Source organism: Cinclus cinclus, chromosome 1, assembly GCF_963662255.1.
Source record: "Cinclus cinclus chromosome 1, bCinCin1.1, whole genome shotgun sequence".
NCBI classification, from domain to species: Eukaryota; Metazoa; Chordata; class Aves; order Passeriformes; family Cinclidae; genus Cinclus; species Cinclus cinclus.
Window position 1 is genome coordinate 30,448,357 of NC_085046.1, and position 72,089 is coordinate 30,520,445.

Below are 72,089 nucleotides of genomic sequence, written 5' to 3' on the forward strand. Positions count from 1 at the left end.
GTGACTTCACCGCCGGGCCCGCCCCCGCACTCCCGCTTGCCCGCGGAACCTGCCCCGCTGCCGTCTCCTGGCAACCCGCGGGGACCGCGGGCCCGGCTCACACCCTCCGCGCCGGGGCCGGACAGCGCCGCGCAGCGCCGCCGGCCGCGGTGTCCTGCCCTCCCGTCCTCGGCAGACCCCGGCCCCCCGGCGCGGAGAGGCGGCCCCGGCGGCGGCTCGGGACGGCGGCGGGCAGCGCCTACCTGGCCCCGGCGGGGGCGGGCAGGGGGCGGCCGTCCCCGCCTCCCCCTGCAGCCGCCCTCTTCGCCCGAGGGAGGTGCGGAGCCGCCGGCGCCGCTCCCCGCGCGGTGCCAGGAGCCTCCCCGCGCCCCCCAGGCAGGGCGGGCGGCGAGGCGCCCCTGGCGCGCCGGGCTGGAGGCGGATGGAGAGAGCCAAGCTCCGCGCTCGGCCGGGGCCCCGCTGCTGCCGGGGGGGAGGCGGCCCCGGCGGGGCGCGGGGGCGCGGCTGGCGCTGCCCGCGAGATGCGGCGGCCCCCGCCCGCCCCGCCGAGCGCCCTACCTGTGCCGGGCCCGCCGCCGCCCCTCCCCCGGCCCCGCCGCCGCCGCCCCCGCGGGGGCCGGGACTGAGCGCGCCGCGGCGCCGAGACACGGCCCCGAGAAGAGGGCGAGGGAGCGGGAGCGGTGCCGGCCGCGGCGCATGATGTGGGTGCCGCTGCTGGCGTGCCTCACCGCGGGGATCGTCTCCGTGCCCAGGTGCCAGCGCGGCCCCGGAGCCTTCCTCGGGGCGGCCCGGCTGCTGGCGGCCGTGCCGGGACTCTGCCAGCGCTGTAAGTGTCCGAGCGCTTGGGGCTGCTCGCCGTGCCCCGGCTGGTTGGGGTTGTGGCTGGGTTCGGTTCTGGCGCGGGGTCGCGCGCGGGCGGGGGGCTTGCCCGGGCCCTGTGGCTGCCTCGGGGCGCAGCGCTGACAGCTGGGACCGCCCGGCGCCACCGGCACCTCGCCGGTACCTACAGGGAGAGCCGGGCTGGAGCGGCTGCCCAAACCTCACACCCCCGGGCCAGCCCGTGATTTCAGTGTCCTCGCCTTTAGGGAGCCGTGGTAGCTCCCGGGAAGCCGCCGGGAGTATCGCCCTCCAGGGTGCTGCGGGTCCTGAAGTGCACCCTCCGCAACGCTCCGTGAAGCAGCACCCGGACCCGCCCGGGGCACCCAAGCTAGGGATGGACAGTTCTTGGGGATGGTAACACTGTTTTACGTAGTTTATATGGCATGCAGTGTCAGGGTTAAATAGGGACAGAGCTACGAGAAGACTGTCTTGTGTTTACCTTGGTATAATGCTCATGTTGACAGTTCCCCGGGAGCTACAGTCCTCGGGTGAAAAAGGCTCCGGTAAATGTGGGTGACCCCTCGCCTTGTAGAATTGCTTCCCAAAGCCCCCTGTGCAGGCTGAGAGGAGTTTGTGCAAATGTACTTTAGTGCAGCAGTTGACAGAGCAAGCAGGTTAGTCAGGTATTTCATATAGGATCTTATTCAGCTAGCAGTGGTCATAAAAGCAGATCTGTTTGTCAGTCATCTTTCTGTATGTTTTTTTCTGCTTGTGGAGTAATTGGCATTTCCCAACTTAAGCCTGGAGCTGATTTAAAATGTTAACATGTAACCTTCTGAAACTAAGATTTACAATGGGAACAGTATATTAGTTTTAAATTCTTTATTGCATATGTGACAAATTCGTGCCTAATTCAGCAGGATTAGCCCAGTGCTATTACAAACAATGGAATAATTTGTTAACTTTCATAGGATAATTTATTTTTCTTCTTTGGCTTCATATTTTGAATTCAGAACCAAACTAAATGTCAGTAGGAAAAATAAAATATATTATTAAATTTCTTACGAAGCATGACATCTTGTATGTAGTATCCCAGATTCTTTTTTATGCAGTGCAATTGAGTTGAAAGGCTAATTGAAACTTTATGAAGAGGATGGTTCTGTTCATGAATGCAGTGTTGTGCTTGCTCATGAGTGTAGTTCCTGGGTACATACTAGTGCAAATAATGCATCAGAACAGAATGCCACAGGGGGGAGGTTGTGCATGGGGCTTTTGTGCCATAGGATGCTTGCTGTCTTTGTTGTGCTTCATAGTGAAAATATATACTGGTGATGCGTCATGGGTTATGTGTTTATTGTGACAACAGCTCTCAGATTGGGCAGACTGTAACTCACATAGACCTTGTTTTTTTTAATTTGAAACCTCTGCTAATTCATGAAAGCTGAAAGGCACACTGAATTCTTTCCTTCATACATAATCACTTTACAGGCTACAGCCACAATTGAAGCAAGAAAAGTGTTCTGTTTTGTTTTTCTGTGAATGAACTTGTGAGATTTTTTTTATTACTAATGTTGTTTATGATTTTCACATTTAGTTGTGATAGCCAGTGCAGCTCCACCTGGATTCTTTGAACGTCTGCAGGCTGCCTTGAGAGAGACTGGGCAGCAGCTCCATGTACAGATATTTGGCAGCATGGCTTTGTTCAAGCAGCCAGTCCTCTTTGCTTCTGCATCGGCAGTGCTGGGCATGGAGAATAGCATCATGCTGTTCCCGTGCCATCAGCAAGTCCAGTTTATTTATGTACAGAGTTGGCAGGACCTGCATATCCGTTGCACTGAATCTCCAGTTCTAAAAGAGACTGGAAATAATATGAAATATACATGGAACTCAAATTTATTTCATTCTTGTTGGAGCATTTGTGGCTCTTCTAATTGAAAAATGGAGAGCTTGATACTACCTGAGGCATTTGTTGTACAAGCTGCAGTTTGAGATATGAGTCATTGCTTGGGGATAAGTAAATGTAGAATTTGGAGCGGGGTTTGAAGTTACAAGGAGTGCAAAAGGAAGTCTCACAATGCTGTAAATTTGCAATTCCCAAATTACAAGTTCTGTAAGTTCAGATAAAATGAGTAGTATAGCTGCCTTCTACAAAGAGTCCCTTGTTCAATAAGACTCACCAAAAGGAAATTTACAGGTCAGTAAGCCAACTATAACAAGTACCTGACATAAGAATCAAGCTAGTTCTGTAGGGATTTCTACAGATCCCTACATTTATGTTCGACATTAAAAGCTGACAAACTCCTAAAAATGTAAGCCAGTGAACTGAATAAAAGCTGGATTCTACACCAAAAGCTAGTGTATGCATTGTGCTAACCAGCTGAGTAAATGCTTACTTCAGTGGACACAGTTCCCTTGCCTTGTTCAGAAACCAACTGCTGAAACTCTTTATTTTTTACCTGCTGTATAAGTACATGGGCTATGTGGGGCTTAAGTACTGAAGAATGACTGATTGGTCAGGGTTAACAGTGGACATTGGTTCATATCTCAGCAGTGTCCCAAAACCAATTATAATTAATACTAAAATCTGAAAACTAAGGTGTTTGGTGCTTTCCAAAATACATAGGGAGTACCTCTGTGAAGCTCAAGTAAACAGAGTGTACTTGTGATGTGCAAACAGGGATAGGATGGGATGGAATGAAAAATCTTTATCTCTGGTTTAAAAGTCAGAGAGCAGTCATGCAACAATTCTCTTAGATAGTTGTGATTGAGTCTCTCTAAATACCAACTTTAAAAGTTTGTGTTTCCAGTCTTCTTGAGAGTGTCATTTGGAAAGACCACTGGGGATAGTGAGGGATTCTGTGATCATTAAGGGGTCAGTTGTTAATTGATTTATGCCAATAGCATGATTTTTGATTGATTAATTTTCTCCCATCAACATCTTTGGTGCTTCACCAGTCTTGTCGCATCAGATTTCCATGTGTTCCCTCCAGTAAGAAAGTTTTATAAACCATTACTGTGTTACTTCTCAAAGGAATAAGAAAAGCTATTCAAACCTCCCATGGAAGTTTTTGAAGAGAAGTGATCAGGAAGTGTCCCATGACACACACACAAGCACACAAAAAAGTCTGAAATAAAAGATACATCTTGATAGCTTTAATTGGTATTTGTTGGTTAATTCTCTTGTGTACTCATGCGGCCCATTTTCTTTTGAGACTCAGTGGAAGAAGCCAAGTTGTATGGAATACCCAACACTGAGCTAGTTCAGCTTTTCCTGAGGCTTAAAACAATCCAAGAAGAGAAAACTCATTTTTCATTTCCTGAGTCTGCGTGGGTGATCTGCTCCCTAGGGGTAAAGGACCATCTTTGGGAAAGCCAACCTTTTGGCAAACTTTGGGAACCATCCATTGGGAAAAACAACCTGGGTATTTGAGAGGGCTGTAAGTCACAGTTCTGAGGAGTAGTGAGGGCGAGGTTTGTTTATGTGTGCATTGCTCAAGGAGCATATTTTGCCAATAACATGCATACATTTGCTTTGTCTCTTTGGGGGGCTTATGTGGTAAAGTTCTTTTTTTTTTATTTTACGCATTTTACAAGTCGAAACTTGTAGTTGCATGTGTAGTATTTACAATGTTTTCATGCTACAGTTGTTTGAGAGGAGACTGGGAAAAGAGAGGAGAGGGGCAGTTTATGGACTAGAAGAGCAATAACCATACTCTTGATGCTCTGGGAAGGTTGTCTCGGTCATTTTGGATATGCTGTTGCTGAGGAAAGTTATCAAGGCAGCCTGAAGATTGCATGCAGTAGAAATACTCTCTACAGTTTGAAGAGGCAATTGCTTCTTTTTGGGCCTTTAAACTTTAAAGGACTGTAACTGCAACAACTGAGAAAAAAACAAAACTGCACCCCATTAGGCAAGAGGCCTGAATGAATAAATTTGATTTTCCATTAAAGTGCAATCTAAGTTTAATTTATTTCCCCAGACCATCAGAAAGACGTAAGAATGTGAACTTCATGGAAGCTACAGAAAATCTTCGTTAAATTACCCCCATTCCACAAGCGGACATTAAAATGTCAGATTACAACCTCCTTTATAGAGCACATAAATGCTGGTAATATTTTTCAAATCCCTATGGAGAATACGTGATGACTTGTCCATGTTGTGTCTTGAGTTTGGGACAATTAGAACTAATTACCATAGGAGAAGAAAAATTGAAGATATTTTATTTACAAATTGCCTAAGTTGACATGGACTGCTAATATTTATCAAGACTTCTTCAGAAAGCCAGAGTCATCATTATTTTTGTAAGTTCTTACTTAGAAATTAGGTACCTCACATTCCTGGGTGCCTTCTGCCAAGTAACAGGTTGTAGGAAGAGTGGAAATAGCCGCAAGTTGTGCCAGGGAATATTTAGATTGGATATCAAGAAAAATTTCTTCACTGGAAGGGCTGTCTGAGGAAATGGACAAGTCACCATCCCTGTAGAGATTTAAAAGACGCACAGATATGAACATGTTTTAGTTGTGGTCTTGCCCTGGGTTAACAGCTGAATTTGAGGATTTTAAAGGCTCTTTTCCAGCCTAAATGATTCTATGATTCAAGGAGGTACTCCTGAGCCTACATGTGCCTTTCTTATCTTCATCTCTGAAAAGTTCCACCACTTATATGAAGGTGGAATCATTGAGGACTAAAACTTGAAGAACAGAAGCCTCAGACAGGTGCATATAAACTCAAGCTTTGTATGTAAATATATATCAGTGTAGAGGATTAGTGGTGGACTTGGCAGTATTGGGTTAAGCACTCGTCTATGTGATCTTAGTGGTCCTTTCCGACCTAAATTACTCTCATTCTATCCTGTGATTCTATGAATAGATATGATGTAAGAAACATTAACCTTAATGTACAAATTAAATATATATTACCTACATGATTTTTTACCAACCATGTATATTTTAAAAACTGCATATAGAAAAACTGTACTTTTTTAGATCAGGATAGGTGTATCTTAGACAGCAATTGGGATTTAATGAGTTCTGTCAGGGTAAGAAGGCCAAGTGGAATAACTTGGTGTTCTGACCTTTGAAGTTTGCTCAGTGTTCTTAAAGTATATTAATGGCACTAAAGTCATATGTTATATTTTTGAAACTTACGTATGTGAACTATTTAGTTCTTTTACTGCAACTGGTAATCCAGACATCTTGGTAGAAATTTTATCTCTCATGATGAATTTGCTGAAAAAGAAAACTGGAAGAGAATATTGTTTCAATTTTGTTAATAAACTTTCTGGTCTTTTTGTTTGTTTGTTTGTTTGTTTGTTTTGGTTTTGGTTTTTTGTTTTGTTTTGTTTTATAAAATTCTTAAAGCCTTGGTGCTTCTTATTCTACTTACATCCTCCTTTACAGCAAAATCTTATTCTCAAAGTTACTGTATCTCCACTACTAATTGCTGACTTCTGTCTGACCAGTGGAAAGATGTAATAATTCTTTCTCATCTGCTTAAGCAGACATAATTTTTGATGGACAAAATAGAATATGGCCTGTTATTCCTTTTTAAGTACTTGAATTTTTTTTTTTTTTTTCATTTAGGCAGTTTACATAAGTGGACTTGGGCTATTTAGTTTAAGTTTTGGGAAGGAAGTGGGGCTCTAATGAATTAGTTCACTGTACACTGTAATGGAACCTTTCTCCAAGAAGAAAAGTAAGCTTCTTGCCAGCCATTCAGGATTCCCCCTTGTTCTGGTGGCAGAACAAGAATAACCCCTTGAGCAAAATGTAAGTGTTTCAGGATGATTGGAATTTACAGCATTAGAAAGCTGCCAAAAAAACAACTTCTAGCTGAGGCTAAATTGGCCTAAATTGAAAACTTTGCAAAAGCTCATAATTGACTTTTTTCTTTATATGTTTCTCTGCTTCCCATGACTTCATTGTCATATACCCGTGGTGGCTTCTTGGTATTTACCCATGGTGACAATAATAATGTGTCTGAAGCATTTATGGTCATCAAAAGATACTGAGACATTTTTTTTAACTATGGTTGTTGGAGGAAGAAATTTCTGTAGCTTCAGGCAGGTAGAATTATGTTCCTGGGTATTTGATTTTTGTTTTACTTCAGGCCTCTTCTCTGCCAACTGATTTGGGAGTTATTTTGTTAGCAGCAGTAGTTTACTGGGTTCCGATATTGAAGACTTTAGTATTTTTGGTGTTTTCAGTTGTAGCAGTGTTAATGAATACAGCTACATGATGTATGGTGGCATCACAAAAGTAGTCTGATTTAACCAGTAGCTGCCCTTTCCAAAATAAATTCTGTTCCTTCTCTATATCCAAGGGAATTAGGCTGTTTGAATTCTGTTCTTTTTATACTTGAGAGTACAGTTTATTTCTTTCTTATCTCTGCAGGGTGGAAAGGGTTAGTACTGTGCTGAGGACAACTTGCTTCCCTCAGATGGGAGCTTTTTCCTGGAAACAACCAAGTTCCCAACTTTTTGTTCAAACAAGACTACCAGGAAATAAGAAAACTTGTAACAACTTACATGCTGGCACAAATGGCACGAAATAACTAAATAAAACTAATGACATCAGCAAGCAAGCTCTTCCAATCTAAGCAAAATTGTTGGAGTGCATTTTGCTGTTAAAAATGTTGTGCCATTACTTCAGAATATTAAATAAACCACTACCTGTTTAAAGCCTAGAATTTGCATGTTTTAAGTTTGTCCCTTCGAGAGCATTTAAGCTGCACCTGTAGACCATACACATATGTGAATACTTCCTTGAAGGAGCAGAAGCAGAAGCTTGCATCAAACAGTCCGTGTGCACCTGTAGTTTAGTTATAGTTAGTATGTGAGTCTGCATATTTTGTAGCCTGCAGTCATGTTTTGTGTAATCTTTGCCCCCAAATTATGAAAATTGAACAGGCTAAACCTAAAATAGAAGTTGGCCAGTGTGTGTTCCAAGACAGGTGGGTTGTGTTTTGAGGTTTCTAATTATGAAGAAATCCCATAAAGTTTTTTACCAATTTGTCTCAGGGACAATAACCATCTTTGGAGATTGAAAATCCTATTGAAAAGCAAGTTACTGAAATTACAAATACCAAAGGCTTGATATTCTTGTAAACAGTAACATTTTTTTTAAATAGCCCTCTTGCAAAAATGCTCCTGACAATCTTGTGGACTACATACAAGTTGTTAGGGAGTAGTGGTTATCCTCTCTGATACCAGTCTTAGCTTTTATTTAATATTCTTGAGGTTTCTCTCATTGCGAGTGTGAACTATGTATTATGCCTTCAATGTTTTGCTTTAACTCTGACCTGTCTCCCTAATCCACACGTGCACAGCTTTTGGTTTGGGGCCTTTGGTTTGCTTCAAGAAAATCTGTAAAAGTGCAGTTCAGTTTGACCTTCTGCGTTCAGAACTGAGGAGCTTGTTCCCCTAGATTGTCAGCTTTGAGAATTTTGGTCTAAAATGCAAAGTAGGTTTGTTCCAAACCACCATGTATGCAGATAAAAGAGAGTGAAGTAAGCTGTTTGCATTGCTATGGACTAAGAACCTATCAGGTGGTCTTTGGTGGCACTGTGTGGGAAGAAATAGCTCTGAGCTATTCTTAGCAGTTGCTGATCCTCTGCACTGCTGCTGGGTATGTGAATGAAGACACAGTGCCAGGATGAGGTCATGCTCCTTTGGGGCAGAAAGCAACAATTTGGTGATGATTAGATATGCAATAAAAAGGTACATCAGAGAAAGAGCTGGGGGTTGAAAGGCTGGTTTGGGGAGGTAGAGCTGTAGAAGATCGTGGGAGATAAAGCTTGGGCTTTTCTTTTATTCAAGGTTGAACTTCTTAAGCAGGCAGAAAATAGTAATTTTTATCTACCATTATAGCCATCATGACCTCCTAATTATGTAAGACTTTATGGAATACACAGGAACATACCAACCATTCAGGGCTGTTGATGGGCTACTTGCTATCAGTGCTTACTAATGCACAAGAAATTAAATTAGCAATGATACATGGCACTAGCCATTCCAGGCTTTGCTTGAGCAGCATTACTGTATTCAAGCTGGTCAACTCTGAGGGGACTTCTAGCAGCTGTAGATTACTGGAGTACAGTAATTCCTATGCCCATGTTCTATCGTAGGAAACAGAATTAACACAGCTCCACACATCTTGAAGTTTCCTTGAAATCAAGGGGTTTAATTAAAGCAAAAAAACAAAAAAACATTTTAAGTTCACTGGTTCCATATGCTTTACATTTTTATTGGTGCAAAGCTGTGCAAACAGGACCATCGAACCTGTGCCATAGAAGCGTTAGCTTTTATGACTGTGGGAAATGAGTCTCTTCTAATGGTACAATACTGGTAAATTTTCCTGTATGTTTTTATTTGCAAGAGACAGGAGAGGTTAGTTTCTGAAGCCAAGTAGTCTTTGACTTATTGTTTGGAGGCATGAATTGCATCAACAAAATGTAACCATCTCCCAGAAATGCAGGAAATTTCATAGAAAGGGGAGGCTACAAGTAATGTTGGCCAAGAAACAAAAACTGTGTTGTGAAAAATTTCAAGGTTGCATTGCTTGTTTTCATTCTGTATTGTGGCTTGGGAACAAAGTCAGACTGGCGTAGTCAATACTTCTGTCTCTCATAGCCAAGGCCATGTCTGAAGCTGTGATTTGAACATTGTGTTTTTGAGTCCTAACTGTGATGCCAGTAGCTACTATGGGTAGTACCTTTTCTAAAATGCTGTTATATACATCCTTCTGGGAAAAAAATCTTCAAAATTTATATATGTGCATTAAAAACTTGGGTTGCTATGCATCTGTCTGAGGCTTATTATTCCCCAAGTCTTCATCTTGAATGATATGCAAGCTTCATTTTCAGAGAGATGAGGATAAGAAAGACACATGTAGGCTCAGAGAATGTCAGGAGCATCTCTTTGAATCATAGCATCATTTAGGCTGGAGAAGACACTTAAGATTGTCTAGCCCACCACTAAAACATGTTCTTAAACATCACATCTGCATGTCTTATATATCTCCCCAGGGAATGGTGTCTCTACCACTTCTCTGGGCAGCCTGTTCCAACGTCTGTTAAGCCCTTTCAGTAAAGATATTTTTCCTGTTATTAAATCTAAACCTTCCCCAGCACAACTTGAGGCCATTCCCTTTTGCCTTATTGCTTGTTAGCTGGGAGAAGAGGCCAACCCCCACCTTTCTGCAACGTCCTTTTCAGGTAATTGTAGAGCATGATAAGGTCCCCCCTGAGCCTCCTTTTCTCTAGACTAAACAACCCCAGCTTCCTCAGCTGCTTTTCATAAGACTTATGCCAGACCCTTCCCCAGCTCCATTGCCCTTCTCTGGACATGCTCCCACCTCAATGTCTTCTGCACTAGCAGCTTTCCAGCCACTTTCCCCCCAGCCTGTAGCGCCACATGGGGTTACTCTGACTAAAATGCTGAACCTGGCACTTCTCCTTATTAAGCCTTACATAATTGGCTCTAAGCCTAGTATGAATATCATTCTCTAATTACAGAAGTGTCCATACACTTCTTGGGAGCTCCATGTCTATGCGCCATTACAGAGCAGACTTAACAACGTATTTGCTGTCCTCCAGCATCAGCTATGACTGTTGTTTTCTGCAGGGCTTTCCTAATACTATGTTGACAGAGGTGTCCTCCCCTTTTGTCTGCACTGTTCAGCTGAAATCCAGTGTTAGCTCTCTCCAGTGGCATCACTCAGACCTTGCACAATGTGCAAAAAAGGAAGATCTTGGTGTTCTTTCCTGCATGCTTTGCAAAGGCACAAACTCATAAAAGGCAGACTGCTGCATTGCTTTGCATTTTAATGGCTTTTTAAATCAAAAAAGCTCTCACTAATGACCTTCATGTTCAAAAGGTACTGTGTTCATACGGTAATGCAGATTAATTTGGGAACCCCAAAACTCTCAGGCGGGGTATTAGGAATGGAAAGCCCCTATCAGTTATCAGGACTTGTTCATTAGTGATTCTTTCACTGCATTTAAATGTGCAAAGACTTCTTATTCAGTTCTCACCTCTACCTGTTACCATCTCTGTAACCACATTATAGTCTATCTCTTCCAGCTCCATTTTTCTTTTCAGGAACACTGTAACAGTTGCTTAGTTTGGTTTGGGGTTTGTTTGTTTGTTTTGGGGCTTTTGGGGTTTTCTTTTTAGCTTGTTTGATTATTTGTTTGTTTGGAAAGGTATTTTTACTCACTTGCCAGGTTTACAGAAGTATTTCTTGAGAGCTCAAAATTTAACCGTGTTTTGCACCTTTCTTTTACATACCTTTATTTTCTTAGCAAATCCATGACTCTGCCATGCAGAGTTTTAGTTTGCTGTTTCTTCTGTTGCTCCCAAAAAACATTTAAAATCAGTGTGCAACTTATCTTCTTTCTGTCTGAATAGTGAAACTGAAGTGCTCAACCATTAGTGGAGAAGTGAAGCAAATTAACAAATCGCATATGTAATAGAAAATGGGAAAGAAAGATGTTTGGTATTCTTCTCAAGTAATCTTAGGATTTTATTATAAAGCATAAAAAGTGTACAGTATTCAAGTTGAAATCTCCTTTCCTGGGCAAGGTTGAGTACCTCTTAAAGATGATTTTGAGTCATACCTTGTGATCTTATTGGAAAATCTGGTGATGACATAGTGTGCTTTTAAAGCATAGCACAAAAGGCAGAGAGAATTATTTCTTGTTTGGAAAGAAAAAAAAAAAAGAGGGGAAAAATCCCTAATTCCAGGACTGGGTTTTAGGATTGGCAGGTAAAGCACAGGCACTCATTTTTTTCCTGTAATCTGAGCAAGAAACTGTCCGACACAGTAATCATGGAAAAATAATCTCTCCTCTGTAGCATTTTTATAATGCTTTTCATTGTACCTGCAAGCTCTGCCAAAGTGAATTGGGAAGCCATGTGTTAGCTGGGACAGCCACTGTCTGTCCCCTCTGCAGGGTCATACTGCTCTGCTCTGAAGACAGAAAGGTGAAAGTAACTGCAGTATACTGCATAAAAGCTGCCACTTTCCTCATGTATTGGGCTATACATGAGCTGCTGAAGGCCTCGTTCATTATCTGTGAAGAGGGACAGCCTGGCTGATTGCTGCCCTAAGAACAAGATTAGATGCACAATTGCAAAAAAAAACCAGCTCTGTGGAAGCTGGATGATTTCCTATCTTCTTGCCTTTATGAGTGTTCACCAGTCTGAGTAGGGATGATCATGGAGCTGCATGCTGTATTTTGGCTTTCTCTTTTAAGAAAGCAACTGGTACACCCTCCAAAACCAGCACAAGCGTGTACCAACTGTGAAGCTGATACAAATCCGAATTCTTGGCTGCACTTGAACAAAGTGCTGTCTGTTTGAAAACCTGTTTAACATCCCCTCTGAGACGTCAGAGTGCTTTATTGCTATTTCATCTCTGAGATAAATACCTTTACTGTGATAAGGTTACTTTCATAATAAGGAGGCAGGATATAATTATATATGATGTTTGGATATAATTATATATGATGTTTGTCTTGCCTTGATCGCTCTTGTTGCAGAGTTTAGGCTTGCCACACCTGTGATCACTGTAAATAGCTGCAATTGTTGGAGCATGGTTGTAATTTTGTGGAGTAGGCTGGAAAAGTGTAGTTTAACCTGATGCACTTTTTATTATATGCATATGCCTGTGCAGTTCCCAGCAAAGAATTTGGCCCTTGTCGAAAATACCTTTTGGCATACATCAGTTCAAACCAAGCCAGTAGAAACTAGCCCTTAGCTTTGGCTGAACAGTAACTCAGTCTTGTCTGGACTCTGTTTTTGGTGAAGTGGCAGGAAAAATCTCAGTTCTTTTTTAAGTCAGCTCATAAAAAAACGTTTCTTGCTTTACCATGATTTTTTTAAAGTGACTGAAAAGGTTATACTTAAACAAGTTATGGTTTTAGAGTAGGCTTACAACTAAATAATAAATATTTGATGAACGAAAGCATGATCATAAATATTACTATTTTAACAGACTATGTACTTGGGAACCAGAGTAGTGATGTAGACAGAATAATAAATAAAATAATTCAACTTTTTCAAGTTTCTCTTTATTAAAAATAAAAGATTTCCATCCTTTGCTCCAATGGTACCAAGTTTGTCTATTGTCAGTCTCCAACTTCATGTGGTGAAAATGGAGCTCTTGAGACTGGAGGGTTATCAGCAAAGAGATTTTTATCCAGCAGTACTATATATCTCATTCGTTAGAGTGTTTTATGTGCTGTGATCACTCTGAAACTGGATTTTAAGATTATTTTTTTTTTGTCTTAGCAGTCTGTAAAGGCACACATACCCCCCCCCCCTATATTTTACTAGACAGTCTGTATTAATAAACTAAGTTTCAATTGATTCAATATACTAACCATACAGAAAAAAAAATGGGGCAGTTATTTTTTTCAGTCAGTTTTCCAATGCATCTGGAAAATGGGGCATAGACACATATTGTTGGTTTTTTAGCAAGTGCACATTTTAAAAAAAAAGGTGTTAATATTTTTTTATGCGGTCAATGCCATTTAAGTTAAAGTGTTTTGCAGATAGGATTATACGTCGTAAGAAAGGAGTCTCAGATATTATTGCAGGAAATTAATTAGGCCATACATATTATTTGGCTTACTTGGTTTACTGATTGCAATAACAAGGAATTAATCTTCCTTATTCCTCAGCTGAACAGTTAGAAATGCAGGTTTCTCATTTTTTTCATGTCAGCTATTTATTCTTATCAGAACAGCTCTGTCTCTTACAATGGATGTTAACTTGAATGGGTGACTTCAAAGTTCATGTAGTTTTATTCCTGTTTTGGTCCATGGTGGTCTTAAAACCACTATTATGCAGCAGATCAGCAACTTATATTTTTCTTTGTCTTTTGAACTTTTACTGAATCTATCACTCTCTTTTTCTTGTAACACCTTTCATCTCTGCTATCTTTGATATCCAGTTGAAGATGGGAGGAGTGTTTGTATGCCAAGAACAATTACATTCCTTTTAGTTTTACTCCTTCAACAACTTCTCATTCAGAGTCTTTGCACTTTATGAATACTGCCTAGAAAGGGAGTTCAAGGTCTACAGCCCCATGCATGTCAGAACCTACCCAAAACCTTCATACTTTTTTCCCTCTCCTGCAGTATGTGGCAACATTTTCTATGGCCTCCAGGTCTGCTCTTTCAGACTGCAGAACATGAAGTGCAGTTGCTATCTTATAAATAAATAAAAAAAAAAGTTTTACTGTGTTAGTGCTGAATGAGCTTGCTCTCATTTCACATCCAAGTTAAACTTGCTGTGTTTGTTTTTGTAACAAAAAAAGACCAAACAAAAACCTTTAAACCTTTTGGATTTTGTCTTGTTCTTTTCTCTCTACTTAGCAACTCCTCCTTTGTTTATCCCTACCAACCTCTCCCACCATTTAATCAGTTTTCCCTGTGTTCCAACACCTGCCTGGGCTGCTTTTCAACTTATGGTTTATATCATACCTGTAGGTCTCCTTTTAATTCATGCTTTTTTTTCTCACATTGCCTTCATGGCAAAAATTGACAGCAGCAAGTGATATGAAATAGAAATATAGATGTGACCTTTGAAATTATTTAAATTGCCACTAACATACACATTATCAGTATAATGTTGCAATTGTGCTGCACTAGGCTTGTTGATACTGATAATAGTATATGTGTTGTTGATACTCATAACATGCAAACTGTGGTTAGTGCCTTGCATCAGACATTGTTCTAAGTGACCTGTTGAAAGCTACCTGTTTATATGATACACGATCTCATCTTAGAATCCACAGCTGAAATCAGCAAAATAAAAATAAATAAAGGGTATTTTAGTACTTATTTTCCTAATACAGCTGTTCACTGAGAAGTTTGTCTCATTACCTAAAAAGAGAGATTGTTTGCATTATTTCAGGTTGGAAAGAAGTAATCTGACACAGTGCACGTAGCCAAGACTTTGGATGAAAACCAAACCTTTCATCAAACTGTTTTAATAGGATGATGCCCGCTATCACAATGGACCAATTCATATATGTCGTCTTTTGTTGTTTGCAGAAATTAAATTTATTTTGTTCCATGTATACTTTCTCAGATGGCATGCTGAACATGCCACAAAACAGTGTTGTTAAACAGCACTACTACCAAGCTCTGCATTTTGTGCCCTCCATATAACTCTTAGCAGGTGACTTGTCTTGTTTAGAGGTGCACTGGTCTACAAGAGGTTGTGCTCAACATGATGAAAGGATTCACTAATGCTGGCATTCAAGCTGAGCTGACCAAGCCCCTTGAAAAGACTTCTCAATACCAACTGCCTAAGTTTCATAGGAAAGAGTAGTAACTTAAGCAATGATCTATAAAACAAAGATGTGAAAAGGATATAAAGGACTTTGCTGGTAGACATGTAAGTAGACACAATTTGTGCAATTGTTGGTACAGAATGATGTGTCTTCAACCTCTGACACATGTAGTGTTGGATACATTTCTATTTGCTTCTGGAAAAGAAAATCTTCCTCTTCTGGGAAACTATTCATTGCAAAAATGAGTATGCAGAGGGGGAATATTTATAGAAGGTGAGAAAATACTTTGGGTTTCATGAGGAGTGAATAATGAATAATTCAGTCAAGTGTAAATGACTTAAAGGGAAAATGTCTGTGAAAAGATAAGCTGCGTAGTATTTTTATTTTTTTTCTGTTAGGCAGTAAATCAGCAAGATACATGCCAAAGATAAACTTGCACTTCAAAATTATTCTAAATCAGGATCTTAAAAATTTGACCTTGTGAATTGTGAATGGAGTTTATTCAATCTGTGTATATATTTCTTGACTGTAGATAAAAGAAAATTATAAAAGAAAATTGTATTCCTTTACCACAGTGCCTTTATTCTGTTTTACTTCTGTTTTAATAAATTGTCATCACTCTTAATCTGGAGAAGTAATTTTTGAAAACTTGGTTTAAAATTAGGTATTTTACAATTTCACATATCATCATAAATCATGAATGTTTGGGTTTGTATTTCATTGCAGCGGAAAACAGATGTGCCACTTCAAATGCAGTAACATGCACAAAGTGTCTTTCTTTGGGTCCAGAGTGTGGATGGTGTGCTCAAGAGGTATGGCATTTTGCTTAATTGCATTTGATTTTATATTTTACCTGCTTCTGATCTTTATAAAGATAAAGACTTTTAAACTGAGAAAATTATAGTTAGAAATAGCAAGAAAATCTTTAAATGATCCCTAGAGACAGAACCTAAGAAATCATGTGAAATATATTTTGTTTCCAAAGGAGAAAATGCAATCTTTTATTTGGAAAATTGCAGTAATTTTAAATAAAGTGAGACCTTTTTAATGCATTCCATCTGCTATGTAGACAGCTTTGGCTTACAGTACAGACTTATAGTAGATTTGAGAGTTTAACAGCTTTTGGCTTCAAAAGAAAAATTACTTATCGGTACTTAAATATTAAGTCCTCATCATATGTGAAAACAAGTTTATACATATATGTCTACTGCATTTAGCAAAAGGTTGTACTAACAGTGGAGTTGATTTCAACTTCACCTTATATTATGGTCCTATCACAAATGGAAAGAATTATGCTTTTGTCATTTTGACACTTGAAACTATCAGTTCTGAGTCTTAGCACAGACGATAGATCTTAGCAAGAACTATCCTGAAATTATTGTTACTTTGCAAACTCTAAGAATATGGGAATTTCTGGTTTTGTTTGACAGAAAAGAAAATAACCCTATTGGTAGCATGATTTTGAGTAATCACTTCAGAGGAGCAAGCTTTTGAAGAATATCACTGACAATCACAAGCTTGTATGCTCTTTAAACTCACGTGGAAATTACTGGTGGTAGCTTTCAGGTTAGCAGAGAAGGTAGATAAGTACCTGGGGTGTGTCTGGCAGAGATAAGGAGTGCAAGGCACGGCAATATGTGAGATACTATGTCTTGGAATCATTAACTTAAGTCTCTCAAACGTAGCAGGCTAAGTAATGCAGGGATAGGTAGAGGCATGCAGGGCTTGTTTTCCCAGAGGAAGCCTAGTACGTGTAGATGGCACAAGGGATTACAGTGTGGAAGGGTTCATTATTCTGGCCCCGTGTCCTGTCTTTCAAAAGGCAAAGCTTCATCCTCCTCCCTCTGCATTTATCACAGAATAGCATTTGCTGACTTTGCAGTGCTATGGAGCTGCAGAAGGTCCCCTTCTAAGTAGGCACATGAACTTGGCCACTTTCATTTCTGTTCCACTTGTTTTGCTTTACTTCTCAAGTCAATCTTGAGTGCTGTTCATGGACACCAAGGCTTGGTCAAACCCTCTAAAACAGCTGGTTCAGCTACACACTATCCATGGTTATGGAATGACAAAACCCATATTATTGCAGATGGAAATATTGCAGTGCAGTTTAGCCTGGCTGCTTCATGAGAGCAATATTTTTAGAAAGATAATCAGCCCTGAGGAACTCTTGAGATGTTTTGAGTTTATACCCACACACAGTGGACTTCAGAAAACACTACAAATCTATTAGTCGTTACTGGTAACGTGAGTAGCTAAATTCTTTACACATTTAAAAATCTAGCTTTTTAAAAAGTATACACAAAAAAGAGTATATAAATGGCAGTAACTTAAAAAGTAGTCTGTTGTTTTTAATAAAGAAGGTTATAGAAAAAATATATCAGAGGTTGACTACAAAAATAAGCTGGAATTTGAAAAATAAGTTACAAGACTGTCATATTTTGTTCTTCAGGGGCTTTCTCTAGACTTACAGGGTCTGGATGACTATTATCTAATACACAGTCGACTGTATTTTAGATTGCTGATTTTCCTCAATGGCATCTGTAAGATCAGAGATTGTCCTTTGTTTGGTTGGTCTCCAGTTTTGACTCAGATGGACCAACACTTTGAAAGACTACAAAAGATCTTGTTTTCGTTTTTTTGGGTTTTGTTGTTTGTTTTTTTTTTTTTCCCTGTTGTTTGGTGTTTTGCTTTTTTTTTTTCCCTTGCATGTTTAGAATCATATTAATCATCATATCAGTGGTCAGGAAGGAATTCTGCATTGGATCATTTTGGCACAATTTTTGACAGCTTTTCTCTTTCAATGCAGCAAAGGATGGGCTGCTTCTGACATCATCCTTCTACTAATCATTTTTCTGTTGCTACAAGGGCTTTTTTATGTTGGCGGCATCTTAAACTGTCCTCTCCTCTAATAATACATGATTTCCTGTTTCTGGGAATTGAAATTATGTAGTTCAGCGGGTCTTTGGATTTTGTGTAGTGGGATAGACAAGTTTAGGTTTACTAAATCTAGAGCTGACCGCTGGTGTTCCTACTAAATATCAGCCTGAGTAACGTTACCAGTGGATTCTTCTGGAAACTAACCTACTTTGATGCTGAGGGAATGATGTTTTCCTGCTACAACAAACTCGTAGCATGGCACAGAATTATTTTTAGTGACATAATAATTTCCTTTATATTTCCTTAAGTAATTCCCTTTTTCTCTCAAGTTGGCTTGTTCTGATTGTGCAAGATCTTATTTCTTGTTAAAAACCTTCTCTGTGTAGAAAAGGGTCAATGTGGCAATCAGGATTAACTTCTCATTTAAATATAGCATCATTGCCATTATTAAAAGAATATGGCTTCATGAAACTTCATGAACTTGTTCTATAATTTATGCAATTATAGTAGCATATTTTATTGTTTCAAAGATTATTATTTTGGTTTTCTTCATCCTTTGAAGGTGCTACAGGGTTTTTTCAGCTCAGATTGTTTTGCACTTTTTGTTTCTTATTAAACAGGATTTCATGGCTGGCACAACACAGAAGGGACGCTGTGACACTGTTTTCAACTTAATGAAAAGAGGCTGCCACTCAGATTTGGTTGAAAACCCCACGGTTCATGTCACAATACCTAGTGACCATGAAACAAATACACAAGTGACACCAGGAAAAGTTTCAGTCCAACTGCGTCCAGGTTGGGTCATCTCTAACACATTGATATTATAATAAATTTAAAATAAATACAATACTACTAAGTGCAAATATTTTGTTAAGAGGCATCTGGAATAATTATTTGGAAAAATGATTGTATAGCATTGTATTGTAGAACGGTGATGGTGTTGCTCCCATATTCAAGTATCATCTTCACCAAGAATTGTTTCTGTCAAACAGCTGAAGGTCAGAATAATGCAATTAATTTGTGTAAAGGAAATTTGAAATGTTCTTTCATGTTTCTTATGTGGTCTCTTGATTCTTTAGCCTCTTACACTAACGATTTTGCCTTACGTGTGTATAAACTATTCCTTCCGAAAGGAAATAGATTTACATTTCCTAAATTCATAATCTGATAAACTTGATTATTTCTTTACTTTCAAGTGCATTGTCTACACAACTAGAAGAACAGCAAAACCATTATATAACATAAGACTAAATTCCTAAAGAAGACTTAAGTGTTCGTTGCCTAAATTTTATATAACTAGTATATCTCCATTCCTCCTCACCTCAAGTCTAGTTAAATCAGTGCTTATTCTCTTTCTCTAAAAAAGATGTAGCCAGCAGCAGAAGTGAAAGTGATATAAAGAGATGCAGGGTTATCTTTTGCTCAATAAAATTTATTTCTTTCTTTTGCAAAGAACAATCGAATAAAGAAATATGTGAGAGGGATCAATCTTGGTCATGAAAACATTAGGTGTTTAGAAATATTTTGCTGATCTTCACTGTAGAAATTATAATCTTCTGTCAATTATAAGGGGAAAAGGAAAGATCTGCATGAGTGTAAAGCACAAATGAGCTCTGTTGTTCACTCTTCATAACAATAAAACTGTCAAGGAAACATCAACACTTCTCTTTTCCTCACACTCCTTACGAAGAAGTGACTGATACTCTGCTTTGTACTGAGAAATGGTTTCAGGAACTGTGCTACCTCTGTCTACAATCACATTTATTTCCAAAGGCATACTGGATTAATCGGAAAAAAAAGGTTTTGAAAATTTGGTTTCATTAACCCTTTTTTCCAGAAAATAATGAAATTAAGTTTGGAGTTCCTTATGCTTTCCTTAAGTTTTTGCATCAGGGAGGCAGAAGAATCAAATTTCAAGGTCTCCAGAAGAAAAACTTTTCATATATAGATATCTTGCCCATATTTTCAACCTCAGGGAAACACACAGATATTCCACTATAGTTTTTCCTCAAAACAGACATTTGATAGAGTATAATCATGCAGACAAACATGCTTTTGTTTTGATACTGGGGGCTTTTGTCACTGTTTACATATACTCATCATTTAGGATTTATGTGGGAAAAAATAAAAGCACTGTATGCAAACTGGAGACCTGCAAGGGTAGTTTACAAAAAGCAATTCAATTTACATTGGCAAAGAGGAAACATAAATTACAGCACACTGAAATTGTTTTCCTCATGTACGACCTAATACAGACAAATCCTGACATTTTCAGATGGATTGTATTCAAAGACCATTGGAAGAAAGTACTTTGCATATTTAACTTTTCTGAGTCGTATCTCTGTACTGGTTATACCCTTTGATAATTTTTATTGAAAAACTGCATAGTTCTTCTGTAACAGCTTCCTTTCTCCCGTCCTTTGCTGTATCTTCATTGCACAATACTGGATTAGATTCTCTACTCATCACATGAAGATCCTAAACTCTTTTCTGCTGTGAGCTCACACTTTGGGTGACATAAAATGATGGCTAATTTGAAGCCAAGCATTACTGCACCCGCTCTGCCCATACAAATCACTTCACTCATTTTGCTGACATTACAGAACATTAGACAGGCAAAAATGTGAGGACTAGTTTTAGCAGCTTCCAAAGTATTAATGTTTTTATTACATGAGAATATGTTGTGGTTCTGCAGGGGACCCAGACATCTATCATCCTGAAATAAGTGTTCTGTTTTGCATATGCCAAAAGTTGGAATTTTGTTTTTAATATTAAAACTTATTTTAAAACAATATATATTTTGATCCTATGGAGTTTTCTCATCAAATCTTTGGAAGCAGTTTAGAATAAACTTGTATCATCATTTATGTGAGTTTTTCAGGCTGTGCTGTCCTTGTAGTGTATATGCAGTTTTAGATTATGTCATATGAGAAACTATTTACAGGATACATTTACATACTTTGAAGTGACAACCTTGAAGGGACTGACCCCAATTTGTATGCAGATCGGTGTCCTTTGTGAGCCACAACTGCTTTTTGTTATAAGGCCAAAGGGATTGCATAACACAAATTTAAAACAAAATGGGGAGAAGTCGGATTTTTACAATAAATTACATAGTGCTCCTGCAAGAAAAAAAAACTTGAGATGTTCTACAAAACATCCCTTTATGACTTATTTTTGAATGCTTCTTCAAGGTTTCATTTACTCTTGGGAGATTTTCTTGTTTGTTTTTCTCTTTGCTGACACAAATAACTTTGTGCTGAGATTGCTACAAAAACAAATGTATTTTTAAGTATGTCCATTCAAAAGTAGTAAATAAATGTATTTGTTTCTTTTTTTTAATCAGGAAGTGAAGCAACCTTTATGTTAAAAGTTCGTCCTTTAGAGAAATACCCTGTGGATCTTTACTATTTAGTTGATGTCTCAGCCTCTATGCACAACAATATAGAAAAGTTAAATTCTGTTGGATTTGCTCTGTCTAAAAAGATGGAGAATATTTCTCTTGATTTTCGACTTGGATTTGGATCCTATGTGGATAAAACTGTGTCACCGTATATTAGCATTCATCCAGGTAGAATCCATAACCAGTGCAGGTATGTAGTCTTTTTACATTTACCTTAGCACAGAGATGTGTATTTAATGACAGAAATAGCATTACACTTTTTTTATTAAATTCTTCAGAATTTATCTTTGTTCCTTTTACCATGGTTCTTTGAAAAAGTTCCTAAGCAAATGCTGAAAATTGTTTAGCAATGATTACTTCTGAAATACCTGGTGCATGATTTCAGAAAAACTGTTCCTCTATCAGAAAAAATGTGCTGTATTTTCTTTAGCAAAACAAGCCAAAGCCCATGCTGCTTTGGAATATTTGGTTATGTTTTGTATTTCATCTTAAAGTCAACTGCTGTGGTTTTGGTTATTTTGAATATGTTACCTAGATTCACCACAATGTTTTTACTTTCTGACCTATGTACTTTCTAGTGTATGGTCATGTATTCATTAACTGTTTCCTGAAAATTCTACTTTTTTCAACATGATGTGGTTTCTTTCAGCTCATTTTATGAACATAAGCAATCCCCTGATCTACTTCTACAGTTCAATGTAAAGGAACTCATCTTTTAAATAGACAAGATGTTCTGGCCTTCATTTCTTTTTTAATGCCATGCCTTATATACCTTGAGTTCAACACTTACATAAAAGTGTGGGATCACTTCCAAAACCCCCTGGAGAACAAGATTATTCACAACAAATTCAGAGCTGTATAAATTATAGTAGTTGGAAAAGTGAACATTAATTATTCATGCTTTCTTGCTTGCCTTTTCCGGGAAGACATGATCCAAAGTTCTGTGAAGTCCCGAAGTACCTTTTGTGATTTCAGTGGGTTTTGAATTGGTTGCTAGTAATGGAGATCATTCTAGACATGTGACTATCTAAGGATAAAGCAATCATGTAGACCATCTATATAGAGTGGGTGGATATTGATTAGCATTTCTAGGTCATGATGCATTTTGCCTAAGAGGAGACATGTGCAGAGGTATTAATCCTTTCAATGCCAGTTTCTCTTCTTTGACTGTACCTTGATTTGGAGGAGGGCAGGTTACAGTCTGGATGCAGTAGAAATTAAGAGAGTTGAAACCTGCTCAGCATCACTGAAAAGGATGAGCACTTCAATTTGTGCCATAAATCACAGCTGTGAATGGGTCCCAGATCAATGACCCATATAAGTGCTGTTTCACTAGCTTACCTACAAGAAAAATCAGACTTTTTCCCTTATGCATAATTTGAGAAAGTATCATTTGCTATGATGTTACTGAAAATGGATTTTCTCATCTTTTTGATGAGGTAATTATTAATATCAATATTAATTTTATGTACATTCATGTAACACTGGTGGATATAGGAACTTAGATTTTGTTATAGTTTGATCCAGTAGCCTGTGTAGCAACCTATTAAAAGATCTTACTGTTGCAGTGTGTAATAGTTTAAGGTTTGCCAATTGTAGTATATTTACCTTTTGTTGTGAAATAGAATTAGGAGTAAAAGTAAAGCAGGCCTAAAACTTAAACAAGGAATGAAGAAAAAACTTTATTAACAACACAAAGAATAGTAATAATAAATTCAGAACAGATTTTCAGACCAGTTCTTCTTTCCCCCTTTGTTACAGCTTAACAACATACAGGGACACTTCAGCCAATTCCTTACTTAAATAATCTTTTTCAATTCACTTTAGGGAGAGGAGTTGCTTTTTGTTTAGCTATAAGGATCTTTCCCTACGAGAGGAAATCGCCAGCTCTCTCTTCACTTCACCATGATTAACAGCAGCCCAGGATCTGCTGTCATGAATTTCCTCCCACTTCACAGTCTTTTCAGAACTGAGTTGTGGGCCATGTTAAAAAGTCATGGGGTATTACTTTTAAGGATGAGCTACTCAAAGGTAAAAGTGCTCTTTAGCTCACTTCTCTCTGTTCATACTTCATTCCCAGGAGCAGAGATCCCCTTCGTTTCCTCGGGGCAAAGGAGTCTTCAAACACTTTACACCTTGCTCCATCCCCCCATGTCTCTCTTTTTTTCATGGTTTAAAGAAATTTTTAGCGAAGTACAATCCACCCCTATAATTTACAGAAAGTTATTTCAGCCAACCTTCATGATGTCTCCTCATTCTCCTTCCATTTAGAGCCTCAGCTTTTACTTCATTGACTTTGGTGTATCCTTTATGTTTTTCTCCCTCTCACCCAAGGAAAGATGAAGTCTGTAAGTCTTATCTGAGCACTGGAAAAAAAAGTTAAAATCTCCCACAGAAGTTGCAGGGGCTGTGCCAGGCCATGCCGGAGCTGTGTCAGGATCTCAGGGTGCCCAGGCCACGCTGGAGGGGCAGGACGAGAACTGCAAAGTGCACGCAGAGGAGAAATGGGTGCCAAGGCCGTGTGTCCATGGCTTTCCCCCGGCGCTGCCCGCCCCCAGCTCCAGCCGCAGCCCGGGGGTTCTCCCTCTGCCCTGCCCAGCACACAAAGCCCTGGGGGCTCTCCCGAACCGGGCCCGGCTGCCTCCCCCCAGCCCGTGAGGGCGGCCGGGCGGGCTCGGCCACCCCAGGGCTGCTCCGAGCCGGGGCAGGGCAGGGCAGGGCCCCCCGAGCCACGGACACACCGGGAAAAGGGCCAGGATCTCAGCAATGGGCTCTGCTCCCCTCGGCCACTGGGACCTCCGGTTAAGAACGGGGCCCAGCAGCCTCCGGAGCTTGGCCCTCTGCCTGGCCAAGCCCCTCCACTAGAAGGGACCGGGGCTGGCCCGGTGCTACACCGTAAGAGGTCGGAAATGCAAGAGGAGCTTTCTCGCGGTTTACTTGCTTCAAATATGTTTCACGGAGAGAACCGACTTTTCCAATTGGTTTCTCAGGCTGTCAACAACTAAACCAGCCTCCAATTGGTTCCATCAATCCACAGAGGAAGTTCTCATGGGGAAAAACTTCTTAATGTGCCCTCACCCCGGGGTAAAACCAGCACATATTGTGATAGGCTTTCTCAGGATAATGGCAAGCAAAGCTGTACCGTGCTGTACATATTCCAAAAGGGTTTACATATTCCCTGAGATCATACCATCCTTCTTGGTACATTTTTGTTCTGTATGAAACACTACATATATACTGTTAATATATAGTTACTATATATACAATTCCATAAAATGCAGGATAATATACATTTTTTGTAGCCAATTATAACTACTTCCCCTTGAACTTAATTTCACATGGAACTGCTCTTTTTTCTGTTATTGTTTCTTATTCTGTGTTAATCTACATCTTCATTAGTATCAGGATTTTATGGATTAATGGGGATGCAATTTCATCTCATCCAAAGGAAAAATTAAGCTTTTGATTTGTTTTGTGTTTGTACAGTGATTACAATTTAGATTGTATGCCTCCTCATGGTTATATTCATGTGCTATCCCTGACTGACAATATAGCAGAATTCAGAAATGCAGTGAATAAACAAAAAATTTCTGGGAATATTGATACACCTGAAGGAGGTTTTGATGCGATGCTCCAAGCAGCTGTGTGCCAGGTAAGGAAGGAGCTTCTTTACAAAAGAGTAAAGAAATAGTAATTCAGGCATTATATACATATATGTATAGGTACACTGGTGGTCAGTGTTCCTGTATTCAAAATGCCAGTGCTATGCCTGCTAATGCTAAGATTTTTTTTCCTCCTTTTCCATTATTTTTCCCTGAACTATACATTTCCATTTGAAACTGAAAAAGGAGAGCATGAGGGAACACGTTTCAGTATTGGTTATGGATGTTCAATTTCTGGCTTTAACCAGCCTAACCAACATAGGATGGATGATGAAAGCAACTGCTTCTTGTTAGAACAGACACATCTATTAATTTCAGTCAATTACATAATTAGTTTCAAAAATCATTAAAGTACTGCTTGTGTTCCTCAATGAAGACATACCATTTGACATTTCTTCTCCTTAAGAACTTGAAAATGGAATGAGAAGTTTCACACATCTTCTTGTGTAGATGAGGAAAATGGAAGAATTTCTATCTTCTCTGCTTTTAAAGATTTCAGATTTTAAAACAGAACAAATCAACTTTTGTATACTAATAAAATTTCATCAGTCTCTCCCATGCAGAAATGGAAAATATCTGCATTAGTAAGTCTCAAGCTATAAGCATATTAGATAAAGAGAGTTTATTTTACTCTAGAGATCTATTTTGGTTGTTGTTTTTCTTCTTATGCATATTAATGCAACACAAATTTTGAATTTGGCCGATTCATGGGTTTGGTAATGCTCTATATTCAACTCCCATTCAGATCACAGGCTTGATGTGTTTCTCATCTGTTAGAATGATGTCTGGACAATTTTATCTTGTCCATCTTCAGACTATTTTTTTGAGCAGCACAATATCTCAAGGACAAAAAGTAACCCAAACTATGCTAAAAATGAATAGTCTGGTCCAACTTTATTTTTAATTTTTTCTGAACAGGTAAGTAAAAACCACTCTTCATAAATGCTGTGATTCAAGCTACTGAAAAAAATTATTCTGGAACTTCAGAAAAATTCCTAAAAATTCAGTGTTTCTCACTGGACACATTCCACACTCATGACATGTGAGTTCTAGAATAGTATGTTCTATGTTCCAAGAACAATAGAATGGAAACATTCCTGAGAATGTGGAGGCTTTCCTGTTAAGTGAATTGTGAACTGAAATGGGTGGGGAAAAATGTGCAATTCATAATGACCATCATGAAGTATAAATTATATTATTGTGCACTCATTTTGCCTACAATAGACCTTTTTAACTTGCTCCATCTTGCTTTAACCAATACATCATAGTTGCAAGAGGTAGCAGGTTAGGACATGGAGCTACTGTAAAATTTTGCTTGCTGTGACATATGTAGGCAGGAATTATAGAATAACAGAACATCTCAAATCAGAAGGGGTCCATAAGGATCATTGAGTCCAACTCCCTGGTCCTCACAAGATTACCTAAAATTAAACAAGTCTCAAGGTGACAAAGTCAATTAATAGAGTCTTAGGAGAAGAGATTTTTATAGTGCTGGAGAAGAATTTGGAATTATTTAAGACAAAATCTGTTTACAAATAAAACTTTTAATAGTCCTTCTTTAGAGGAATGCTGTCTAGGAGTGCTCAAGGGAGACTGATGCCTGAAGTTGGAAAAGACATGACATGTCCCGTACTTGTTATTCTTGCTGTTTGAGATACTTCATCCCCATTCAGAGATAGTAGAGAGTGTGCCTGAAAAGGGAATTAAATCCCTCTCTCTGAAGAAAGCATGGCTGAGTGCATGGACTGTATTACAGATACATGTTTCACATGAGAATGGTAGAGATTCTGTGCCATAGGAAGGAGATAAAATGGAAGCAGTGAAAAGAAAAAGAATAAGCAAGGGAGGGAATAATGAAAAAGCATATGATGTGATTTTTGTGTGAAATTTGATTGTAATCACGGAGATAAATGTTTTGGAAATACAAATTGGCATCTAAATCAATTTAAATATAAGCTTACGCTGCTGCATCATTCACATCACTGAATTCCCAAAAGACATTTAATTCACCCTTGAGGCTGCCACTTTGCTATCAAGATGGTGGCTAAATGTAGAATTTTGGTGCATAATAAGGATTTTCTCAATCTGTAATTGCATGAAGACCTTCAAACTTTAATTTATTGATTTGTGATTGCATACTAATGTACTTTCCAGGAAATTGTGTAGGAGAAGGAAATTATAGAGTGACGAAAATATAAAGGTATTAACTCAAAGCAAAAATAGAGCAGACTGCCAAGTATCAATATGGATGAATTCATGTTCACTGGTTGTAATGCTTCCTTGGACCCCAGAGGATTTTACAAACTATGTGCTTTGTATTTGTACATAATAGTGACACACACAGTGTGGCAGCTGTTATCAAGCCCACTATGTAAAGCAGAACTGGCACGTATAGTGGGACATCTTTCTTTAAAAAGCAAAGAAAATGGTAGTTTTCAGATGTAATACATTATGTCTATGTCCGGACAAAATGCTGTAAATAGCCTGGTTTAAATGCAGTGCTGCCAGACAGTGTAAAAATCTGGAAGTGGTCTTTCATGTCAATTTTTCGTTTTGTTGTTGATTATTTTAGAAAATAGGTAGCTGCTACTTAAGATCTTGTCTATGCCTAATTTTGTTTTCTTTGTATAGAGCCATATTGGATGGCGTAAAGAAGCAAAGCGACTGCTTCTTGTGATGACAGATCAAACGTCCCATCTGGCCCTTGATAGTAAATTAGCAGGAATTGTAATTCCCCATGATGGAAACTGCCACTTGAAAGATAATGTGTACATCAAAGCTACAAGTATGGTAAGGTATACATCATAGAGTTTGCCTTCAGAGAAGCACTGCTAAACTAAGGGGGAGATTTTTAGACTACTCTCAAAGCATTGCTTTTATTTCAGTTATTAGAATAGTATTTTTCCAGGTAGGCAGTTTGTGAAATGAAGAATTGGTCACCTGGCATATTGGTGTTCTTTTTTTGTGGACTAAAGTATTTTGGAGCCTGAAAAAAACCAGTACACAGCAAAGGAGGATGTGTTATGGTTTTGGTGTGGGTTTTTATTAGCATAAAATATAAGAAGTGTGTGGTGTGATATTTTGCACAAGTAGAGCCTGGTAGTATGTAAGAGTTGTATAGTCATGCTCACAAGAAAGGTAGTGGCTATGGTTTATGGTCAGAGGATGCACAGCAGCATTGGTTGAAAAGGCTTAGTGAGAGGAAACCAGAGGGAATACAGCAGAAATGAGCTGCTTCAAATGGATGGATTAACATTAAATGCATTCAGATGAAAGCCAATATGTGGTAATATACAGCTCTGCAATAGGTTGCATCAAATCTGCTGTAGCAAAATAAGACACCTTCCATAGATATTTTAGCTTTCAAAATATTTTCTTCAATAATAGATAAATTAGTGGCAAATGATTGAAGAAAGGATTTTTTGCCTAAGAACTGTAGGTTTCAACTGCTTTGGGTATTTTCTTAAATAAATATGAACTGTTTATTTAGGAAACATGAATCACTGCTTAATTGTGATGTAATCCCCAGAAAGCAGAAGTATCAACTGTTGTACAGTTAGAGTACGTTGAGGTTTTGTTCTCCGTGCTGGCTGCACTTAATTAAAGTGTACAGCCTGCGTTCAGCCAGAGCCAGCAATGTGCAAGTGAAGTCAGTGAGGGCTTGTGTAAGTGGGATTAGACCTGAATGTCACCCTGACAAATGTTATTTCCAAGGATGGTGGAGCAGCAGGAAGAGGCTGCTGGCTGTTGTGTGACCATGAAATAAAGGAGGTTTCTGGGAAGCAGTGAGTGTTTGGGACCTTGCTGAGCGGAGGAGGGAGATCAGTGTGTGCTAACAGGAACATTATTTTGATTTCTGATTATCTGGCATTCTTCCATTCATATACTCCCTCTGTCACCTCCTGGATATTTCCACACAGATGTCAGAATTATTTTTTTCCCATTCTAATCAGTGTATTCAGTTTATTCTACTTAGAGCAAATAATCCTGAAACTTTTCTTTCCCAAAGCAGAACACTCTGTTTTTCTTTCTTTTTAGTTTTCCTTAGTTGCAATGCTGTAAATCAGAGGATGTTTGCTCTGCTTGTTAAGTAATTGCTAAAATCTTTTTCCAGTTTTCAGGATTCTTTTGATAAGAAAGATATTGTCTGTTTCTGGAAAAAAAAAAATAATAATAAATTGTATTTATTTTCTGTCCAGTTTCAAGAAATAATTTTTTTTGTAAGTGGAGAAACTCACCAATGGAAAATATAGACAAAAATAAGTAATATCTTTCTAAGCAGCTATGGTAGATTGATGGCTGACTGAAAAAAGGTGTTTTAACTGATATTCTGCATTTGGGTTTGAAAGATCATAATTTTACTATCCCTTACAGAAACAGAAATCGCCACGATGACTACTATTGATGTAGTTTATTAAATCAGTATTTTTAGCAACCCAAATGCAATGACCTTGAAAGATGCTTGGATCTGTGGTGGCACATTTAGATCCGTGTGTTTTCTGCTGCTAACCTTTTTTTAAAAAATATGGGCTAATTTTTGCATGTTAGCAGTAGGCAAACAGTACTAGGAACTGCATTTTCTGGAGCAGCTTTGATGACAACACAACAGTGTCTGAAAGGGAAAATGTTCTGGTTTCTTTGTTTTTTTCTTCTCATCCATGGTGCATGTGATTATTTTATTCATAGATATCCATAATGAAACTTCAAATGAATGAGTGAAATCAGGGGGCTGGGATGACTGTTTGGTATTTAAATGAAATACCATGAAAGTCTGTCAGTCTTTTAGAAAACATCATATGAAATATATTTTTTGGTTTCTTTCATATCGATACAATTTGGTTTGGCTGTGCTAAATTAAAGAGACTCTGTAATCACATTGTTTTCCTGCTCTGATTCTTGGGTAGTCATGAGAAGATTGTATTTTGGCATATTTTTATTTCTTACTTGTGCCAATTAAGAGGACTTTGCTTTATTTATTTGAATAAGCTTAGCCTTTACATCAGAAATGTTTCCACTTAGACATTTTTCTGCATGCTTCTTTCTAACTTTTGCTAAGTCCCAGAAAGGTCAGAAAAAAAATGCATGGCAGAAAAGAAATCTAGTCTCTTTTATTTAGATTTGTGCTTGGTTAACTCCCTTTCTGTAATACTTAACATTTGTATTAGTTATTTTCTCAGCTTAACACAGTAGGTTAAAATAATAAAATGAATGATGTAATTGAAACAAGAAAGATGATCTAAAATTAAAACACATTTACCTAAGCAGTAGTGGGAAGAGATAAATAAAAACACATAAAGTACAGCAAGGTTTTCACAGCAAAGTGAGACTCCATGAATGACCACTGGTACCTTAAGTCATCTCTTTATATGTTTAAAATTAAAAAGTTAGTGTAGGTCTATTGATGCTTTGGGCTTTGGTGTTTTGGGGTTTTTTTAACTCAATTCTAATAGAAAGAAACAAGAAGCTGGACACTCTAGAGACTTATTGATGACAAGTACATGGAAGTTCAGCCTTCCTTGTGAGAAGAGGTAGTCTGGGGATCCTGTCCCTGTAGCCCTTGCATGTCTACGGGCATCTCTTGACTTCAGTAAGCTCCATCTGAAAAAGATTTTGTTTTATGAAGGCTTGGAAAGCCATTTCAGATACTCCTGATTCCTGAGCTCAGCTGGTAGTTGCAGAGTAGTTGAGGGGCCACTCTGCTGGAATTCAGACAGGTCTAGTACCATGTGCTAAGCTGGAAGACTGACTTATTTTGCCACAATCTCATGATCCCTTGATACTGCCCCTGTCATTCCCACATTTATGGTGCAGGAGGTGTTTGCAGAACATCTGGCTTCACTCGTGTCCTGGGACCCCTTGGTGTGTCTGTGATCTGCCAGCCAATTGCACGTAGGGTTGTGCAGCCCTGCAGTGGAGGCCCCACCACTTTGCTCTATGCCATGGAGAAGGAAGGAGGGCTTAGCAGTGTGTTGTAGGTTACTTTCTCCAGCTGGAGCTGTTAAATACTGTATTATCTGTCTTTCATCAGTTATCTTAAGGAATATCATATTTTACCAAAGTGTTGAAACACTGAGAGGGGCATATACCCTGGCCAATATCAAACTGCACCAAGAAACTCTGTTCTTTCTGTACAAGGTGTATAATGGTGCAATATTATGGAAAATGGATTTGGCTTCCTTGCATAACTTTGTCTCAGTTGTCATGCTATTCAGGTTATTGCTAGCAGAGCTCTTGATTTGCAGGATGCCTTAAGTAACAAGGGACAACATAAGGAGAAAGGAATTGTTCAGGGTAAAAGATTGTGTTTGTGCAAGAGAGAGTTAATATGGTGTAAATGGTGAAAAATACCAGGAAAAGAAAGACAGCAAAAGTATGTGGGGGATAAAGGTTGAAGTGCCTGACATAAGTGGAGGTGTCCAGATGAAATCTCTTTGAGTGGAATCACAGGCCAAGGCCCCAGTCACTTCTTCTTTTTCATTATGCATTTTATGTATTAAATTTATTTATTGAGAACTATTCACTTAAGGCTGGTTAATTACTAGTGATTTTCAGATACAGTTTGGTTTACAATATTGGAGCTGAAGGAATCTCACATAACCCAGGTGTTCAAAGCCCATTGGGACCACACAGACACCCTTGAACTTCCCCAGATCTTGGATGAAGAGATGGAAACAAAGCTCTTTTTCTCAAATCCATGCCAAATCTCTCAATGAGAAACATAGAAGAGCAGGTCATTGACGCAGGACATGCTGTTGTAGGTACTCCACCAAGTAGAGCAATGCTGAGGAGAGCTGTGAAACTCATGCCCTCTTCTTCAAGCACAAGTATTGAGAAAATGTAGCAGGTCATCATGGTGAGGACTGGAGTCATCAGTCCTTAGGTAGATCTTAAACATGCAGAGGAGAAGCTGTCAGTCAGTCATAAATGAAATAAGTATAGAAGACTGACATTGCCAGAACCTGATCCAATGGCTGCATTTGATGCCAAAATACACATCTGAGAATCAAACAATTTTAATTACTCTCCTTGCTGCTCCCAAAAGCACACCTCATCTCAGTGCTTCATGTTGTACTTTCTCCCTGACGTCTGCACAAGAACCCTGTTCTTCTAGATGGACCATGGACCACATCATATCCATATTTCTTAAGCATCAAACTCAAACCAACAAAATAGTAGTGTAGAGTTAGTCCTCCTGTTGTGCAGCAGATCTACATAGTCGGCAACAGATAAGCCTGGCCGATGTCATGGTGATTTTTTTACTGTTTATTCAGGTGTCCCCATCCTGGTTTTGATGTTAGTCTAGCAGTCTCTGTACATTTAGAAGTTAAGATTGGATTGGTTTTGGAAATCTGTAATGTGTCATATATCAAATATAAGCTTTTTCCCTACTAATCTGCAGTCTTCTCTTTCCTGTTGTATTTTGCAGGAGCATCCATCTCTTGGGCAGCTCTCTGAAAAATTGATTGACAATAACATTAATGTTATTTTTGCCGTTCAAGGAAGCCAGTTCCATTGGTATAAAGTAGGTTAGAAACCTGATTTATTTTTTCAATTTTGAAGGCACAATATTTATACTTAAAATTAAAACTGTGCATGAATTACTGTCTTTTTCATAGGATCTGTTGCCTCTCTTGCCTGGTACTGTTGCAAGACAAATAGAATCACAAGCAGCAAATCTCAATGATTTGGTGGTAGAAGCCTATCAGGTATGATGAGAGTGACAATGTTGTACGAAATATTTGTACATTTTTCATCTTTCATAGCCTGAAGTTGGAATTTCCGGGATCTTGTCTTCCATCCGAAGTCCACAAGGACTTACCATAGATGATACTATCTTATGATAGCTCTCAAAGTCCCAGGCTGTCAGGGTCTCAAGAGCTACTGTTCTTTAATTTCTAAGTATGCTTCTAAATATTCTGTTTGATTCTCTGCACTTGTCGCTATGTCACTTCAGAAGACGGTTTATTTGTTTGAATTTTGCCACCTCAGATCTTTAGTTACAGACTAGACACCACTGTCTAGGCACCATATAAATTCAGAGCTAAACCCCAATGCAGAATCTGGAGAGTTTTGCAGCATAATTTTTAGAAAACAAAGAGATGGGAATTTACAAGGAGGTAGTTTGAGAATGGTGGTTTTCATGAAAAGCAGTATCTGTACTGTAAAAAGCAGTGTAATAACTTGGGGTTTGAGGCATGGAAGCGAAGAAGAGTTTTGATAGGGATTTGGGAGAGAACAAGGGAAATGGCTTTGTGAGCTCTTGTTTGGAGTCATCAGTTGAATGTAATGGTTTGGGAAGGAGAAAATAATAGTATGGGAAATAGCCTAAAGTCATTTTCCCCAGTGATTGACACAGAATGATAGTTTGAAAGTGAAACAGGCATGATTTTAGTGAAGGAAAGATGGTATAAACAGCTTTGAAAATGAAGCCAAGAAATAGACATTTGAGATACTAGAGCATGGAGAGCCCATAGGGCAGCATCTAAATTGATGTGATGGGTTGCATAGTTGAAGCTGTTAAGTTGTGCAGTTAGACACAAACATTCAATTTCAGAAAGCCAAAAACTCAGCTACAAAAGCATATGCAAGGTATCACTTTTCTTTTTTTTAAGTTAGTTGGATTTGGGAGTCTTGAAATCATGCATTTTACTTGCTTAACCACAGAATCAAGCAATTTGCTTACAGCAAATTTGCTGTAATGAAGAGCAAGCGCACAAGTCTGTCCCTAGTCCATAGAGTGCTTTTGCACACATTTTTCTCAATGTCATGTTGGATACAGTGTGAAAAGGAAAACACATTCAAAAGCTTAGGAAGAGTCAAATTGCAGAGAAATTCTCACTAGTATTTTACTTTCTCTTATAAAGTCAAGAGTTCTCATTTTGAATATGGAGGTTTGCAGGAAGTTGCTGGCATAAAATTTTGAAAATTTTAGTCCTTTTATATGACAGCTTTACACTGTCCATCCTAAATTGAAACACAGTTCTTACCCAATGCAGGGCAAACATTCAAGGGGAGGAAATGAAATTTTATGAAACAATTATTTAGTTCAATACAAAATTCAGTGGGACTTTCCTGGTCCAGCCACCCCCAGTTTCCTTTTGCTTTATTTTCATTTTTCAGACACTTTCTTCCCATCCTAACCGTCATTGGATTTCACTATTTGAGATTTTTATCATCATTTTAGGGCCTTTTTAATATATAAACACGTGGTGAACAGGTCTGGAATGTATTGCATTCTAGAAAAAAAAAAGGACTTAGATAAGAAAATAAATTTAGTGTTGATATTCAATGACAGTGGCCTCTTGCACTCTTGTTCCAGGCAGGGAAACCTTAGGCTTAGCTATGGAAAGCCCTGGCTGAAAATCCCTGGCTAAAAAGCCAAAGATGAGTCACAATGTTCAAAAAGTTACTAAGATAAACATGTGTTAAGATTCATGTAATTGCATTTCCATTTGTAGCAGTAAAAATATCCCACTAAACTCATTTTTAGTAGCAATGTGGCAGGAATTTTAAAAATCCCTCTGTGCAATTTTCAGCACTTAAGTTTGTACAGAGCCTTAATAAATTTTTAAATAGTCAAGAAGTATTTCTTCCTTGAAGGAAGCAGGATTTTAGGTCATGTAGTAAATGCAAGTTACAAAGTAGTTGCTTTTTCATTATTTTTTATTGCAAAATGCCCTAATGGGATCAGCCAGTTGTTGGCTTATATAGTTTTAGCTGACCCAGAAAAATCAGCAAGAATAATCCCAGTAGCCTTTAGGTCACCCTAGGGTTTGTTCAGAGAAAACTTTTCTAAGACAGATGCAAAATATCAGAAGTTTTTAAAGCGTCAAGTCAATTAGGAAAGTTTTCTGCTCTATAACAGTGGTTGTATGTATGTTTACTGTTGTATTTTAGGTGTGTGACTAAAAGGCAGCATAGACTCAAACAATGAGCAGTTTTTGTGGCGCATGGTTGTTGGAATAGATTTTCAAATAGTGAAAAATGCAGTCTCAAAACCATGTTAGCAAAGCTGAAAACATTTTTATCTGGAAAACCTAATCCTCTTTATCAGAATTACCAGTTCAGTGGTTGTGTATATTTGGAATGTAATTGGGTCTCTACATGGGAAACAATGCTTTAATTCATTCCTTTATTCACACAGACAAGCTTTCTTCATTTTCAGTCAGACATAGGAGCCATAGTTGGTGTTAGTCACTAATGTACATTATATTTTGAGGTGCAATGCAATTAAAACGTGCTTTCTGGTTACAGAAACTAATCTCTGAAGTGAAAATTCAAGTGGATAACAAGATCCAAGGTCTTCATTTCAATATTACTGCAATCTGTCCTGATGGAAGCAAAAAAACTGGCATGGAAGGATGTAAAAATGTGGCATATGATAAAGAAGTATGTTGATAGTTCTCATTCTTCAAGCAACTGGAATACTTATTTTTCTGTTTGGTTGGGTTTCAATGGTGTGAAATCTTCTAGGGATTTACTTAAACTGAAAATGGATTTATGTGATTAATGATCACAGGCTCTCTATTATTCTTTGGGTTTATTTTTCCTGAATCTTATTTTAATTCTCACTAATCCTGTGGAACTAAGGCTCAAAGCTTTTCCTGAAAGCTAACGTCCATTAAAACTTTCCTTCTTTGTCCTCCACTGGGCACAACCACCACATCCATTGTGATGAAATCTGTATGTAAAGAGGTTGAAAGATAATCACCCAGTGGAAAAAAATCACTAGAATTTGTGTTCCTTGGGTCTGTACTAGATCTCACCTTTCTCTCTTCTTGCTTTAGTAGTCTTCCTGCACAAACAGGGTTGTGGATAATTAGTTTATTTTATAAATCAAATTAATAAAATTATTTATTCCCATTTGAATTGGTTCCACCTACTGAATGAAACAGATCATCATGCATCATGAAAATGCAGGGGAAGATGTCTGGCTGATGTAAAGAACATGGTTTTCTTCCCAAAAAAACTTCTCTGTGCCTTCATATATTTATTTAATTGCTTGGACTACTGGAGTAATTATTTTTGCTTGCCAGGAAGAGGTTTGTGTTTCTAGAGAGCAGGGTCAGGGAGTTCTTTCCTGCTTGACATGTATATATGTCTCAGCTAGTGTGAGAAATAGCTTGTGTCTGTGTGTAGAAATAGCAAAACAAATGTGTGAATTGTAATGTAAATTTGAATGTATCTTATGCTCTTCTGAATTTTGTCTGCATGCTGATGATCGTAGCTTCTACAGTTTACAGGATATTTTCTGTTTTTACTCTTAACGCATCTTTTCTCCACTGTTGCTTCCCGGGCATGTCATAAGAAACAGGACTGGAATTTGTTCTGTTTAATGAAAAGAAAAATATTTATATCTGTTTCTTTTTAATAAAAAGCCTAGCTAGTTGATTGTAAAAGATTGCATGTGGTCCTAAACCTCTACGGCTGTTGAAAATGAGCCATCCTTAAGAGATTAATTTATTTTAACCGTAAATCCTTCTTTCAGTATTTGTTTACAGACAAAATGCTTTTCCTTAATTCTCACATTCCTTTCATTGTCTAATCCTTCTTCCTTCCTTTTCTTACCAAAACACAAAGTGGATTAAATTCTGGAAGAATCCTGTGGCTTCTTCAGGGTGCAAAACTGTTTGGCTATTAGCAAGTGTCTTGGTGTTGTGAGTATTTAGTCACCACAGGTTTAATCTATTTGCTGCTGTGTTCAGAATCAAATTCCACGACTCATATGCACGACGTGATTTTACCTTCCCTCCCATTTCCCTTCCATTCTTCCCGTACTGTTTTGTGCATGACGATGGTGTTTTCTGGCAGGGCTCTGTGTTGAATATAAAGCACATTCCCTAGCTGCAGCCTGTCCTCCTTCCCGCATGATGCGCACCTGCTGTATGAATCGATTCCTCTATAGCCACGCTTTTGCCCTGCAACCCAAGAGAAGAAATCTCAATGCATGGAGAGTGTGGGCTATTGAGGGGTTATGTGTGTAGTGGCACATTTGAGAAATGAGAAGAAAAAAAGCAAAGGGTGAGACAAAGCCTGTGTGCCCCCTCAATATGACATTAAGTGCGTGTTTCTGCACAGCATTCTTCTCGTGTTGTCCGTGTAGGCAGCCGCAGCCCCACTCGCCACAAAGCCACCATTGTCCCCAAGGGCTGGGCTGTTCTCGTGTGGGGGCGCAGCAGGAGGGAGGGAGAGACAGTGATGAGAGATGAATGGCCTTAGTATTTGCGGGTAATTTCAACCTCTCATATAATCAGTTTTTCGGAGTTTCTCCTTTTTTATTTTGAAATCTTTATTTCTTGGTAGTAAAGATTAAAGATACTTGCTTCTCTGGCGTTCCTTTCTCACTTTTTCCTCCTGCTTACATTTACTTTGTGAGGAGATGTAAAAGACTTGTTTTACATCAGGAAGCTGAGAAAAATCAAAATCTTTGAAAGAATACTCCTCAGAAACGTACTGGTAAAAAAAAAAAAAAACAACCAATTTTGAATTACAGGATTGATATCTAGTGTGTCGCACACATCAGAGCTATCAAAAACTTTTAGGAAACTCTAAAAGTTCCATTTTTGATGGAAACTCTATGGCAATCACTTGACCATCAAAATGATCCTTAGCCCTGTGCCAGGACTAACAACGCCATGGGAGCTGCTGCCGTAGTGGGCACTGCTGGGATGAGGACCTGGAGGATGGTGGTGATGGCCATGGCATGGCCTGGAGCTAGGCACTGGGTCCATGGAATTCGGAAAAGTAACTTCTAACATGTGAGCCATTTCTGCATTTTAGTAGGAGTAGCCAGGGCCATCCAAAAACCCGTGTAGTTTCTATGTGCATGACCAATCCTGCAGGAGGACATTCAGTGTAGATTATTTTTATGAAGAGTATCTCTTTCTGTTTGTATGTTGTCTTTCTCAATCTAGTCCCAATTCTTACCTGACTATTCCTGTGATATAATAGAATATGCACATTAAATAATAGCAGGAAGGTGATGATGATAATTTCTATTTCCATTTAATTTATATTAAACTTGTCTTTTGCAATTATGCTTTCTTAACTTGAAGAGTAGTCTTCAGTCAAACCTCTATTGTTAGGATTTTAACTGTATTTGTGATTCTTATCATTACTAATGTATCATGTTTGACAAGTGACCACTGCGTATTTTGCTATTATCAGCTAGTGCACATTCATATACAATATAAGATTCTGCTTTATTTATGTGTTAAAAATTTTCAGTAAATGTGGGCAAGAAAATAATAATAATGTTAAATCTGTCTTTATTTCTTCTTAGGTACTTTTCAATGTATCAGTTACAATGAAAGGATGCCATACAACTGGAGGAAGAAAATATGCCATACTTAAGCCTATTGGTTTCAATGAAACTGCCATTGTCAATGTGCAGCAAAGCTGTGCCTGCCAGTATGGAGACAGCACAGGGCACAGAAGAGTGTGGGCTGATGAAACTTCTGACAGCAAACTGTCCCAGTGCAATGACAATAATTGTAGCTTTAGCAGAGACATGCTGCCCTCAGAGAAGTGCAGGCAACACCAGGACCAACCCATCTGCAGTGGTCAAGGAAATTGCATAGATGGAAAATGTTTCTGCTACAAAAACAAGCTAGGCAAGGTGTATGGCAAGTACTGTGAAATGGATGATTTTTCCTGCCCCTATCACCAGGGAAATTTATGTTCTGGTAAGTTGCAGTGTTTATGTCTGTATTTTCTTGATTTGTTTTGTTTTCTGAGGCTACTGTACATGATGCAGCTGAAAAAGATGATATAAGGCTGTCAAGACCAGGAATTGTTTGTTCAGAATTAGTGTGGGAAATGTCCTGAACATCCTGTTAAGAATTCACACTCCTGGGCTCTCTTCACCGCAAGCATACAGAGTCTTCTAAATTTCACCACCATTTTCTAAGGGATGCATTGATCTTTTTCCTAAGTTTAGCTATTTTAATATTTAAATCTCAAAATTCTTTATAAGTAACGATACTGATTTCTCAAAAAAATAGCACTATTCCAGAAAGTTAGTTGATACTTTTCAGTCTAATGGGAATATGAGATATTGAGAGATTAGGAAGGGATCATAGCTTCCAGGTGAGGTTCTGATTTTCTGCCACCCTAAATCAGTGCTGTGAGAGATACAGTGGCATTTGATTTCAAATACTGGTATAAACACAAACACTATCGGGAATGCCTGCTTCAGAAAGGAGACTCTAAGTGAAACAGAATTGTTAGAAATTCTTAGTCTTTTTGTAATCCACTTCATGGTAGGGAAGAGGAAAGAGAAAAAAAAAAGGAAAAGGAAAAAAAGAAAATGGAAATGGAAATGGAAATGGAAATGGAAATGGAAATGGAAATGGAAATGGAAATGGAAATGGAAGGAAAGAACCTGGCCTGTGCACATTAACTTTATATACTCCTTCCGCTGAGTCTTGCTGTTTATTTGAACTGAATGTTTTCTTGCTAAAGAGAAGTTTGTTTAGTTTGCCTGAAGACTATTTTCCTGGTCATTGTGTAATTCCTAATTTCCATTGTTTTGATCCAAAGCAAAAGAGAAAAATTTTAGTAAAATGTTTTAGGGTGACATCATAGTAGCAGCTTGTGCTCAACTTTACAATGAACAGCAGCCTTCAATATCGATCATGCTGGTAACTTCAGTCGAAGTTGCTAACTTAAAAACTAATTAGAATGTCCTGGTCTAAATTTGCTCAGTTTAAGGTAAAGCACAAGCAATACAAATGTATCTGTCTAAAAAATTATTTTCTATGTTTTCATGGAAGCATATGACTCCAGACTCTCTGTGTTGTAGGTAATGGTGAATGTGAAGGTGGTAAATGCAAATGCTTTGCTGGCTGGGAAGGTGATCGTTGTGAGTGCTCATCACAATCAGCTAAGCACTGCCTGAATTCAAAGGGCCAGATTTGCAGTGGAAGAGGAAAATGTGTATGTGGAAAGTGTGAGTGCACAGATCCAAGAAGCTTTGGCCGTTTCTGTGAATATTGCCCTACTTGTAACAAAGCCTGTGAAGAAAACTGGTATGTTTCTTGTGCTAGACTTGACTTTTTCACTCCCTAGTGTTGAAACATGAAGAAATGTTTCTGCTTGGCTAGATGCTATATTTCTTAGGTATTTAGATTGTAGGAAATTGGTACAATTCATATTTGATACTTCTCTGTGTAGCTGGATTCACACAGGCAATTAAGAGAATTGCATGTCAGCATCTATTTTAACTGTTCTTCATATGAGATCTCCTGGGTAGAAAATAAAACCATGCATTTGTATTCTTGCAAATGGAAGATAGATCTCACTTTTGAATGTCAACAGTCCAATAATATCCTCCACATTTGTTTTTGCACACTCCTTATGCTTCTGAGCTGAAAGAAAGAGGTGTGGATCTAGAGCAGAACTTGTGCATTGTCACTGCCATGGATCAGCAGAGCAGAGCTGGTCTTTCCCAGAGAACAACATTCTTCATTGCTCAGTTCTGAAACACATAGTCTTTGCCATGCTAGTCTTAAAGCATGTCATTTTTCCTTACTCGTGTAGAGGAAGGACAGTGTGGAGGTCAAAATAAGCAAGCCCAGGAGGAGAGAAGCTAGACCAGGCTCTCGGTGGTGCACTGTGTGGTCCTGGCACAGACAGCAAATGAAGCCCTTTCCTTGGCCACAACTCTTCTGCACCCTCTCATCACACTTGTGATGTTCTGCATCTCACTGTGGTGCAGAGGGTGTAAGATCAACCTGTCACTGGAAAGGTCATTGTACTCGAAACAGAATCATTATTTATTTGTATTTATTTCAATTATAGCTCATCTGGTGAAAATGCTGCAGAGCCAAGTATGGCCACATCTGGGAAGGTTGCTGCTAAGATTTCACTAGATAAAATGCAATTAACCTTTCTGATTTATACTTGTTCAAAGTCTCTGTGAAATATGTGCCTTTAATAAATTCAGAAGATGGCATATCTTCAGTAAAAATTCAGTTAGGACTTTTTTGGGATCTCTTGTGTCTCCTTCAGGGTTATACAGTGAAGACGATAAGACTGAGAGCATTGCCTCCCACTTGTAGTGCTCTCTCTCTAAACTGCCCAGCAGTGCAGACTTACCTGGCTTTGTCTTAATATAGCACCCAAAAAATATTGACAAAGCTGTGTTTCCTTTACCTACCTCTACCCTTCAGTTCCAGCATGCATCTGAATGAGGTTGATAGGTACAGAAAGACTAGAAAGGAACTGGAGGCTGAGAGCTGAAGAAAGCTGGGCCTTAGCTACACCCTGTGACAAACTCACATTACAAAAGGCAAAGCAGGGATGGGATGAAAGTGGCTCGAAGCCAAAGGCATGTTTTAATTAGCATCTTCTGACTAGTTGGTTCTGAGAAGCATCAGAGGGATAAAATGCTGAGAGAGGCATCACATTTCAGAAAAAGATAAATAAATGTTGCAATGTTTTTACTAACAACAGGAAAGCATTATGTGCAAGAAATACGTCAGCCTGTTGATGCAATCTCTTAAAGGGGAGTGCAGAGAAGGACATAAGTTTTTAATTATAATTTTTATTTTACAGGAACTGTGTTCAGTGCTATCATTCTAACAATGCATCTCAAGTAATACTTGATCAGTGCACAACCTCATGCGCTTACCTACTGCATTATATTGACAATAGTTCAGGTAAGTGGCATTTTCTAGGTAATTTTAATAAGAGATTAAAATCTCTTGCGATAAGTAATTGAATTTTCCAGTGTTAGAATGTCTTTCAGAAGTATATAGCATTATTACAATAACAAAGTAAGAAATCAAGAGAAAGAGAAAAAAATCATTCATAGCTTTAGGGAAAGTAAAAGATAAATAATAACAGGAAATAAGCATTGCTAAGTTCAGTTTTCCCAGCTCCTCGAGAAAGTCATGTCTAATAATGATAAATCCTGCCTGAGCAATGCTTAAAGAAATATTTATAAAAATTTGTTATGGCATCTGTATGTTTTATTAGTTTGAACGGGCTTATATTATTTGACATTACCAGAAACAAGAAAGAAAGAAGTAGAGTGCTTGCCTCGAGTTCAGTAATGTTTAAATGTTCCTTTCAAGAATAAAAAACTGCAGTTATGAGGGCTGTGGAAGAACAAAATCTTTTTAAATAAAATTTCATAAAATTTAATCACTCCATGCAGCAATAAAAATTAGGTAAATGGTTACCTTTTGTGACTTAAAATTTAAAGAAATATTTCATACTTTTTATACTGCAGTTCATAAATGAGGAAACTAATTGCAAATACTTTTTTTGTAACTTTAATATTAAGAGAAGCTTGCTGTGTTAGTCTACCAGTGAGGAGAGAACTCTCTGGTCCAGTGAGGAGAGGTGAGACAAGGATTCAATAAAATACATTTTCTTTCAAATTTTACCAGTGATCTTCACTGTCATCTTGTGAAGATTAAATTCTGTGTGCCCCAAACATCTCTAATATTTCATCCTCTCTACTTCAGCTATAAACTCACTCATCTACAGGGAATTTATAGTGGGCAATATAATGAAGCCTAGTTCTTAGCTCTGTAGATTAAAGGTTAATAGTTTCAGGATTTTTCTACAATGGATCTTAATCTGAATTGCCTTTCTTAATATGTCCAACTTTAAAAGCTTGCATATGGCAACTGCGCCTCTTAATTTCCCTTAATTTATTTTCCCTTAATTTTAATCAGGCTTGCATTACATTTATGCAAGATTACTGAGCAGTGGTGGATATGCCTGTGTTAGAGGGATGTGCCTGTTTCATACATTAGGCTTTACCCTTGTGTTTTCCTTTCATTGCAGACTGTTTCTCTGGACGAAACTACTTTAGAGTCTTTTCCATAATCTTTATAGTTACCTTTCTGATCGGGTTGCTTGTTGTCCTTATCATCAGACAGATAATTCTGCAGGGGAGTAGCAATAAAATCAAATCTTCATCTGATTACAGAGTGTCTACAACAAAGAAGGTAATTGATTTCAGAGCCATCATCTTCAGTAATCTTTTTCTTGCATATAAAAGTTAGCTAATTGCTGATAAAAATTGTATCTTCTCCTTCAAGGATAAGATGTTTTTGCCTACAGTTTGTACAAGAACAGTAACATACAGACGTGACAAACCAGAGGAAATAAATATCGACATCAGCAAGTTGCGATTAAACGAAACTTTCAAGTGTGAATTCTGAAGACTGCAAATGTCTATTTCCATCATGCTCGACTTTTAAAAAATTACCCATTGTACTCTGCGGGAGTCTTGACTGTTGCCATATGGTTTTGTGTTGTGCATTTTGTTGAATACTGTAACAAAGTGACATGTAAACATATTCACATTATGTGATTATGTTTGGAACTATAGCTGCTGTATTTAAAAAAAAAAAAATTTTGAAAGAGAAATGTGCGTTACTACTGTTCAGAAATATTAGTGTTGATGTAGCACTTTAGTATATTCTAATTTATTTAGTTATGGCCTAGAATGTAGATACAAACTGGTCTGACAAAGCACTGATCTCACTCTACATGTAGCTAGTACTGATGTGCTCTGTGGGAATGGACAAAAGCTGTGACTGAAGTATTAACATTGCTGTATATTATAGCAATAGATGAAACTATTAAAATGCTCTTAAATAGAGTAAATGGTACTTTTATAGCTCTCTCAGTTGACAGAATCCACTGATTTGTCTGCTTATGCCTCTTATCTTTTCCTCATAAAAGTGATGGGATTAAATGAGTGGTTAGCTCCTGGTATATGTTGTGTGTGTATACACACAGATATGCATGCACACACAGGTAAATGATATATATATAGGTTTTTTTTGTATGGATGATGTCACTTAAGGATAATTTATATCTGATAGAATAATTTTTAGCTTTTTTTACTTGTTTAAATATAACCCTTCATTTTATACAAAATTTAAGGTGTTTGGAAACTGAGTGGCTACAGAAAATGAGAGTTCTTATATCCAACAGCATAGTCTACATGATGATCACTGCCAGCAGACCACGTCTTTAGAGTCAGCAGCATCAATTCCATTGCAAATCAATAAATTACACCAGAGCTGTGTTTGGTTTTCTAGCTACATGTCAGTGTTTTGCCAAGTAAGGACTTGGATCTTTTTGTAGGATGTCAGGCATAAGTCTGATTTTACATGTGCTCTTTCTATGTAAATTAGGTGATGAGATTAGCTTTTCTAAGTTTTTTTGTAACCACTGCAGGGTTTTCTTTTTTTGTGACTGTGCATTGAGAAATGTGTCCAGTGTGTGATAGAGGAAAGAACCTGCAATTTAGAAGAAAGTGAGGAAAATAGTAGTCTTTTTCTCAAGAGAACGCATTAATTGGCTTTATAAATATGGATCAGATTCTGCCTTCAAAAATGTGCAAGACTCTTCCAAACATGGTGGGACCAATATAAGCTTATCTGAGAGCAGAATGTGAGCTACAAAGTCAAGCAGAAGCATCTTTTTTTATCCCTGAAACCTAGTTAGAGTGGTAGAAGACATGTTATTGTTATATGCTCGTTGGACGCATCAGTCTGAATTACTAACTCCATGCTGCTGAAATCCTGTGAAAATCTGATCAACCTCTAAAGCACTAAAATCTTGCTGGCAAAAAGAAAAATCATCTCATAAGACAGTGTATCATTTTAACAACATTTATTACTAATACTGAATATTGTAACTATTTGTCATAGATAAGAGTTACAGAAACAAAGCAGGACTTCCTTATGTGCAGTCTTTAGAAATTACTTGTATTTCCTATTCTATATTTCTGTGAATTCCTGCTGAAACCTGAGGACTATGAGGATTGAAAGAAAGGCAGGATGTAGAAAAATGATGAGTGTTTTATGAGTGTTAAGTTTTTGGGTAATGGATAAAATGGGAATGAGAAAAATAATACACAGACAATGGGCCTTTCATTAGTCATAAAAGCTTAGGGATTGTTTTTTTTTTTTTTTTTTAAAAAAAAAACCTGTAAATTGGACTGTTAGATGTTGTTAAAGCAGTCTCCAAAGTAGGTCCTGAGCTTTCTACCATACAGGTAAAATTGTCTCATTTAACAAAAAGAGTGTACTGATCCTGACTTCAGTGATAGCTTAATTGTAAAACCTTAGTTATATATTAATTCTGTAGTCTATCAAGTACACCTTAAACTCTCATTTTCTTTTAAAGTCGATAGGACCATTTTCCTCCAGTGTAAAATAAAAGATTCCAAACAATTGGTTTTGGTGGGATAAAGATAAAAAATTGATAAAAGTTGACCTGCTGTTACCCTTGTCACAATTCATGGCTATTTGTAAGTGGGAAACAATCTCTGGTTGTCTATTTAACTTAAACAACAAAAGGAAAAAAGCTTTGTGGAGTATATCTAAGTATATAAAAAAGAGGTTAATTTTGTTCTTTAACCAGTGTTATAAACCCTTAAAAAAAAAAGATTCCTCAGAATTTATTTTTACCCCATAATGGCCTTTAAAGCATTTACTAAAGCATTTACTGAACTGATAGTTCTCCTTTTTTCATTAGAAATTACTTTTCACTGTTAGAGGGAATTCAGTTTTTTGGGTAGGGGATAATGGAACTGGGTTCTTGGTGGAAGAAGGACTTGAGGTGTAACACCCATCTTCCAGACACATCACATCATGCTGCTACTGCTTTTCTTCTGTAGCACTTGGCATTGGAGTGCTGCCTGTGAAGGGGCACAGCCAGTATTTCCTTATCAGACACCTGCGTGAGTGTTTAAAATGCTCTGGTCAAATAGAGCAGGCTCACAGAACAAATTGCGCTGTAAACTGCTTGCTGTCTTGAGATTTTAAAAATGTATATAATTTTTTTTAATTTTATTTTAAAAAAAGAGAAAAGGAAAAAAAAAAAGCTGTTTTGCATCTCCCTCATGGCTTTGCTGTATTGTGGAAGAGGCTGGTGAAAGAGAATAAGCTGCTGCTAATGTGACAGGTCAAGGCTTTTAGAAGGCCCATGGGGAGCTTATACAGAGCAGGATTCTTGGGAGGAGGCTTTGTTTCTAGGGATGGAATCTATCCATGAGAAACTCTGGCTTTGCTTGGTACTTGTTTCCCTCTGCCTTTGACCATGTTTTTCAGAAGAGCTGCTGCAGGAGATGAATAGCTCAACAAAAGCCTCACTATTTAGGGAGCTGTGTTCCCTCAGCACATGACCTTAAATGAGAAAGCAGCCTTTAATTCACAAGGAATTTCTTCAGTGATTGCAGAAGGACTGTGCTTCCTATAGTCCTTAATATGGGAGATATTAAAGGCGAATTAGTTCATATTAGTTTTCAATGTATTGTGCATCAAAGATGCTCATAAAAATAGGGGAAAAAATAACTAGCCTCAGAATGGAATGTTCCAAAGTTCTCAAATAACACTTCTTATACTGGGCTTCTTAAAAAAAAAAAAAATAAGTCAGATAATTCTACTGCATACTTATCCAAAAATATACGAGCAGATACCACTGTGTCTCATCATTGATTTGGGGAATTGTTTTTAGATTTGGTCTCACAGATGGAACCTGTGCATGACTTTTCACAGCATGTTTGTTACTGTTAAAATCCATATGTATAGTTTTCAATTCTAGTCCCATTTTTTAACCTTTCACTTGTTATTTGCCTGTCACTTCAGAATTGCATGTTTATGTAATTTAAAATTTCAGATTTTTATGAGTACTATAAAATGAAGAAATACTATGAAATAGTTATTTCCAAGCATCATGACTACACTAATAAGATTGCTGCAGAAGTATGTGGGAAAATAGCTGTTTCATCCAGAAAACGTGCACATGGTATGCAAGGAATTTTCATTGTGCCCAGCTGAAATTCCCTTACATTTGCAAGGATGTTAAAAATGAACCTTAAAAAGGAAGGATGTTCGTATGGGCATAGTTTACATTTTAGCTATTATTTACAACTGGATTTATTTTTTCCTCTCTGTGATGTCATGAAAACCTGCTATGTAAAGCATTCTTCAGACTGCAATGCAAAAATATTATTTTCCCAGTCTGATCATATATAATATTTATTTCCTGCTTAGTGTGCATGTTTTGCAAACCATGGGAGTAAACGTTTGAAACAGCTTCAAACAACCCTCCATCCTAAAACAGACGTAGTGTCTGGTGATGCCCAGGGCAGAGACATGCAAGGGCAGGCTGCATGTGTGGAGACTCCGTGAGGGACAGTGCTGCGGCTCCCCACAGCATCCCTGCAGAAATGGTGCTCTGAGATCTTGCTTTGCTTTTTGTCAGGGCAGGAAACTTCTTCAAAGTAGGTTGGCTTGGCAGCGGTGCTGTCCTAGGTTTGCATCGCAGCACTTGGCCCCACACTGGGACTGCATTGTGTGCAGTTTGAGCCCCGATGCTGCGGGCTTTTCACGTCTGTACTCACCAAAAATGCCTGCACACAACTCAGCAAGGGACAGCCTGTAAACATGGACGCTGCAGACCTCCATTAAAACTCCTGGGGAGCGTTTGGGCACCTGCCCATTGACTTCCACCAGCCCCTGGAGCTCCACCAGCCAGCCTTAAGGAATGCAAGCAGTAGCTGTAAAGGGCAGTTCTCACAGAGGCATTTGTGCTGAGTCAGTGCTGGGTGACTCCTACTCTGCCCTGACTGCGAGTGACGTGTGAGTGACGAGTGGTGACGATGTCCTGGCTACCATTTTGCAACAGAGAGGAAAGCAGAAATGAAGCAATACTTCAGAAAAACACTAATTTTTAATTCTAATCTTAAGACTGCTCTGATGTACTGTATATGTTGGCTCTTACAGAGAACTGAAATTCATGGAGAGGGTGGGAAAAAAGTTGAAGTTAACCAGTGGGAATGCATCTTTATAGCAAGCCAAAACAGTGGGGTTTCACTGAGAGCAAGCCAGCTCAGAATGGTTGGCCTGTCTGGGGAGGGGGCAGGGAGGGGGAAAGAAAAAACCTAAAATTTCTAGATTCTTAAGCTTTAGAAATGCTGTTCTGAATTGCATGTTCTCTTTGTTTCCCTTTCTGAACATGCTTTAAAAAAAAAAAGGTACCTATTTAAAAAAAATTAAATATCTGGCATTTGTTAAAAGAATGGCTTCTGCCTAAATTCTAGTGTTTTATCCTAATACCTATATTGTATTTGGGTTGTTTCAGCTATATATTTTGAAGGGAGATGTTGAAAAATGAGTCTTTTGCAGAGTCATTACTGTTGGATGAATTCACTGTGCTGACATCTTCACTCTCACCTACTACTGCTTCAAAAATAATGCTACTTTAAAGTGTCTTACTTTTGCTATTTTGTGACAGCTATTAATAATACTACAGTTTTAAACTTTCTATTTAACGTATACTACCTTTTGTAAAAAAGAAATGCAGAGAAATGTGTCTCTAGATTTTATGCATAGAGAATATTAGTAAGGGAAGAAGTTTTAAATTTGATAACTTCTTACTGCTCATTGATAATTTTAAATGATACTTTTAAATCACTACTTTTGTTCTTCTGGAAATATAATGAATATTTTATTATTTAAAATAGTATACTTTTATAGCTGTTTTATTAATTTCAGTTGACTACTAACTTCTATTGTGATATTTATTAATGAGTTACACTGTAGCATATTGAGATGTTTATTTTTCTATCAGAGCTGTAACAACTATGACATAGCATTATTTTAATGCAACATCATTGTACTTTCTCTCTAAAAAATAAAATCAATATTTAATCCATATGAATTTTTCATATTTTTAATATTAAATATGTCTGTGACAAGGAAGAGTTGTTCACCTCAGTAAAGCACATTTACTGAGGTGCACTGATATCTGCAAAGGGAAGAATATGATTGTGGTTATTTTAAAATTGAACAATACTGTGTCCAGAGAGATAAAATACAAAGAACACTTTTTTTTATCAGATGTAGGCAAACAGGTACATTTGGGAGGAACTTTGAGAAGATGGGAAGGAACAAAACCCTGTTTATCAGTTTGGAGGTGCAGCTGGTTTACCTTGCTCAACCCAACTGGAACCTGAATGCAGCAGGAGGTGCTAGTACTTTGTAGAAGACAAGAAGATAGTTCCTATGTAAATACAGTCTCTAGATTGATAAGTGGATGTGATAGCCTCTCTTCTCCCTTGCCCTGTTGGGTGATAGAGAAACTGGATTTCTGGAATGGGTAAATCTCTGCAGCTGCCTCATCTATGCCACTCACTGCATACTTGGGTCACTTCACAAGTACTGGTGAAAACATGTCACTGGTGGGGACGGTGACACACTGTCCTCATGCAGAATCAGTCATAGCATTTGCTTTGCACAGTGGCACGAAATTGCTCTTGAAAAGGACTTTAGATATGCCCTATATAAGGTCATTTAAAATTTGCTGTGATGTCTCAGTAAGAGACATCTGTGGCACTAAGACAGCTGCCAGACATAGCTGGTAAAACTACCCGTCCATGCTACTAACATGATCCAGTTTTTGCTTTAGGAGTGAGAGAGCTAGTATCAAATGACAACTGATGAGTTCTCGATCATCATGTAACTTATTGTCCAGGACTTAAAAATAAAAGAGAAACACTAAGAAAAGTTCAAAACTGGAAGGAGAAAAATAAGTAAATATCACAGGGAAAATACGTAAATCTTTTTTGCTTCTTTTATCATAACAAGGAACATCATCTTAAAATATTCGTGGTGAGACAATGTCTGAGAAATGTATGTCTGAGAAATTTGCTTTCACAGATGCCATAATCAACCTTCACTGACACCAGAGCAAGCAGAAGCAACGAGTCCTAAAAACAGAAATACAATACACATTTTCCTTGAAATCTCTTTATTGAGAAAACATTAATGTTATCATTACTCAGAGGAAACATAAGCCTAGATCTGTGTTTCAGACCTAGAATTCAAGCACATAACTTGAGCCAGAGCTACAGGCCTACACTTTGTCATTTGGCAGTACTCGTGAAGCTGAGGTTTTCTTAACACTTAAGTCCTCCTTAGCCAGTGATTCTGGCACCAAGCGGTGTTGCATATCCTGTATGTTGTGAAATGATGGCAAGTGCTCTCTATAAAATCTTTCTTTCTCTCTTCTTTCCTGTGTTCCGTAATCCAGTAACTAATTCATGTCTATATATCTTTAAATATCCAGGTAATAGCAGGGGTTTTGACGGTGGCATTATATTTAGCCAATTTTAGCCATATATACACAGTTGTCAGCGAGGGTAAAACAGGACCAAAATGTGTCTCTAACATAATGTGACTGCTATTTTGTTGCAGATGCCATTGCCAAGGCAAAGGCTTGCTGCCCAGATTCTCCATAGAGAAAAGAAGCCTAAATTACAGCCTCTAAAGCTGGAGGAGGAGAGACATCCTGATTTCAGCCACTTTTTTGACACCAATCATGTAGGTGTATATTATTACAGAATTTGTCTGCCCGCATGATTCCTTTTCTGGCAGCTGCAGAATTTTATCCAATATTCAGAGAGAATGACATTAGGGAGAGTTGGCTTGAGTGAGTATCTGAATATGCCTGATGACAACCAAAAATTATGATTAGAATTAAGAATAAAATCTTTTACTAGTAAGGAGTTAATTTGACAAGTGGTTTCCTTTCAGGTCTGCAACAAAGACAAGAACCTTGGAAATGCATTCCTGCTACCCTGGGTTTAAAACCAAGCAGTTTAATGTATTGCATAAAGTAAATAAAAATCTAGTTTTACAGAAACTCAAGCAGTCTGAAGCTGTGGTTAGAACACAGGTGCTGTCAGTTTTTTCTGGCTGCTCATCTTCTGGTTGGGAGCCTTGGAGTGGTCCAAGTTGGATTAGACTGTACAGAATTCATATAAAGTAGACATAGGCTGACTGATCTATCAATACTCAAGAGGCACCAGCATTATCATCTGGGTCCTCATTTCAGGGAAACTGGTGTGTGCCAGAAAGCAGAATTTTCTTATTGTTTTGCAAACCATTCTATCTCCTCAGCACAGAGCATAGCATGGTCTCTGATTATTTTCTTGGCCTTGAACTGCATGATTCATGTAGGACAGTTACTGTTTAATAAAGATGAAGTGTATGCAAGCAGATAAAGCTAAATTATTAACCACAAAAGCATAATAATGCCAAGTTATGTCAGATATGCTTATTGAAATCAGTACATGTGATATATTTCTTTCAGTTCTACAGCTTGCCAAGGCCCCCTTTTGGGGCTCTAAGCCTCATCCTAAGCCTCTTGTTTATGCTGAGCAATCTGGAAAGCCCAGGACCTGTTTTTTAGTGGTGTTCCTCTGCTCTCAAAACTGTTCACAGAGAAGCCTTTCTCACAAACCCACTTCTGACTTTTTTGGCTTTGATCGTAGCCTTACCACAGGCATTCTGAAAGCATCACTGAGGCTGTAAGATGTGTGGCCTGCTGAGGAGATGGGGGACATGACAGTGGATGGCTTTTCCCAAAATTTTTAGACACACTTTTGCTTTACTCTGCTCCAGACAGAGTGGGAATATCAAAGACTTATACAATTTAATCATGATGTTCTCTACATTGTCCTTGTCTCCAGGAGTGTTTATGGTTGGCTTCTTTCCTTGAGAAGCTGCACCCAGGCTCTTGTGGGGAAAAAAACAAACAAAAAAACAACTTGTAAAATAAACACTTCTGGTCTTTCTCAGCTTCTTTTCTCCTCTTCTTGTTCATCTCTCTAAATTGAGCTCTACCCATGTCTTCTTTGAAAATTGTAGACAAAGGTTCAGAAGGCTTCATCAGGAAACAGATGATGAGGAAAGCTTTTTTTACTTTTGGCCAGAAAAGAGCAAGTTTAAGTCTGTAGTGCAAAGCGAAACAGAGCATCTCTGAACTTGGTCAGGTATAGTCCCACTCCCCTGCTCCTTTCCAGAGTTAAGAAGTCAGGGCTATTTCTTGGTATACTTGCCAGCCCTCAGATACCCACAGGAATCCTGCTGTAAGCTTTAAATCACAGCTTCTGCAAGGTGTATGCAACATAAAAACTTCAGAGACATAGTTCTCCTCTAGTATCCCCATTCTGATGACATTTTTTTTTTATTTGTAAATATTTCTTTATGTATAACTTCATGTGTGTGTGTATATGTGTGTGTATATATGTCTGTGTATTCTATCCAAATTAACTTTTCCTCAGCATCAAGAAGTCCATCTCTGATTGCTAGGCAGCCTGTCATAATCTCACACACCTTTTTTGTATATGCTTAAAATTGGACTTCTAATTTCTTATGCATAGCAGGATCTTCCTTGTAAAATTCCTGTTTCTCTCCATGGCTAGGCTGCTATCATGTTGAAACTGTGACTTGAAGTGTTCTCTGGTGTCCTTATTTATTCTTTGTGTTTTTATCCTTTTTGTCCACTGCCTAACACATTAAACCTAGAATATAGGAGATAGAAACAGCACCTTACCAAGGGATTTTTGTTTCACAAATAGGTCCTCATCACGATGTCAAAAGTAATAACTGAGTGCTTCCTTAGCCAGTTTTTATCTCATGCCTTTAAAAGCAGAAGATTTTTCCTCATGCCTTTGGTTTTCTTAAGAAAAAATAATTATTTGGCCCAAAGAAAGAAAAGGTAATGTGTCAGATCATTTTGCAAATCCAAAAAGTGTCATTTTCGGAAGGAAGGTTTATTATTCTGTGACAGACTGAATTATTTCATGCTGTCTAAAATTAAAACCAAGTAGATTAATTTCCTGACGCAAAACCAAACTCTGGTTTCAACAATTTTGTCCAAGATTCAGTTCTGTGAAATTGCTGGGCCCTTGTGGTTCAGCTGAAGACTGTGTTAGAAGTGAACATGCTGAGCATCTTTAAATATCAAATCCATAAGATCCCTTTTGATATCAGATATATAGCAAATCAAGAATGTCAGGGTAATATGTTATATTCCTTCTTTTAGAAAAACACAACCGTCTACAGAGCATGTTTGGTAATCCAAAACATTAGAAGCTTTATTTATTTATTTATTTATTTCCTTAGCTGATGTTCTCTCTTGGATCACAAAGAATTTGTGCTAGCAAATATTGTGGAGTACTCTTACATTTTCTATTTTTCCCCTTTTAATCTACCAAAAAAAAAAAAAAAAGAAAAAAGAAAAAAGAGGTAGTTTGGATTTAAACTGTCTGTAAATAACGCGATGCATAATTTGCTGTAATTTCCTGTACTAACCAACTAACCAGAACTTTGCTTGTCTAATTAGCTGGCTTTTTGTCAAGTGTGTTATTGCACTCAGTTACTTTTTTTCCCTCATTTTCCTTTTTGTTTTTATGCAGGGAAGGAAAATTTAATAAATGTCTGTCAGTATCACTTGAAGTGTCCTGAAGAAAAGTGTATTACCTAGCTACTTGCTATTATTTAAGTGATTTGATACATTTGGTGCCCTAATTCCTATGGAATTAAAGTGTTTTTACCCTGACAAATTTTACTCTCTTACTTGGTCAATGCTTGGTTGCTGCTTCTTCCTTAGGTCGATGCAAGTGCTTACCAGCAAAGTCTGCAATTGTCCTTTGAACTAATGAAATAAGAAAATTTCTATTCCTTGGCAAGCTTTGGCAAAGGGGACAGCATTTTATTTTTTTATATGATAAAAACACCTGGGCTATTGAAGTTTTATTGGATATAAAATATATAGTCAATTTATACACATCTAGCCTGAAATCAGCAGTATAAAATACCTGAAATTTTGCTAATTCTAAGGGTTAAGATGTGAGGGACTTTCTTGAAGACCTTTTTTTTTTATATGAGTATTTTGAGACCCCCCCTTGGAATGATACCTTTAGAGACTTTATTTGCCCCTGGTGCCTCCCTAGAGGTCATTAAAATAAGATTTAATTTAAAGTATTCACAAGGAAGAAGAATTATGCTGTGCTCTCCTTACCTTAGTGATATAGAAGTGCCAAGTGCTCTCACAGCACCAGAACCATGTTCCAAGAGTTCTTACTTTTTATTTCAGAATCCCATGAGAATAGCCAGTTTTTTTTCAAACCTGGAGTCTATCTAGCATGGTGTATCTTTCTCCAGCAGTGGAGACAAGATCACACGGGAAGCATAAGCACACTCCAACTGTATATTGCTTCCATGAGGTCCCCTAGCCTCAAGTCATTTTTCAGGATGGGGAATTTCCTATATCTAATTACTTTGGTAACCCTCAGTAACCAAGTAACCCTCACTTTCAAGTATGTGCCATTGAGCTTACTTTTAAAAAAAAATTCGAAAAGAAAAACATCAGCCACCAAGTCTGGAACTGTTACGTGAAGAAGAACTTCCTCTGTTTTTGAATACGGCACTTGGAATGCAGCAGCTATGGGCAATAAAGAAAACAGAGTGGACATTGAACCCCAGCCACTCTTTTCTGGAAAACTTGTCACATGTCCCCAGGTCACCTTTCCCAGACTGTGAGGTCCAAGTATAATGAATCATTTATACCAAAGGCTATCCTTATCCTTGATCATCTTTGTGGCATTTTTCAGACCCTCTCCTATCACTGACATTCTCCTTTCCTTCATTAAGGATGAAGCAGCAGAGCTGTTTTCAAAATTCAGAATATACACAACCCACCTGTTTGCTAGGGACCTACTGATATTTCTTCCTTTTCAATTTATTGAAATTGCCTGCTAGCATTTTTATTACTTCATCTGATACATAATTTCCATGTGTTTCTCCTCAACAGAAGTCTAATACTGAATTACAGCATACTTTCCTGTTTAGCTCTGGAACCATTGAATGAAGACGAATCCTCACAGCTCTCTTGCATGCAAGTGCTAGAAGTTCAGTTCCCTTTCAGCTCAAGAAGAATCTCTGTCTCTCTCCCTCTCTCTCTCTCTCTTTTTCTCTCTCCTTCATAGCTTCTGCTTTTTTTGCATATAGCATCATTCCTGGTGAAGCAGAAATCTCTGTCAGATACCCCTGCAATTATTACAACTCTGCCATTCTATTTCTGTCTCCAGTTCTTCACGGGCTACAGTAAAAGCTTCACAGAAACTTCCCAGCGAAGTCCTGGTCTCCAGCTTTTTTTTCCAGCATGAAAATCTTTTCCACCAGAATTTCCTACCTTCTATCTTCTATATGTAATTGATGGTTACCTAAATACTACCCACTGCAACCCACTGCCTCTGAGGTTAACCAGCTTTGTACTTGGTAGGTAAATTAATTGCATGTTTTCATACATGTCTGAACCTTGTGCTGTATCAGAGCATTTTGTTCCTCTTCCCTTCCTGCTGAAGATCCTAATTCCAGAAGGGCATTTGCATTAAGAGAGGGCTCATACCATCCAGTTAAGAGAAACCTATTACTGGAGTCATGTTTCCTTTCACTTGCCAGTATGACATTCCTGGTTATCTCGTCTGGCAGCCTAGGTATCAGCAAAAGTAAACAGCTTTTTAAAGACAAAATATTCAGCAACTGCAATGTGTCCTCAATGAATGTCTCCATTAGCCCACTTCCCTCTGGGCCAGCTATCTGACTCTGATATCCATGCACACACATGCTGGCTTTTCCACAGAGGTGATACTTATGTAAGTCTCCATCTATCCCTGCAGGAAAGGTGCTTCTAGTGTACTTCCTTCTTTTTGCCTTTTTGGACAGCTACAGCATCGGATCCTGAAGAAGTCTGTTTCCAGCTGCTCCTTTATCTTTAACATCCTATGTGTGCCCTGGCAGCTAGAAGGGCCACCCTTGCTCTGGGGTTCATCAGGCACAGCATCAGCAGCCAGGCAAGGGAGGGGATTGTCCTGCTCTGCTCTGAGCTGGGGCAGCCTCACCTCTAGTGCTGGGGTCAGTTTTGGGCACTGCATGAAGCTATTGGAGTCTCCAAAGGAGGGCCACAAGGATGATAAAGGTTCTGGAGGAAAAGCCATATGAGGAGCAGTTGAGGTCTTTTGGTCTTTCTGGCCTGGAAGAGACTGAGGGGAAATCTCTTTGCAGTTACAACTTTACAAGGGGAAGTGCAGGAGCAGGCACTATCTCTTCTCTGTGGTGACCAGTGACAGGACTCAAGGAAATGGCCCGAAGTCATGTCAGGGAGGTTTAGGTTGAATATCAGGAAAAGGTTCTTCACCCAGAGGGTGGCTGGACACTGGAAAAGGCTCCCCAGGGAAGTGATCACAGCACCAAGACTGTCTGAGTCTGACAGGAGTTTGGAAAATGCTCTCAGGCTTATGGTGCATTCCTTGCTGTATTCCTGTGCAAGACACATAGAAGATGAAAATATTATATATGGGCCCTAAACAGTCCTGCTAAAGATGATATTGTCTCATAATTAGATCATTTGGTAAACAAGTCTCCCTGAATTATGAACAGCATTTTTAATTAGATATAACTATGAATTATAAGCTGATTTTTTCATTAGATACAGTTATGGAAATGAAAAGGATTGTTTCTTAGACAACAGTTAAAATGAGACAGAAACGAGTGCATCTGAGAAAAGTTACAGCAAGGATTATCACATCCTTTACTATGGTGACTTTCTTCTTAAAAATAGTCGGGGGGGGAGGGGGGAGGGGTGTGGTAAATCACTATTCCACTCCTAGGTTTTGTTCAAATATTAAAGTTTTGAACTTCAAAATTTTGGCTGAGATGCCTCCAATTTTTGGCACAGCACAGTCCCAAATGCACTCCTACAATTGTTGAATCACAAGAAGTGGAAAATTAAAAACAATAAAAGACTACTGGGATAAATCTGAAAGTAAGAATCATCATGACTGAAGTCTGTTAAGGTAATTTCCACAGTGTGAATCTCTACTGCTTTTTCACATAGGCTGTGTATTTAGATAAAGGTAGACATCCTAACAGGCTAAAAGAAGGGACTGACAGGAGCCTTGTAACACTCAGCAAGAGCAAATGCCAAGTCCTGGACTTGGGACAGACTAACCCATTACAACAATCTAGACCAGGATTTGCCTGTTGGGGGGGCAGCTCTGCTGGGAAGGGTCTGTGAAGCCTGGTGGTTGCAAGCTGAATGTGTGATAGCAGAGAATCCTGGCACCAAAGCACACCAACAGCACCATCTCGGGTTGTATTTATGAAAGCAAAGCAAGTGAAATGATGGAAGAAATCATCCCCGTTGTACTCAGCACTTGTTAGTACAACACCTAGATACTGCATCCACTTCTGGGTCTCAGTACAAGAAAAGCATTGAGGACCTCAGATAAGGGGTCCTGAGATGGTCAGGGCTGCAGCACTTGCCCAGTGAGAAGAGGCCAAGGGATATGGGTTTGTTCAGCCTCAATAAGAGGTGGCTCCAGGGCACCAAAGAGCCAGTGCCTATGGGCAACTGGTCATGACAATGGAATCAGCCTCTTCACTAAGATTCATGGTAAGACAATGGACATAGGCTAAAACAGGAGTTTGAGACTGGATATTCAGAAAAATGTTCATTCTGGGGGTAATTCTCAGAGATTACTCAGAGAAGGTGTGGGATCTCTGTTCTTCAGTGTTTTTTAAATCTGGCTGAACAATGTCTCGAGCAAACTTTTCTAATACAGTGTTGCTCTCCTTTGAACAGGAGGTTGGACTAGAGACCTCTCGAGGTCTGTTCCAAACTGAATAGGTCTGTGAGTCTTTGAGATATGTGGAGCCTGGTTAGCTCCTAAGCATATGTCATTGTTCCCCTGTATGTTACCTACATTTGCTTCAAGAGGCTTGCTGCATGCAGATGGTCAGTGGTACAGCTCACAACAGTTTGCTAAGAATCTGCTAGGAAGGAAAACTTCAATCATCACACTCCTCAACAAACCAGACAGACACTCTTCATTGAAGAAATAGCTATATAAAGAAGCTCAATTCAGTGACATTTATAGCATACATTGACTTTGAAAGTGCATTCCTTATCTGGCCATGGAAGATTTTTACCATCTGAAGTAAAGAACCATATTCTGCTTCAAGGCATATACAAATCCCTTTAGCTTCAGTGGGAATAGCATGCACATAGCTGAGGGCATGGCTTGGCCCATGGTCAATAGCCTTCTAAAAGCACTTTTTCCTACATTTTTTTACTTGCAATATTAATCTTTTTCCTTTCCAGGTTCTGATGTCATTCCTGTTGCTGAAATTATAGGGCTTAATTTAGTGGGAACATCTTTGAAGTTTAATTAGATTTCTTGAGAAAGACCATGGGTAATCTGAAATACAAATTCACAGGATTGCTTCAGGCCAAAAGTGTCATGCAACAATATTAGACGAAATATTATGCAATTGTTCTGTAATTCATGCTCTCTTCCCACTCATGAGTTTGGTTTGAAAAGTTTGTGGAATATATATCTGATATATCAGAGAAGTGCCAAATGTTCCTTATATAGTCCATTCTTATATTTCCTATGGAAAATGTTCCTTCTCACAATCTTCCTTTTCCCACATTAAGCTGAAATTTGTCCATTTCACCAGAGTAACATCATCCATGTCCACAAAATTTCAAGGAAAGCCTCACATGTCCACAACATCTGTTCTGACAGTAGCATCCAAGGTCAGGTACAGACTGCATCCATAGAGCTAGTAAGATGAAATATTTTATAATATACACAGCTGCCATCTATGCCCTTTTTCGAGAAATGCATAAGTGATTATACAGAATTATCCACATCTGACTATAGAAACTTGAAAAGTGAACCTTATAGCTGTTCTGAACTAATCCTGGCCTTGTCCATCTGCAACAGTGTTTGCAGTGGGTGTGAAATCAGTTCTGGTTTGCCTTTGGCAGCAGGGGCAAACACCCAGGAGAGGAGGGCATGAGATTACACATTCATGCTCCTGTGCTTTACTCAGGTGGTCCCTCACAAGGCTCACTGGCAAGTATGGGGGAGTGGGGAGAGGTGCTGTATCCCACTGTCTGGCATCTCAGCACTTCCCTCATGCCCAACAGGCAAGTGCATCTGCTTGGCAGCACAGTAATTGAGCTACAGAAGAACAGCATCTGCAATATTATCAGCATAGAAGATCCTGAAGAGCATTTATAAGCTCTAAGTTAAAATTTAGTAACTTACTGTCCAACCATTTCTGTCTTCAGTGGAATAGTGACAGCAAAGCTGGTGTCAACTTGTCCAAATGTGACTGCTTCCAAGGGCTGACCTGAAACAACACAGTCACCATGCTCAACCTAAAACTGCTGCCCATTTGGCCTCTTTGCAAATACTCTTGGTAATGAGTCAATATATGATTCTTTGGGTAGAGTCTGCAAGGGCAAGACTAAGAGATGACCAGTGCCAGTGACAAAGATGTTTTGTCAGCAGGTCATGGTGATGACAAACCACACGGTTGCAGTCCATGATACTTCCTTCTTTAAATGAATATGGGGAAGTTTAAGAACCCAGAAGATAAGATCCCACATGGAGATGGGATGATATTTCCTTAACTCCACTTTGAACTGACTTAATACATGGAGTTATTTGGACCTACTGAATCCTTAAGCAATATCAGCATTTTTTTGGTATCACTGAAATAAAAGTTTTGTAGATAAAAATCTTCCACTATGTACATTCAGTGTTTATTTCTTATAAAAGAAATTAAAGAAACCATCAAGAAAACAGATCACGTAGAATTTTACTGATGTTGCAACCCACGAACAGCAAGAGATCCCTTTGTGTGAAATAAAACTTATATTTGGTTACAACCATCATTTTACAGCACATAGCTTTGAGATCTGATTCACTCTGGCAGAACTCCATTTTTTTAATGGCATTTAGAGTAATGTTAGACTGATGCTAAGATGAATCTGTCTTTTTAATATTTTAATAGTTTGTTCTTCTTTAACTGTCAGAGTTGTGCTGAAAAAGTAATTTATGTGTTGAACAAGTAACAGCTGAATGTAATTTTCACAGCCCTGAGTCCACTAAAAGAAGTACCCACAGGTCCCCTACTGCTGCCTAAGGAAAGGAGTGTGACTATGGACTGAGAATTCAATATGTTATAAAACAGAAGTTTTGGGCAATATATTTGGGAGAGTTAGTATTTTTCATGGTGTGTAGATCTGTCATGTGAAGGCCTGAACACATGATAGCTTTGTGGGATGCAAATATGACATCCGTATAAGGTACATGAGTACTGGCATGTTTGTGTCTCTAAATGTCAGATTTTGCTCTGAAGCCGTGTTCTCCAGGTCACCCAAATGGAAAAAGATCACCTGAAAGAAGACACTCAGGCCCACCCAGCCCAAAGCCTCACAGCTGGACCTCACTTACCTATCATGCTTTCCTCAACACTTTTTCTAGCAGTTGATTTCTAGACCAGGAGATGGAGGAGAGCAGAGCTGTGGGGCTGGAGCCAGCAGGGGCCAGCTCAGGAGGAGCCCCAGGGGGAAATCCCACTCCTGTTCATGATTTGGGCTCTGAAAACTGGGCCTTATTCTCACAGGCCCTCTGCACAATTCAGAAGTCTCTGCAGTCTCTGTTAATGTAAAACACTCCTTTTTGCCCCTTCTTTTCCTCATTTTAAACAGTCTGAGGAAAGATTTGGGATCCCTAACTCATATGCCTTCTACAGGAGAGCTGACTTGTGTGCTACAGATTGGTGGTGTGCCAGGACTTCTCCTTACAGAAAAATGAGTTCTTCCTCTGTGATCACGCTTTGGGGTTGTGTAGGAGTGTTTGGTAATATTAAGTACATGTTTTTTTCAGTTTCGTCCAGTGGTTTTAGGTCTCAAGAGCACTACTCCTTCCCCCCTTCAAGGGGATCCCTCCTCCACAGATGAACTGGTCAGCTATTCATATAAATACTGTTTATTCTTCTGGTTTTGAATTATGCCTATTAAAGAATTTGCTTTGCTGTGAGAGAGGCGTCCCTGGGATTTGGGACTGGCCACATGCCATGGTTTCCACATGCAAACCCTTGGAGCTACTCTCAGCCTTTCCATTGTGGCTTTGTGCTTTGACAGCCTTCAAGGGTAACATTACTTCTTTATTTTCTCTTTTTTTTTTTTTTGATGTGTGTCTGAAACTAGGCATCTGATTGTGCCTTTCATACTTTAAAACAAGTTTACAAACCATTAGTTGTGGTTATGACAAAATCTGGTTGCTCTCCATCTACCAGAAATCTCCACATCTTTCCCTGATAACCCCAGAACACTCCTTCACATCCCTTCACATCCCTTCACATCTGTTTTGGTTGGCAGACAAAGGGTGGAAACAATGCATATGGCCATTGGCAGGTTGGTGTGCCAACAGGCCAGAAACAGCCAACCTTTGGAAAGGGTAGAGGAACACAATTGTTCCCATATCTTGTGTCGTCAGGCACCATTTTATCCAAACACCAAACTGGGAGAAATTTCTACATTTAAGAACCGTAGGCTGATTTCATCTTTCAGAAGTTGTGAATGGCAAGTAGCCAATTGAAAATTAAGTGATCATGCAAATCTCTCTTTCTCCTTTTGTTTTTTAGTGTTGTTTTTTAGGAAACCACAAGAGTTAAATCAGCAGATCCTAAGCTTTTTTCCTGTGGTTGATTTGGGTAAACAATGGTGCCCACCCACTTTGCAGTTCTTGTTGTATTTATATTTCCTCATGAGAAACCAACCAAAATCACTGCTGAAGATGGAGTTGGGAAGAAGAGGTCCCATAAGAGCAATAAGCTGCCAGTAAAGTCTATCAAAAGGATGCTGTTGCTGTTGCTGTGTATTATTACTGTATTTCCAAGGTTGAATATCAGTCTTACATGATCACTTTTTTCTTGAAATAATATTTGGGTAAATAGGAATATATCCCACAGGATGAAAAATTCATGTCATAGCCTTCCATGTTATGAATTATTGACCTCTTCTCACTTTTACTCCAGGGAGGAAAAAAGGTGTGGATCCAAAGAATGTCAGCAAGAAAAAGCATCAGTTTCAGTACACTCAACACCATGAAACAGAATAACCTCTTTTTGAGGTTCCAAAAAAATCAATGGAAAAATTAGGGACACTTCCAAAATTTCAGTGTTTAGGCCTATTAATTATAGTTTATTTTTAAAACAATAAGTTTTTTGATCAGGAATCCTAATTTCATTTTATATATCTTTATATTTAACATTTTCAGCCTTTTTTTTCCCCTTTACTTACAAATTTGATGACACTGGAGCAGCATAAACAGCACACAAAACAAAGCTCAATATTGGGAGAATTGCTCATATAGCTGTTTTGGTTGGTTGATCTATTAAAGTAGTGGTGTTAACATCTTAAATTGCACAGTAATAATCTGTACTTCCTACTTGGAGTATGATGGTTTTCCAGTTTGGTTTATTACACTGTAAATAACTCCCTTGCATCTGGGTTGATTTGTTTATTCAATTAAATCTGAAGGAAAAACAACCCAGTTTTGCAACAGTTAAATAACGCAATTGTGCCATCCAGTGGCTAGCTAGGTTAACTCATGTCTTCTTCCACATGATCATGTGGTGTTTCTTTCCTCTTACTCAAAATAATGTGCAATTCTTGCAACATGAAATGTTCCATGGCTTCACCCCTATATATATGTAATAAAATTTTAATTACATTCAAACTTCTTTTTTCTACACCATTTAAACTGCAGGCCCCAAAGAGGAATAAGATGCACCATTTTTTTTTTTTTGATCAGTTAGAGATAAGTTACAGGTTATTACACACCTTTTTATCAAATATCAAGAGCCATAGGCAACAATGAGCAAATAAAAGCATAGCATTTATCTACTCTGACCATAAAGCAGGGCAGAATCCTTCATGGAGTGTTCCCAACAACTTTTTGTAGTAACAAATGTGACTGAGTTTATAAATTGGTTCATGGAACACCTCCATGAAGGTTTGAAAGAAAAAGTCAGAGGGGGCAGACAATATGAAAAAATAATCCTATGGTATATTTACATTCTTAAATGTCTCTCTCATCTCTTGAGGATAATTTCTAAGGCAGTTCTCTGGAGCCTAGTGTGAGGTCTGGGCCTTGTCACTTGGTTCGGTACTGAGTAGATTGGGAAATGTGGCCACAAGTCACAGCTTGAAAATCACTCATCATTTCCAAACCAAAACCCACTGTGATCACTTCCAATGAAGAAGAACTTCCCTGATTACAACACTTTGTTGGTGATTCACAGGCCTGTTTTGGGTAAAGTTTCAGTGCACAAATTAACGTATGGCATCCATGTGAAGCTTGCAGTTTGGACAAACACCACACTGTGTGCATGGGTGCAGAGAACCTGGCATAAGCATGTAGGTTTATTTTGTCTCAAATATTCTGACTTGTGACAGGGAAGTTGTGATCAGAAGAAAGGGTCCTACAGTGGTGGGGCAGCACTTTGCTTCTTTATCCACCTTGAGACTCACTCCTACTCTCCCCTGACTCCCTTCCTTGGAGGGCTCCGAAGGGCTGAATGCACATATTGCAAACAATGTGGCTGAGTCTGTGTAATGAAATGGAATGAAAAATCAGTTTTACATAAGAGGCTTGCACCAGAAAAACTAGAAAAGGAAGTGCATCAGTCTCACTCACTCTTTCTCTTTTTCCTCTTTTTCCCTTTGTCTCACTACTCCAGATCCAGACTATACACATAGAAGGACCATTGCAGGGTCTAAGGACTGATGATCTTCTTGCTTCTCTTTCTCCTCTTTCTCTTTCCCACCTTTATTTCTCTCCTTTCTTGTTTTGTCTTGTCAAAGTGTAACTATCGTTTTCTACCCTGTACTTTGCACTCAAGTTTGTTGCAGAAGTCGGAAGCTTGTTGAAGTGAGTTGTAAAAGTTAAGGCCTTGATAGAAAACCTTTTGAGACTAAAGAGTGGGCTAGCTGCCAGAGCTAAGACAATTATACAATAAAGTTGAAGAGACACCCCTGACAAATGGACTTGTGTCTTTGTTCAGCCTAATGGGAATTTATAACAAATTCTGTTCTCCCTACCAAGCTGGTTGTGACAGTGGGAAAAAAAAAAAGAATTTGCTCAGTGGAGGCAAAATGCAAGCAAAGGATCTCAAACAGGTATAGTGCTACACGCAGTGCTACATTGTGAAAGAGAAACAGATTCTGATGGACTATTCCGACAACTTTTCTTACTCAACTGGTTTGCCATTAAAACATTAACCATGTGCACAGGAGTTGCACATCCCAGAAACTGTCACCAGGAGAAAAAGTGCATCATTAAAATAGAGTGGGGGCCTCGTGCTGTGGGTAGGACTCATGAAGGGACATCTCCCAGTCCCAGCACACAGTCACAGCTTGTCACAGCTTCTTGTACGAGAGCGCTGTGTTCTGCTGACCATGGCAACATACTCTTTTAGTGGTTAGACTGGCCATTTATTTTCACTTGGATTTAATTTAAGCTCTTGGGCTTTTCATGTAGTCCAGCTATGTAGTTCTTCTAAGAACAGCACAAACACATGTTGTGATCCCATGCAAAGCACTCTCCATCAGGGACAGCTGCCAAACCATCTCCCATTCTGCCTTGTCCTCCCCGCTGTCCTCCACATTGTTAGCACAGGTGTGACTCACTATATCTCAAACTTACCTATCATGTATTAAGCCACTCCCAACATATTTTTTTGAATGCAAGCAGAAATTCCCCTATGTCAGGATTTCCAAGGAAATCTCTCTGCAATGCTGCCCTGCCTCTCAGGGCCATGAATTACCACACATCAGTGCCATATGCACTTCACCATGATGAGATATGAGAGTAGTTAACATGGTGACAAGCCTTTTGCTACAGAGACACAGGATGGTTCTGCCACAAGGAAAACCTCAGACCTAAGCAAAATTGCCTCTTGACTTGAGGTTTAGAAGGTGTCTACAGATTTTGGGTGTCTTTTGAGAGGGCCAGTCCCAAAGGAACCTAACTGGCAAGAATTCAGCATTTTTGAGGCTTCTTAAAAGTGAGGCAGCAAAATCACTGGTCACTTTTGAAAATGGTGCTGGAGATGCTTTGTTCCTTATGCATACAGGTTCACATTTACAAAACAGTGTTTATTCACACTGTGCCTCCACACCTGGAAATTATATTCATACTAGCTTTTAATTTAGGTATCATAGCTCTTCATAATGAGAGAGATGATGATTATGATGGTGATGATGATGATGATTTAGCTTATATTAAATATAATGTAACATATATTAAATATATAGACTATAATATATATAATATAAACTATAATAAATGTAATACATAGATTACTTATGCTATGCTATATAGTATGCATTCCATTGTATTATATAATTTCAAATTTATACAGGCCTATTCTCAGAAAACAAATTGATAACAGCTAAATGCAGATGTTCTGTGCTGGTTGTTTGGTGATTTTGTCTTTTCTAAGTTGTTACAAAAAGCTAGTGTTTAAAAAATGAAACAAAGAAACAAAAAAATACTGAGCCCAGCATTAAAATGCCAGGAGGGATAAAGAACCAAGACCTTCTCAAGCCAAATTTTTCTCAGCTTCTCAGCTGCAAAACTCTAAAGAGACTAAATGACAATTTTGAATGTTTGTGTTGGAGGAAAAAAAATCTTCCTCGGGTGCAAGACCCAGCCTTCTAAGTCAGATAAAAATTCACTGCTCGGCAGCCCTTTGAAGAAGGAAAGTGTTGACAGTTGTGGCTATTTCACTCCCACTGAGTGTGTGTGTGCTGGGCAGACCTCTGCCACCCTTCCTGTATGAATCCTTCTTATCAAATCCTGCTGAAGTTGGGACCAGGTGTGGATACAGAATTGTGGATGAGATCAGAACTGCTGTGATAACCATAATTCGGATCAAAGGAGGAAAAAAAGTTTGAGATGTCTTGAAGAAACATTGATGAATTTCTAGTGGATAAATTTTATTGGTCGGAGGAGCTAAGGGACTGTGTAAACAACAAACATATTTAGCACCAAGAGGAAAAACAGCGTTAGTGTTTTAGTGTGGCAAATAGACCGGCCATGTAGTTAATAATAAACCAAATGGAAGGAAGCTATGGTAAGGATATTTTTCCATTTTCACCCTCTTGCTAGAAGTGCTGGCACACTCAAGGTCAAATCTCAGTAGGGAGGAGATAAGGCTGTCATTATTAGCCTTATGACTCCTAACCCTGCCCTGTTAAAGCAAAGTTAGAGCTAGGCTGGATCTGCAAACAAGGAGGCATTCACTGGGCTGAGATTTCATTCCACTGGAGTACGTGTAGCTTGAGATATCTCACTGCATTCAGATTCTTGTGTGCTCAGTTTTCCTGGTTCCGTAGCTAAGTGACTCCATTCCTTTTCCAATTCATATTTTGTCTCCCTAAGCTTGGCTGCCTATGTCACTTATTCTTGGGGGGCTCTTGGCCCTACAGGCATGAACTCTTATCATGTAACTCCTGTTAGTTAAAGCCAATCTCTGATAGTTTTGATATGCCTGGGCCACCTTCCAGAGTCTGTTATGTTAATACAAAAAAACCATGATGAGGCAGGCAGGCTCATCTTCTTGAGGATGTTATATTTGTGCCATCTATCGCTTATCTATTACAGGATATAACAGCCATGTCTGACCTCTTCTGAGATTACTTTACTGGCAGTGTGCAATGGTTATTTCCACTTATCATGAAGAGCAATTGCTCTGTTATCAAATTCATAAGGAAATTTCGTTAAAGGTGATCATCAGAGATGATTCTCTGTCTTCTTTCAGCTATGAATTCTTCTGCAGCAGTAGTATTTGTGAGCTACTTTGACATAAATAATTCTCAATGATAAATTTCTCTCGCAGCAATCACCACCCAGGGGAAGATGCCAAATTTCTTTTTGTTATGTCTCATTAGTCACAAGTAATGAGCATGTGTGCAAATTTCAACTCTGATTTCTAAAACTTCAGGAAGGGAGGCAGCATCAGAAATGAACTACAAGAAGTCAGCAACAATTTTGCTTTTATCTGTGCTGTTTCATGCTCATATCCAGATCTACAGTTACTTGATAATCTCTGCTCACTCATCTTTTTCACCATCTACTCTTAAAGTAAACAGACTTTTTCCCCAATGGTATGTAATATTGTCATCCCATCTATCATTTTCCTCCTGTGTTTTCCAGCTGATTTTCTAAGATTCATTTTCATTTTTAGAGAAATTAATGTTTTATTTTAAAACTTTTCAGTAATATGTTGGCTTAAAAATCAGGACCCAATCAGCAATTACTGCTTGCTTTCCATACTGATACAGTGTCTTGGAGATGCAACACTTTTCCAAATTCTTTCTAGTATTCTTGTTCTTCCAGAAATATTTCTGTTGCTGTGAATGCTGATTAATATAACATGACATGACATGACATGACATGACATGACATGACATAACATAACATAACATAACATAATATAATATAATATAATATAATATAATATAATATAATATGAAGCAGACTACCTTCAGGATAATCCTAGCTTGTAAGAGGCTTCCAGCCTTTAATCTTTCATGAAGCTGGTTCCAGAGCTTCATATTAACTTGGTACCTTTTTGCATGTCTGCAGCGTTGCTAAAATTTTTGGAAAGGAAGCAGAATGATTCAGTAGACAAGCTGAGGACTGTTAAAACATTGATTGTGTTGAAATGTAGAAGCTTTTTCCCACCACATTTGGTGCTGGCCTTCTTATGGGAAGGGAAGGAGATTTTGAAGTGGTTTTCTCAAAGCCATTCTTCTGATTCTGGCAATCTCTGGTGTGTAAGTGTTGGTTCAAGGTCTGATTTTTATATATACTTAATCATGATGGGTCATAAATGCACATTATATGGTTACAGGTAGAGCTACTAATAGTAGCTCTAAATAGAGCTTTAATAATAGCTTTACTATTAAGTAAATTACTTAAATAGTTAAAAAAGACATAAAATCTTATTGAAAGAGATAATCCTCAGCTAACGTTGATAGCAACATACACGGTGTAATTTCAGACCAAAGTAGCTCCAGCACTGTTGTAACTTTCATGCCTTCCAAGAAAGTTTCTCCTCTTGAAATCTCCCAGTTTTCATTTCTGTCCAGTTTTTGATGAAAAGGTATTGACTTTGCTGGGCTCTACTTTTCTTTTGGTTTTAGGGAGTTTGATACCATTTTTTCTGATTCCGGCCAAGAGAGGCTAAATTTTTTGCCATAGTGAGGAGTGGCATGAGCAGGACAGAGAGGTTATTTACAACACCTCATGTCATTGCAGGGTGTGAGGGAAGGGGTCCCTTGCAGGTCAGGTAGCATTGTGCAGTCATGTGTTGTGGAGGGTCACACATGGTGAGAGTGTGAGTCGTTCACCTCTTGTGATCTCTGGTATCAATACTGTCAATCTTTCTTTTTCTTTCATTGCTGTTTCCAGTAAATTGTTCATATCTCAACCAGTAATCGTCACTTTTTATGCCTCCAATTCTCCTCTCTATCTCACTGCAGGGGAGGGAGAGGTGAGACAGGGGGTTGAGTGAGTGGCACATGGTTTGGAGTGTTTTGATGGGAACACTAAATTGGGGAAAAACATTCCTAAATCAGGACAGCCTTATGTGGAGTGGATAAGGCCTCTGTGATATGGTGGACAATGGCTGAAATAAAAATCTTGTGAGGCTTGGCAGATTGATGACATCACACTCCCACACATCTGCCAAGGCAAGTGCCAGGAGTTTACAACAGTAGAAGCAGCCACTGGATAGCTGGAGGCACACCTGGAGCCTCATACCACTGCCCAGAACACCATCCTGGGCTTTGGCACCTCCAAAAGAGCCAAGTCAGACAACAGGACTCATTGCAAAAACAGCTCAGAGAGCACCTGGGCCAGGTTTAGAGTGGGTGTATCATATTGCCTACCATGCACCAGTCCTGGAAAAATTGAACGGTGCAATGGTCTGTTAAAAACAGCATTGAAAGCAATGAGGGATGCACCTTCAGACACTGGCATCTGCATTTAGTGAGGGCCACCCAGTCTACACCAATTGACCTGGCCCTGTCCAAGGTAATCCGCCACATACCACAGAAAGGAGTGAAGTCCCTGTAGAGCATATGAGAAACATGTTAGGGGATTAGTCCTGCCTCAAAGACAAACACACCTGTGGGATTGTTTTTGTTCAGGGACCTGTATGCATTTGGTGGGTAATGCAGAAGGACAGGGAAATATGTTTACCTAAAGGGATTGAATTATTTGGGAAAAATAAAAGTTTGTAATGTTGGATTGTGTAATGCTTGCTGAGTGACACTGCCACTGTATGCCATAACTACCAAGGACAGAAAGTATGGACTGCTCCTGATAAACCATCCATGAAGTCCTTATATGGTTAGAACCACCTGACAGCACACCAGCACTCCAGCAGTGGAAGACAGCTAGGATGGATAGAGCCCACAGTCAGGACTAAATGAACTCAACAGTCATCTTGGAGGGACAGCCATTGACTATGGAAATTACGTCCATGATTAGATATAGATATAGATATAGATAGATATAAATGATAGATATAGATATAGATGATATAGATATAGATATAGATATAGATAGATATAAATGATAGATATAGATATAGATATAGATATAGATATAGATATAGATATAGGTAGATATAGATATAGATATAGATATAGATATAGATATAGATATAGATATAGATATAGATATATGATATAGATATAGATAGATTATATATATATTATATATATATATATAGATAGATATGCATACATGGGAGGTGTAGGATCTGGACAAGATGTAAATGGTATAGAATAAGGGATGGCAATGTGAGTGAGCAGAACGTGTTTTGGAGTGGCTTGTCAGCAACACTAAATTGGGGAATACCGTTCCTAAACCAGAACATCACTCCATACAGCTTTTATGGGAAGAGTTTATGGAAATACCTCTGCTCTGTTTGGGCATGACTCACCACAAGGTCCCTGCACTCAAATGAGTAATGTGAGGGCAGGGCTACTATGGTCATCCAGGAAGAGCCCAGCTGTGTGGCAGATGTGTGGCAGCACATGCAGCTGTGTGAGTCAGCAGGGAGGAGAGAACATGCACCCTATAAACTGTGCCATACCACATACAGAATGCTGAGGCTGTGTCAAGGCAGTGGCAGAGCAATTTGTGTAGGTATTCTTAAAAATACCTTTATTTTGGATTAGAACAAAACACTGAGCATCATACAATTATACAATGTGAAAATGAAGTAAAAAAAGATTAAGTTTTTCTGATGGCATCTACAGAACAGAAAGGGAAAGCGGGCACAAAGGGAGCAAAGTTAACACAAATTTAATCCTACCTGTTTTAGCACCCCTCACTGTAGGAATTCCTAAGTGAGTTAATTTTTACCAAGAATCAAGTGGATTTTAAAAACTTTTGAATAAATATTTTGAAAAAAGATGAAGTATTGAATGAAAGACACTGCCATTATGCACAGCTATGCAGTCCTCTCTCTTGCAATTCACTTGCAAGTCATTGGGAGCTCCTCTGCCCAGATAAATATTTCACCCTGATGCTGCAAATTCCAACTGTCTCAGAAAATTTGCTAGACCTGACCATCATCAGTGCAGAGCAAAGCTTGAGGGCAGAGTGGCATTATGGGCTCAGTTTGCCTGTGGTCTCTTGGACCTGCTGTTTTGTCACTAGCAAATAATTCATGTGCAGAAACAGGCTGAACAAAATTACTCCCTATAAATTTTGACTGTGCAAGTTCTGAGGGAGCTTTTAATTCAAAATTCCTTTTGTAAAATAAAATAGGCATAAAACACTTGCCAGATTTTTCTGAGATAAAACCAAAGCATTGGGAACTTGTGGTGACTTAATTGGTTATTTATTTACTTTTTTATTATCTTTTAATGTGTGGTGTTAATTTCTTCCTAAAAACTAGAGCAAAGGTTTTTGCTGAGTGTTTGTTGGCAGGATCTGACTGAATGCTGCTCCTTCCTGTTTTTGGCTGGGTACAATTGAACTGTTACTAAATTTTCTTTACTTCTATTAAAGAGGAACAAAGATGTTCTGACCAACACGCAGACTTTTCATGTTAGATGCAATACATGAAGCTGTATAAATTAAAGCTGTTAACACAGGATAGGAAAAGAAAGTGGCTAATTTTAGGGTGAGAAAATAAGGAAATTAGGGCAAGACAGCAATGCAGTTGTGAGATGCAAGGCCCAGGAACAAGCACTTGTCTAAGGGCAGTTGTGGAGACATGGATTTGCTGGCAGTGAGTAGATATGTGCCCACCTCAGGATGGATTAAAGGCTGAGAGCAAGCAGATTTGCAGCTTATTCACACATTATTTCTGCTTCTTATTGCAGATATTTCCACAGTTGAAGGTAGGATGCATTTTAGGAGGGAGGGAAAACGTGCTCTGCAAGAACCTCTCCTTCCCTGCTGTCACTGAATTTATGAGCATAAAGGAAAATCCAGGCATTCATACCAGACAATACAGTCTGCCTGTACAAAATGGACTTGAAGTACCAAAGAAAATGTTTAAAATGTGTCTGCTCTCAAGTACAAGGTGACATTTTAAAATGTTCACCACCCAGAAGCCATTAGTCAATGGGCACTTGGGAATAAAAACCAAAACACAAAAATCTGTTTCCATTAAGAGTTCTTCTTACTCACCAGATGCTTTATTGAACAATGAATTGACTCCCAGCCTTGCTGTCTAGAATCAGTGAACAGTTTTTGATAAGCTATTATAGCCTGAATGCCAGTGATGGAACTCCTTTCCATTTGAACATCTTTGATCAGAAGTAGGTCTAAGATTTGCTAAAAGCCTAAAAACTGGTTTGGTCAGCAGGAAGCTGCATTTTTCCATGCAGGAGAAGGATTGTTTTCAATTAGGAAACCCACTCTCAATTGTGGGAGCTGCTCTAGCTGTCCCTGCAAGTAAGGGGAGCATGTGAGCCACACCTCACTTCTCCTGTCCAGTACCAGTATCTCCAGCTGTGCCCTGCCAGCACAGGAAGGCACAGTCCTACAGGCTATCCTTTGCTTCCAGCAGCTGCATTTATAATTTAAGTTCAATCAGCAGAGAAGAGTCCAGAGCAATAATCAGGCTCCAAGACCTCAGTGATTGATAGCAAGAGTCCAAACCTCAGAGAGACAACACAAGGCTTGGTCCTCTGCCTGCTCAGCTGCACAGTTTGTTTTCTAACCAGTGTCATCAAAGAGAACAAGTCCTGTCATGGTTTGGAGGAGATGAAAGGCTTTGGCAAAATTCCAGGCT

The 72,089-nt window shown here is 38.7% G+C and overlaps 1 protein-coding gene across 1 annotated transcript; it reads left to right on the forward strand.

The window, feature by feature from the left end:
• The first annotated feature begins 696 nt into the window (after nt 1–696).
• Nucleotides 697–43,244, forward strand: ITGB8 (integrin subunit beta 8). The gene is made up of 14 exons (XM_062495532.1): nt 697–826; nt 15,850–15,935; nt 18,621–18,795; nt 21,347–21,593; nt 24,890–25,055; nt 27,697–27,855; nt 32,492–32,587; nt 32,682–32,771; nt 35,320–35,454; nt 38,348–38,750; nt 39,869–40,094; nt 41,623–41,726; nt 42,865–43,028; nt 43,122–43,244. Exons 1-14 carry the CDS (start codon nt 697–699, stop codon nt 43,242–43,244), a joined length of 2,304 nt encoding a protein of 767 aa, XP_062351516.1.
• Nucleotides 43,245–72,089: the final 28,845 nt, after the last annotated feature.

Bases quoted from the DNA above. Each gene is read 5' to 3' on its own strand.
- ITGB8 (XM_062495532.1), top strand. From the start codon at position 697: ATGATGTGGGTGCCGCTGCTGGCGTGCCTCACCGCGGGGATCGTCTCC. The intron at 15,936-18,620 runs GTATGGCATTTT...CTTATTAAACAG, and splicing joins GTGGATGGTGTGCTCAAGAG to GATTTCATGGCTGGCACAAC. The intron at 32,588-32,681 runs GTAGGTTAGAAA...TCTTTTTCATAG, and splicing joins GCCAGTTCCATTGGTATAAA to GATCTGTTGCCTCTCTTGCC.